Here is a 63815-nt window from a genome sequence, read left to right as displayed (position 1 = left end):
TTCAATGATAATATGATTCCTGGAAATTATTGGTTTTAACAAATTATTCAATTTGTGTCCTCACATTTCTTTACTGTAACATATTTAAAACAAATTTCATTGGAACAGCCGACAAGAATTCTTTTACCTACCTCCTAGTAATTTTACACCTGGTTTTGTGAATATTACAATTTTGTATAGATCTAAAAATCACCAAATTACAAAGAAATAAAGGCTGACACACTTCCCATACAAAATGAAAGTAGGAAACTGCATCAGTGAGAAATAGTTACTTAGTACTCAAGAGTCAAAAGGAAGTAAAAACCAGCTTAATTACCACATAAACTATGTATCCTCTCTGCCCAGGTCCTCCCAACTCGGCCACTGGTGAAAACCACACAGGTGACCTCGGCCTCCTCTCCCTGACCATGGATTTTTTCTAAAACTCAGCCTCCGAGGGTTCACCGCAATCTCAGCCCAGGGCCGCAGATGTCCCCAAAGTGCAGGCTCTGCGCTCATGTCCAGAAAGACACCATCCAAGGCATTAGTGGAGCCCGGCTCCTCTGACATCCGGAGCAACCATCCTGGAGTATTAAAGCAGCACAAGGTGACATGGCCAGGTGGATAATTTATATTCTGAAATAAAAAATAGGTTTTTTTATTTTCTTAAATAAATAATGTTAAATAATAATGTTTAGTGTATTTGTTTTAATACTTGAAGATATCTTCAGATTCCAAACTCTGAAATACAGTATTTATAGGAAAGACTTTTAACAATGGTGTATATGAAAAACACTTGTCAGTGAGGTTGAGGATAGCTTTGGTAACTGTTCAAAAAGCAATCTCTGTATTCAGGTCTATCTTCAGGGATGGAGAATCAGGAGTGCTGACCTGCGAGCTGTTTTTCCCTGTATTTGGTTGGTTCACTATTTGTGGATTCAAAGAGAGCTTTGTTTGTTGCTGATTATGGGACCTTGTGTGTGTACTTTGGGGACCCCAAATGTCTTCCTTCTTCAGGGTAGTTAGTCCACCACTGGGGTTTAGGGATGTCAACAATCTGCCATCTTGCCCCATCTCCTCTGAGATTGAATCACAGTGTAGTTTTGATTAGCATTTTATTAATGGCCAAGGGTGGTGAACATTTTTCATGTATTTACTGGTCATTTGTATTTCAATTCATTTGTTCATTCATTGGTTCTTTTTAATTTTTAATTTTTTAAATATATTCTGAATAATACCTTGTCAGATGAATAGCTAACAAAGGTTTTCTCCTATTCTACTATTCTCCTAATTCTCCTATTCTATTCACTGTAGTAATTGTTTCCCTTGCTGTTTAGAATCTATTTTATTTGATGCTATTCCATTTATCAACTGAATATATATTCTTTTTCCTCAAACCCTCTTCTTTAGCTTATACTGATGTTGCCAAAATTTAGCCCAGGTCTTCACAGTCATTCTATATAATCAGCCCACCAGCCAATTCTACTAAAAAAGGGCATCAGGAAGTTGGTAAGGGAACTCTTCACCACAAGAACCATGTATAAATGTGGTGTACAAACAAGAAAGGTGCCCAGGTTGTGACCTGCTGAGGAAACTGCAGGGATCCAGGGAGTAGAAGCTGAGCTGTATTGTGTGGTTTCCCTCACAACAAAGACACCTTCCCTCCAGGAGCCTGCAGGCCAGCACTGAGGCCATCAAAGCCAGCACTGGCAGGTATTCACCAGGGAATATTTGCTGGGACCCATAAGTGTAGCTGCTCCACTTTGTGGCATATTTTGAATATAGACCATTCCTGGAGTTGTTGCACCCATCCTCCGTGGCAATGAAGGACAGCACAGAACAGGTATCCACCAGAGAAAATTTAATGCAGCCTAGTATTGGCTCACAGAGATTCCAAAAAACATGGAACAGTATTGCCTAAGAAGTTGCTGAGTGCAAAGCACCAGCAGTGGCAGTGATATCAACAACAATAGGAAGTTGTACTTGCAGTGCTACCAGAGACCTTCACCAGTGAGAAAATCTGACAAAATACTGCATGTTTTTATAACTATAGGTTCTATAGGTTCTAGGGAGTTGAGGGGTAAATTTGCAAGTATAGATGGGGTGAAACTACCAAGTTGACAGGACAAACTCTAGAGATCCTACTTAGATCTCTAATCACCCCTCTCTCCCCATAATTCCAAAGGCAGGAGTCCATTTAGCCTTCCATCTAGTGGACTGAAAGACTCAGACACAGAGTATGCATGTGTGGTAGGGATCAACTGCTGGGAAAAGCAATAAAAAATTCATAATTTTTATGTAAATGTTGTGTTTGTTGCTGCTAAACCTGTGGTGTAGATTTTTTACTCATTTGTAGCTTCTTTTTCTGTACACCCAAATAGCAGGTTTGCATTCTCATCCCCCAATTTCTCTTCTTTCTGTCTACCTACCCATAATTCTCCTTCACTACCAATGCTTTTAGTGGATAGCTTCCCAGATATTTTTCAGTCCTGTGGTATTCATATATTTTGTCTATTTGTTCAATTTTCTCCATTTCCCCCCCACATCCTATGTCTCCTATCTTAATACCTACTTGAACTTTTCTACCTATCCCAGTCTGCTTCTAGGTTAACCCTTTCTATTAGCTCAGCCACCATAAACTATTCACCTCATGTTGTATACTAGAGCTAACCCCTGTATCCCTCCCATCATAACCCTTACTACCTTTAGTCTTCTAGAATCAGGAAGATTTATTTTTCTTCAACAGACAACTAAAGATACTGGAACAGTAGCAATAATTGGCACTTCTTAGAGATTACTCTAATTTCAAGGCTGCAGCTTAATAACTGTCAAAGCCTTAGTAGCTAAGACTCTTCACCCAATGTAGAAAATGAGGTAGAATCCACCATCTTGAGAGCAATAAGCTGAAGAGTATACTATTAAGCCACTACCCACCCCCCATCTAGAGACAAGAAAACACACCAGAACTCAACCACCACCCAGTCCTGTATGGTCTTTCTTAAAACCTCAACTAAAGAGATACATGGGACTGGAATCTCCCAAAAATTACCCCACATACATAAATTTCAACATAGAAATATGAACCAACAAGGCAACAACTCTCCCTAAAAAACTAATTCCACAACTAAGGATCTAAACAACAACAAAGAGGAGAAAATATCAAGTATCAAATTCCAACAAATAATAGTAAAAATGATAAATGAGCTCAAAAAGATTACACATGAGCTAGTGATTGAACTCAAAGGAATATAAATAAACAACTAAAAGTGTTCAAAGAGAATTCAAACAAAAAATACCATTAAGAATACCATGCAACAGTGGAACAGAATAGAGGACCCAGATATGAAGCCACAAAACTATAACCAACTTGTCTTTAACAAAGGAGCTAAAAAATATACGATGGAGAAATAGCAGCCTTTTCAACAAAAACTGCTGGGAAAACTGGTTAGCAGTCTGCAAAAAACTGAAAGTAGATCCATGTATATCACCCTATACCAAGATTAACTCAAAATGGATCAAGGATCTAAATATCAAACCACAAACTCTAAAGTTGATACAGGAAAGAGTGGGAAATACTCTGGAATTAGTAGGTATAGGTAAGAACTTTCTCAACGAAACCCCAGCAGCACAACAACTAAGAAATAGCATAGATAAATGGGACCTCATAAAGCTTAAAAGCTTCTGTTCATCAAAAGAAATGGTCTCTAAACTAAAGAGAACACCCACAGAGTGGGAGAAAATATTTGCCAACTATACATCAGACAAAGGACTGATAACCAGAATATATAGGGAACTTCAAAAATGAAATTCTCCCAAAGCTAATGAACCAATAAAGAAATGGGCAAGTGAACTAAACAGAACTTTCTCAAAAGAAGAAATTCAAATGGCCAAAAAACATAAAAAATGCTCACCATCTCTAGCAATAAAGGAAATACAAATTAAAGACACACTAAGATTCCACCTCACCCCTGTTAGAATAGCCATCATCAGCAACACCACGAACAACAGGTGTTGGTGAGGATGCAGGGAAAAAGGAACCTTCTTACACTGTTGGTGGGAATGTAAAACTAATACAACCATTCTGGAAAAAAATTTGGAGGCTACTTAAAAAGCTAGACATTGATCTAGCATTTGATCCAGCAATACCACTCTTGGGGATATACCCAAAAGACTGTGACACAGGTTACTCCAGAGGCACCTGCACACCCATGTTTATTGTGGCACTATTCACAATAGCCAAGTTATGGAAATAGCCAAGATGCCCCACCACTGATGAATGGATTAAGAAAATGTGGTATGGTATCTATACACAATGGAATTTTATGCAGCCATGAAGAAGAACGAAATGTTATCATTCACTGGTAAATGGATGGAATTGGAGAACATCATTCTGAGTGAGGTTAGCCTGGCCCAAAAGACCAAAAATCGTATGTTCTCCCTCATATGTGGACATTAGATCAAGGGCAAACACAACAATGGGATTGGACTTTGAGCACATGATAAAAGCGAGAGCACACAAGGGAGGGGTGAGGATAGGTAAGACACCTAAAAAACTAGCTAGCATTTGTTGCCCTTAACACAGAGAATCTAAAGCAGATACCTTAAAAGCAACTGAGGCCAATAGGAAAAGGGGACCAGGAACTAGACAAAAGGTTAGATCAAAAAGAATTAACCTAGAAGGTAATACACACGCACAGGAAATCAATGTGAGTCAATGCCCTGTATAGCTATCCTTATCTCAACCAGCAAAAACCCTCATTCCTTCATATTATAGCTTATACTCTCTCTACAACAAAATTAGAAATAAGGGAAAAATAGTTTCTGCTGGGTATTGAGGGGGTGGGGGAAGAGGGAGAGAGCAGAGTGGGTGGTAAGGGAGGGGGTAGGGGCAGGGGGGAGAAATGACCCAAGCCTTGTATGCACATATGAATAATAAAAGAAAAAAAAAGAATACCATGCAAGATATGAAAGAAGAATTAATGAAGAGGTAGAGATCCTGAAAAATAAAAGGAAATGAATTTGAAATGAACAGACCCATACCAAAAGAGAAAGGTTGGCTAACAAAGTGGAGCAAGATGAAAATAGGTTATCAGGAATGGAAAACAAAGTGGAGGAATTTGATAAGACAGTCAAACATCATGAAAAAATGCTAAGAAAATGTGAATGAAACATACAAGATATCTGTGACATTGTCAGAAAAACCAAATCTACAATCATGGGCATAGAAGAAAGAGAAGAGATACAAACTAAGAGCATAGATAACTTATACAATAACATAATAGCTGAAATCTTCCCCAATCTTGAGAAATGGAGGGACACTCAATTGTAGGAGGCTTATAGAATAAACCAGAACAGGACCAGAAAAGCAACACTCTCAGATATATCACATTCAAAGCACTCAATATACAGAACTAAGAAAGAATACTGATAATTGCAAATGAGAAAAAACAGATCACATAGAAAGGCTAATCCATTAGAATAACATCAAATTTCTCAACAGAAATTCTAAATGCAGGAAGAGCACAGAAAGATATATTTCAGGCCCTGAAAGAAAACAACTATCAACCTACATGAGTGTATTCAGCAAAACTATCCTTCCTAACTGAAGGAGAAATGAAAACTTCCACAACAAACAAAAACTAGAGGAATTCGTTACTAGCAAACCAGCACTGCAAAAAATACTTAAATTTCTCCTAAACAAAGAAAAAGAAATTAGAATCAATCAGGAAAATTCAAATAAATAAACAAATAAACAAACCCCTTTGACCAAGCAGACTAGCAAAACAAGGAATGGGGAAAAGTAAACTTCAGGGGAACAAATGACTGGAAACATCACATACCTATCAATACTAACACTGAATGTTAATGGCCTCAATATCTCATTCAAAAGACATGGAATACCAAATTGTGTTGAAAAATAAGACCCAAACATTTGTTGCTTGTACAAAACACATGTCACTGAGAAAAACAAACTGGCTTAGAACACAGGGTAGGAAAAGATTTCTAAGCCAATGAACCCCCCCCAAACAGGCAGGAGTAGCTATAGTTATATCTGATAAATCAGACTTTAGATTAAAATCAGACTTTAGATTAAAACCACTATTAAGCTCACTTTATATTAATAAAAGGAAAAATTCATCAAAAAGAAATAACAATTCTTAACATATACGCACAAAACATTGGTGCAAGCAACTACACTAAAAAACTCTAATGACTTAAAGCATAGACACCAACAAAGTGATAGTTGGAGAACTTAATACCCCACTGTCACCAAGAGATAGGTCATACAGACAAAAAAAATTGAAGAAACATCAGAATTAATAAACACTTTAGGCCAAATGGACATAATAGATAAATACAGAGTATTTCATCCAACCATCATGCAAAACACATTCTTCTCAGCAGCTCATGGAACTTCCTCCAAAATAGATCATATTTTAGGACACAAAGCAAGTCTTAACAAAGTTAAGAAAGTTGAAGTAACTCCTATATCATATCAGATCACAATGCAATGTAATTAGAACTCAACAAGAAAAGAAACTACAAAAAATATTCCAACACATGGAGACTGAGCAAGACACTTCTGAATGACCAGTAGGTCATCATTGAAAAAATAAAGGAAGAAATCAAAAAGTTTCTAGAAAATAATAAAAATGAAAACACATCCTTACCAGGACCTTTGGGACACAGCAAAGGCTATGCTAAGGGGAAAGTTTATAGGTGTGAGTTCCTACATTAAAGAACAGAGACATCTCAAATAAACAACCTAATGTTGCACCTTAAGCTTCTAGAAAAACAAGAACAAACCAAACCTAAAACTAACCAACAGAGAGAAATAAGGAAGATCAGGACTGAGATTAATGATATCAAGACCAAAAAACCAAAAAACTATTTAAAAAAATCAATGAAATAAAAAATTTATCTCTTCAAAAGAGATTAACAAGATAAATAACCCCTTAGCCAACCTGGCTAGATGGAATAGGGAAGAGACTTGATTTAATAAAATCAGACATGAAAAATGGGACATAGCCACAAATACTAATGAAATCTAGAGGATGATTAGAGAATACTTTGAAAACTTAAATTTAAGTAAACTGCAAAATGAATAACTTTCTAGATGCATTTAACCTGCCACAATTGAACTAAGGGACATCAACCACCTAAACAGATCTAAAATAAACAATGAAATTGAAGTGGTAATAAAGAGTCTCCACACAAAGAAAAGCCTGGGACCTGATGGAATTCATGGCTGAATTTTACCACACCTTTAAAGAAGAACTTATACCAATATTCCTCAGATTTTTCCAGGAAATAGTGAAGGAACACTACCAAACTCATCCTATGAAGCCAGCATTACACTTATTCTAAAACCCAACAAAGATAAGAGAATTACAGTTCAATATCTTTAATGAGTATGACACAAAAGTTAATAAAATTTTGGCAAAGCAAAATTCAACAACACATCAAAAAGATCATATACCATGACCAAGTTGATTTCATTCCAGGGATGCAAGGATGGTTCAACACTCACAAATGTATAATGGTAATGCTACACGTGCACAGAAGTAAAGACAAAAATCACATGATGATCGGAAAACATGCAGAATAAGTTTCTGACAAAATTCAACACCCTTTAATAATTAAAAAAACACTCTGAAGAAACTAGGAATAGAAGGAATGTTCTTCAACATAACAAAGCTAATTTATTTATACTAAATAAAGAACAACTGAAGTCATTCCTGCTAAAGTCAGTAATGAGACAAGGATGTCTATTTTGCTCACTCTTACTCAATATAGTTTTGGAATGCCTAGCCAAAGCATTAAGACTAGAGCAAGAAATAAAAGGAATTCAAATAGGGAAGGAAGAAGTCAAACAATCCCTCTTTACAGATGACATGATCCTATTCCTAAAAGACCCTAAGAACTCCAACTCCACCAAAAAACTATTAGAAATCAAAAACTCTTTTGGCAAAGTAGCAGGATACAAATTCAATATCCAAAAATCAGTAGGCTTTCTGCATACCAACAGTGAACAGATTGAGAAAGAAATCAGGGAAACAATCCCATTTACAATAGCCTCAAAAACAATAGTGTATATTGAAATAAATGTAGTGAAGGAAACCAACACCTTTTATTTATTTATTTATTTATTTACTTACTTTCTAACATATTTTAGTTTTTTTTATTCACATGTGCATACATTATTTGGGTAATTTCTACCCCCTGTATCGTCCCCCACCCTTTTCCCCCTTTCCCCCTCACTTCCAGGCAGGTCATCCTCTGCCTTTATCACTAGTTTTGTTGAAGAAAAGAGACAAGCCTAATAAGGAAGACAAAGCGTTTTTGCTAATTGAGTTGAGGATAGCTATACAGAAATATTCCTAGCATTGCTTTCATGTACACGTGTTATGACCCATGTTGATTCATTACCCTGGTTACCGAACCCCTTCTCATGATAACCTCTGTTGCTTTAAGGTTTCTGTATTAGTTCCTCTGGAGTGGGGACATCAAACACATTCATGTTTTCAGTTTTCTACCTATTTCTATATCACCGAAATGTGCTTTCCCCTTATCATGTGATCCAAGTCCAACCACATTGTTGCATTTGCCCTAGATTTAAAGTCTGAATATGAGGGAGAACATATGAGTTTTGGTCTTCTGAGCTTGGCTGACCTCACTCATGATGATGTTCTCCAGTTCCATCCATTTACCTGCAAATGATAAGATTTCATTCTTCTTCATGGCTGAGTAAAATTCCATTGTGTACAAGTCCATATTTTCTTTGTCCATTCATCAGTAGAGGGGCATCTTGGCTGTTTCCATAACTTGGCTATTATGAATAGCACCACAATAAACATGGGTGTGCAGGTGCCTCTGGAGTAATCTGTGTTGTATTTCTTTGGGTATATCCCCAGGAGTGGGATAGCTGGATCATATGACAGGTCTATGTTTAGGCCTTTAAGAAGTCTCCAAATTTTTTTCCAGAGTGGTTGTACCAGCTTGCATTCCCACCAGCAGTGTATGAGGGTTCCTTTTTCCTCACATACTCACCAACACATGTTGTTGGTGGTGTTTTTGATGATGGTTATTCTAACAGGGGTGAGGTGGAATCTTAGTGTGGTTTTAATTTGCATTTCCTTTATTGCTAGAGATGGTGAGTATTTTTTCAAGTGTTTTTTTTTTTTTTGCCATTTGAATTTCCTCTTTTGAGAAAGTTCTATTAAGTTCAGTTGCCCATTTTTTAGTTGGTTCATTGATTTTAGGAGAGTTTAGTTTCTTAAGTTCCCTGTATATTCTGGTTATCAGTCCTTTGTCTGATGTGCAGCTGGCAAATATTTTCTCCCACTCTGTGAGTGGTCTCTTCAGTTTAGAGGCCACTTCTTTTGTTGTGCAGAAGCTTTTTAATTTTATGAAGTTCCATTTGTCCATCCTTTCTCTTAGTTTCTGGGCTGCTGGGTTTCTATTGAGGAAGTCCTTGCCTATACCTATTAGTTCCAGAGTGTTTCCTGCTCCTTCCTTTAGTAACTTCAGAGTTTCAGGTCTGATAGTTAAGTCCTTGATCCATTTTGAGTTGATACTAGTACAGGGTGATAGACATGGATCTAGTTTCAGTTTCTTGCAGATGGATAACCACTTTTCCAAGCAACATTTGTTGAAGAGGCTGTCTTTTCTCCATCGTATGTTTTTGGCATCTTTGTCAAAAATGAGGTGGGTATAGTTGTGTGGATTCATCTCTGGATCTTCTATTCTGTTCCACTGGTCTTCATGTTTGTTTTTATGCCAGTACCATGCTGTTTTTATTGCTTTGTAATATAGTTTAAAGAAGGGTATTGTGATACCTCCAGCATTGTTTTTTATGCTTCGTATTGCCTTGGCTATTAGGGGTCTCTTGTGTTTCTAAATGAACTTTTGAGTAGATTTTTCAGTCTCTGTGATGAAAATCATTGGGATTTTTATGGGAATTGCATTAAACGTAGATTGCTTTTGTTAGTATAGCCATTTTTACTATGTTCATTCAACTGATCAATGAGCATGGGAGATCTTTCTATCTTCTGTAATCTTCCTCAATCTCTTTCTTCAGGAGTTTGTAGTTCTCCTTATAGAGTTCATTCACATCTTTTGTTAAATTTACTCCTAGGAATTTGATTTTTTGAGGCTATTGTGAATGGAATTGTTATCTTATATTCCTTCTCAGTTTGTTCATTGTTGGTGTATAGAAAAGCTAATGATTTTTCTAGGTTGATTTTGTATCCTGACACATTACTGTAACTGTTTATGGTGTCTACGAGTTTTGGGGTTAAGTTTTTGGGTCTTTAAGGTATAGGATCATATCATCTGCAAATAAGGATATTTTGACAGTTTCTTTACCTATTTGTATTCCTTTTATTTCTTCTTCTTACCTAATTGCTCTGGCTAGAAATTCCAGTACTATGTTGAATAGGATTGGGCATAGTGGGCACCCTGGTCTCGTTCCTGATTTTAGGGGGAATGGTTTCAGTTTTTCACTGTTAAGTATGATGTTGGCTGTAGGTTTGTCATAAATAACCTTTACAATGTTGAGGTACATTCCTTCTATTCCTAGTTTTCTTAGAGCTCTTATCATGAAGTGGTGTTGGATCTTGTAGAAGGCTTTTTCTGCATCTATTGAAATGATCAAGTGGTTTTTGTGTTTGCTTCTATTAATGTGCTGTTTTACATTTATAGATTTGCATATGTTGAACCATCCCTGCATCCCTGAGATGAAGCCAACTTGATCATAGTGTACAATCTTTCTGATGTGTTGTTGGATTCAGTTTGCCATTATTTTATTAAGGATTTTTGCATTGATATTCATTAAGGAAATTGGCCTATAATTCCTATTTTTGGATGTATCTTTGTCTGGCTTTGGGATGAGAGATATATTGGCTTCATAGAATGAGCTAGACAGTGTTCCTTCCCTTTCTATTTCATGAAACATTTAAGGAGAGTTGGTATTAGTTCTTCTTTAAATGTCTGATAGAATTCAGCAGTGAATCCATCAGGTCCTGGACTTTTCTTTTTTGGGAGACTCTTGATTGCTGCTTCAATTTCTTTTTATGTTATAGATCTATTCAGGTGATTGATATCCTCTTGGCTCAGTTTTGGGTGGTTGTAAGTTTCTAGAAATCTGTCCATTTCCTCAAGATTTTCAAATTTATTAGGGTATAGGCTCTCAAAGTAGTCTCTGATGATTTCCTGGATTTCCATGGTGTTTGTTATTATCTCCCCTTTTGCATTTCTGATTTTACTGATTTGAGTTTTTTCTCTCCTCATTTTAGTCAGGTTTGCCAGGGGTCTGTCAATCTTATTTATTTTTTCAAAGAATCAGCTTTTTGTTTCATTGATTCTTTGTATGGTTGTTTTGGTTTCTATTTCATTGATTTCATCCTTTATCTTAATTATTTCTCTCCTTCTGCTTGTTTTGGGATTTGCTTGTTCTTGTTTTTCTAGGAGTTTGAGTTGTAAAATTAGGTAATTGATTTGAGATCTTTCTGTCCTTTGAATATATGCACTTATGGCTATAAACTTTCCTCTCAGGACTGCTTTTGCTGTGTCCCATAGGTTCTGGTAAGTTGTGTTTTCATTTTCATTAACTTCCAGGAACCTTTTACTTTCTTCTTTTTTTCATCAATGACCCTTTCTTCATTTAGCAATGTGTTGTTCAGCTTCCAATTCTTTGCATGTTTTTTACTGCTGTTTTTGTTGTTGATTTCTAGTTTTAATATGTTGTGATCAGATAGAATGCATGGAATTATTTCTATTTTCTTATATTTGCTGAAGCTTGCTTTGTGCCCTAAGACATGATCAATTTTTGAGAAGGTTCCATGGGCTGCTGAGAAGAATGTGTATTGTGCAGAAGTTGGATGAAATATTCTGTAGACATCAGCTAGGTCCATTTGATCTATGGTGTGGTTTAGTTCTAGAATTTCTTTGTTCATTTTTTGTTTGGATGACCTATTTGTTGGTGATAGGGGGGTATTAAGGTCTCCCACTATCACTATGTTGGAGTTTATATATGTTTTTAGGTCCTTCAGAGTATGATTGATGAAATTAGGTGCATTGATGTTAGGTGCATATAAGTTGATAATTGTTATTTCCTTTTGGTGTATTTCCCCTTTTATTAGTATGGAATGTCCTCCTTTATCTCATTTGATCAATGCAGGTTTGAAGTCTACTTTGTCCTAGATAAGTATGGGTACTTCTGCCTGTTTTTGGGGACCTTTAGCTTGGTAAATCTTCTTCTAGCCTTTCACTTTCAGCCAGTGCTTATTTCTGTCGATGAGGTGTGTCTCCTGTAGGCAGCAGATTGTTGGATCTTCCTTTTTAATCTAGTTTCCCAGTTGGTGTCTTTTAATGGGGGAATTTAGTCCATTAACATTCAGTGTTAGTATGGATAAATACATGGTGATCCCTGTCATGTAGTTGTCTTTGTTGATTAAGGGTTTGATTATGTGTAGCTGAAACAATGTTACTCTTTCCTTTCTTGCCTTTTCTTCTCCTGTGGTTTGGTATTGCCTGCCCTTTCATAGTTTTGCTTGCTTTCATTATCTGTGTGCAGAATTCCTTGAAGAATCTTTTGTAGTGGTGGCTTGGTGGTCATGTATTGTTTTAATTTCTGCTTATCATGGAAGACTTTTATTGTTCCATCTATTTTGAATGATAGTTTTGCTGCATAAAGTATCCTAGGGTTGAAGTTATTTTCATTCAGTGCTTGGAAGATCTCACCCCATGCTCTTCTTGCTTTTAATGTTTCTGTTGAGAAGTCTGCTGTGATTTTGATGGGTCTCTTACAGCCTTCAATATTCTTTCCCTAGTCTCTGTATTTGCTGTTTTAATGATGATATGTTGTGTCATAGCTTTATTTTGGTCAGGTCTGTTTGGTGTTCTGGAGGCTTCCTGTACCTGAATGGCACAGTTTTCTCTAGATTTGGGAAATTTTCTGTTATTATTTTATTGAATATATTATGCATTTCTTTTGCTTGCACCTCTTCTCCTTCAATGCCCATGATTCTCAGGTTTGGTCTTTTGATGGAGTCAGTGAGTTCCTGAATTTTCTTTTCACAGGTCTTGAGTTGTTTAATTAATAGTTCTTCAGTTTTTCCTTTAATTGCCATTTCATCTTCAAGTTCTGAGATTGTCTTCTGTTTGTTCTATTCTGATGGAATGGCCTTCCATTTTGTTTTGTATGTCTGTTTCATTCTTTTTTTTTTTTTGAGGTTTTCCATATCATGGGTTACTTCTTCTTTAATATTGTTAATTTTTGCCCTTAATTCATTTATCTCTCTGCTTATGGTGATCTTTGTTTCAATTTGGTGTTTGTTTAGGGCTTCTATGATTTCATTTATTTGTTTCTGTGTTTTCTGATATTCTTGAGTTTTGTCATCTTGGAATTTCTTGAGTGCCTCCTGTACGTTTTGGTTGACCATGTCTAGTAGCATCTCTATTAAATTCTCTTTAATTATTTGTAGAATTTCTTCTTTCAGGTGGTCTTGCATTCTTTGTTGGGTTCCTTGGTATAGTTTATCTTTGTTTTGTTGGAGTCTGGGTCTGGGTATCAATTTTCTTCATTTTGCTCTAAATCCTGTACTACTTTATTTTGGGGGGAAGAATGGCTTCCATCCCTTTTTCTTCTTCCCATATTTCCACTAGGTACTGTTTCTGTCCCTGGACTATGTGTAATTTGGTATTAGCTGGGTTACAATGTTAATAATAACAAAATTATTAGAGAAGGTTAAAAAAGAGAAAGAGAAGGGAAGATAAAAGGAAGAGAGAAGAGAGGAAAAAAAGGAAAGAAATAAGGGGAAAAGAAATGGGAGTGATAGTGGGTGATAAACAGCAAACCAAGCTGGCAATCCCTTAAAGAAGGGAGAAAAAAAAATAACCAGTTCTGGAATGGTAGGATTGCAGGCTTAGTTGTTTTTAGTTCTTTAGTGTCCAGTCTGTGAGTGTCTCTTAGGCAGCCGAGCTGGAGCCTGGTGGAGCAATTATCTGGGAAGGCTTTAGAGCTGGGGTGGGCTCTGCACAGGGAGCAGGGTTCCTGGCAGGCTGGTGGGTGTGACTGTCTCACACCAGGACGGTGCCTGTACCAGCAGGGTGGGGCTTCAGTTGTTCCACATGGAGCTGGAACCAGACAGGGCCTGATGGGTGGGGTGGGTTCTGGTCATTCCACGCATGGCTGGGGCTCAGCAGGGCCTGAAGGGCTGTGGGCTTGGGGGAGGGCGGGTATCCCAGTGAGCTGTGGGACTGGTTCCAGGCTGGGGTCCGGCACAGAATGGTGGCTGGGATCCTGGTGGTTGTGGGTCTGGCGGCACAGCCAAGGGGGGGGGGGTATTCTGGCATGGTGTGAGTCTGGGGGCTGGAGGACAGCATGGCTGAGGGACAAGTATCCCGATGTGTGTGGGTCTGGCACAGAGTTGTGGCCTGGCACAGCCTGAGGGGCGGAGAGAACGGCAGAATGGAGCAGCGGCTCTGCAGACCTATGGGGCAGGGATTTGACCAGCTGGCTGTTCTTATATTGGGTCGTGGTGTGGTGAAGCCTTCCACGACCTAAGTCTTTAGAGTGCCATGTTTTTGGCTGTCCCTGGAGCTTTACCTCAGTCAGGCATGTCTCCAGCTTCTCGGCAGGACCTCTGGGTCAGCTCACAAAGTCTGCAGCTCTGTCTCCGTCACCATCTTGGATCACCAAAGAGCGTTTAAATGAAAACTATAAACCACAAAAGAGAGAAATTGAAGAAGACATCAGAAGATGGAAAGGTCTCCCATGCTCGTGGATTGGCAGAATCAACATTGTGAAAATGGCCATACTACCAAAATCAATCTACATGTTCAGTGAAATTCTTATCAAAACTCCAAGGACATTTTGCACAGAAAGGAAAGTTCAATCCTGAAATAAATATGGAAACATAAAAGACATTGAATAGTCAAAGCAATTCTGAGCAAAAGTCCAATACTGAAGACATTACAATACCAAGCTTCAAACTATACTAAGAGCCATAACAATAAAAACAGCATGGCATTGGCACAAAAACAGACAGGAAGACCAATGGATCAGAATAGAAGACCCAGACATGAACCCATGCATCTACAGCCAACTGATCTTTGACAAAGGAACCCAAAACACATGATGGAAAAAAGATACCCTCTTCAACAAATGCTGCTAGGAAAACTGGATAGCCACATGCAGAAGACTGAAACTAGATTCCTGTCTTTCACCCTGTACCAATATCAACTCAAAGTGGATCAAAGACCTTAATATAAGTCCTGAAACTTTGAAACAACTCTAGGAAGTAGTAGGAAATACACTGCAACATATAGGCATAGACAACAACTTCCTAAATAGAACTCCAATGGCTCAGCAACTATGAGAAATAAGAACAAATGGGACTGCATCAAGCTAAAAAGCTGCTGCACAGTAAAGAAACAGTCTCTAGAATTAAGAAACTGCCCACGGAATGGGAGAAAATCTTTGCCAGCAATTCATCCAATAAAGGACTAATATCCAAAATCTACAAGGATCTCAAAAACCTCAATCCCCAAAGAATCAGCATCCCAATAAAGAAATGGGCACATGAATTGAACAGAGAATTTTCAAAGGGAGAGGCACAAATAGCCAATAAATATCAGAAGAAGTATTCAACTTCCCTGGTCACAAAAGAAATGCATATTAAAACCAGACTCAGATTTCATCTCACCCCAGTTAGAATGGCCATCTTCAAGAGAAAAAACAACAACAAATGTGGGAAAGGATGTTGCAAAATGGGATCCCTTATACACTGTTGGTGGCAATGCAAATCAGTAAAATTATTATGAAAAAGCTAAAAATAGAACTGCCATATGATCCAGTGATACCATTCCTGAACATATGTTTAAAGGATATAAGTCAGGATACAATAGAGACACTAGCACACTGATGTATATCACAGTACAGTTCACAATAGCCAAGCTATGGAAACAACCCACATTCTAATATATATATATATATATATATATATATATATATATATTGGAGTTTTACTCAGCCATAAGGAAGAATGACACCTTGTGGTTTGAAGGCAAATGGATGCAATTGGAGGACATCATGTTAAGTGAAGTAAGTCAGGTTCAGAAAAAAGCCACACATTTTCTCTCATATGTTAAAGATAGATCCAAAAGATAAACATACACACAAAAAAGCAAGCATGATCATATACAAATTATATGTAAAACATGTTTGTAGTAGTGGAATATACAATGAATCTTGGGGAAGGTGGGAAGGAAAAGGGAATAACAGTGTGCCAACAATATTGTAATATGTAACATCTGTGAAAGTAGAGGATATAAGGATATGTATTGAAAGCTGTTGATAAATTAGGGATGTGAGGGAACAGGTAAGGGAGAGCAACAGAAGGGGCTGAACTGACAAAAGTAAAGTATACTAACAGCAGAATACATGAAGAAACCCTTTGAACATTGACTTAGAAATTAATAATGAAAGATAAGACTGTAAAATAGGTACAGTGTGTGTGGGGGGGTGAATGAAGGACATTAAGATGAGGGAATATGGTTGATGGATTTCATATACTCATGAAATAGAACAATGAAACTTCTTGCAATTGCTTTAAGTGGAGCAAGAGTGGGTTGCAGGGGAGAGATGAGGGGGGCAATACAACCAATATACAATAAAAGCCTATTTGAAATTGTCACAGTGAATGCCCCTGCACAATGAATACATCCTAATAAAAAAAGAAGTTGGCAAGGCACATGGTCTTGAGGTTTTTTTCATCTCAGTCCTCCTCCTGTGATGTGCTGGACTCTCCTCATTTCTCCAGAACTGGTTCCAGTTCCACACCTGCCATCCTTTCAGGTGTCAGCTCTGAGTCTTAGCTCATGGATTTCATTCTGGTTTACTTAATTCCTCTAGGCTGATCATGACACTAACTCTTAAGCTTGATGTAACAGGAATCTAAAGCCTTATTAATATATGAATAAATGGATAGAAATATGTAGGATTTCAATGAGTTACATGTAAATATATCACTGTGTTCCACAACATGTTATTAAAGTACATTCAATCTTATGAAGGCACATTCTGAAATACAAAATGAGACTATAACATGTAAATAAAATGGGAACAAATAAGGGGTTATGTAATGTGTCTGATGTAAGTGAATGAGGCTTTCCCATGAAGGGAAAGACTGCCATTACTTAGGAAGATCTCCACTGGAAAACACTAATCAGTCTAGAACAAGCTCTGGTTTTTATGGCCAGAAATATCTCCAGAGAGCATGAAAGAGCTAAGGACTCAGAGTGAGATTTTTTTGGAGACTCCTCTCTCTTTCTCTCTCTCTCTCTCATTTGTAAATTGACATAATAATATAAACCTGTGTGGTCTGTTTTACTCTCTGATGTTCTCAGTGACTTTGATGGGGTTGAGCCACGTAGGTCTTTTATACTTATGCAAAACAAGGGTGCTTTTATGGTAAAATCAGGATAGATTTTTTTTTTGTTAATGAAAAGAATAGCACCTAGTACAGACATACAATTATAAACACACCTGATCTGGGAAGATAAGCAGGGATGGACCTGATTGGTACTTGATAGAAGAACAATGTCTATGTGACAAGGAACACCTTACACAGTTTCATGCTTTCATTCCTTTTACTAACATTTTCCTTATTTAACTCTATTAAACTGAAAGAAATGTCCTAAAAGATTAACATTTCCTTTGCTTCCTGTCAGCCACAGAGTAATAATATTGATTTCTGAGTTCATGTATCCCCTAGAGAAGACCTTGATACAATGAACACTTATCTATTATTCAGAAAGAATACAGTGCTCTTTAAAATTTGACTTCCTAGAGCCAGGAAATGTGGTTCAAATTTGCAATCCCAGCACTAGGTGGCTAAGGCAGGAGGATCATAAGTACCAGGTCATCCTTTGTTACATAGAGAGTACAAGGAACCAGCCTAGGCTCCAAGAGATTCTCTCTCTCTCTTTCTCTCTCTCTCTCTCTCTCTCTCACACACACACACACACACACACACACACCCCTGAACTGCCTCTCCTTATTATAAACTCTGGTGAGTTGGTTTGTGTGTCTTCCTTGACTGTTGAAGGTTAGACTCTCCAAAGCTGAAAACAATTCTTGGACCTGGGAATGGATAGTTTCTTTGAGTCCACACCTGCTCAATATCCTTACATACATCTCTCAGCCATGTTGTCTCTGCTCTACCCCATCCTTTACTCTCCATCTTGCTGGGATGAATTTATCCAAATTATGTTTTGTCATTAGCTTTTCTCACTGGAATATTGCTTCTCTTCTTTCATTTTTATCACATTCAGGCATTATTTTGTTCTCTTTGTCCCCAATCATCACAATGCAAAAAGTGACAACTTTTTATTTCTATGAAAGAGAAATTTATAAGGAAATCTATGCATTATATTGCATGCTATACAGGAAAATTGTATACGCCATTTAGTTTATTATATTTATATCCAATTATTGACATTAGGACACAGTTTTCTTTCCTTTGGTAATAATTAGCTAAGGCTGGAATCTCTTTGAGAAATGTGAATTATAATGCAAAATTATTCTTTAAAACTCAAATTGATGTTTTCTCAATCATGTATTCTTATCAGGGACAATATACCTCCCAAGTGGAAGAAAAGTAGTTTGAAGAATATGAACAGTCTTAGATTTTGCCAGGTTTTGTGACCCTCCAAATCTGAACTCTAACAAAATCTTTTTCTTAATGTTTATTTCCTTTTTTTTGACTTTCCTTTTATCCCTGCAGAAACATTGGCATTGAGTTCATGAAAGATGAAGAAAAATTCATGAAACATCTCTGCTACAAACCTACAGAAAATAGATGACTGTGACTGATAGGACTGATAAATAAGGGTTTTCTCATCATTACACATTTGACCACAGTTCACATAGTATCGGGCTGCCATTGGCTGTATTGTATGTATTGCTTATGTTTGAATGTCAGTGAGTATGAAGGTGCTTTAGTCTATGGGAGTTAAACACCAATTGATCATATTTTGTTACTTAGTTCTAGTAAAGTTATTCAATGCATCAATAATTATGTCAATTGACTGTGATATTATTTAGTAACTAGTGAAGTTAAAAATTATTTTATCATGTGAAACAAAGCTAAACACTATTTACACCGAGAATAAAAATTAAAATACTTTGCATTTTGAATATTTTCATAAGTTTTGAAAGATTTCTGGATTTATTTACACTGAATTATATATTTTATGAATACAAAGTTGCATAATGTGATTTGTTATGATTTACATAAGTAAACACATTGCATTAAAAGTCATTAAATTATCAGTAAAAATATAATTCTTAAAAATAACAATTTATAAGCAAATGAATTTTGCTTAAAGCAAAAGTACATTTCACTTTCAGCTTAAATTTTTTGTCATTTAAAATTTTCACTTTCCTTTTTATGTATAAAACAAAGATATAGATAGTATACATAAATATGTTACCACACATCTGTGCTATTGAATTTTAATCAAGAATTTCTGTTAGGAAAAAAAAATCTAAAAAGCTCTGAGTAGCATGAGGACGGAAAACCAGATAGTTGGAAATGCCACTCTAAACGCAAGTAGTGAAAGCATAAAGGAAAACAAAAACAAAAGTGGAAAATAATGAGAGGGCATTCAAAAATGGAATCTTGAATGTTCTCTACTTAAGTCAAATGAGCACTTGATGGTCTTCAGAGATTTAGAAGCAAAGTCCACAATCACCCACCTCAGCCAGGTGAACAGCATCTGCAACATCTCCAATGGCGTTGTCTTTTGCTTTACTGGTGCCCTTGTCATTCTCATCTGCAGGTCAATCTGTTCCACATACTGTGGTCTGTCCCACAGCCATATCCCATGCCTTGACACCGTGGGACAAATGAGGAGAATCTCTCCTTTCTCCTGCATGAAGGTCAGAAATGACTTTGGATTCCCCCAGGAGGAGTTCAATGGCAGCCAAGTCTAGAAGCCTCAAGCCATCTCTGTCCTCCATGAGATGACCCGGTAGATCTGCAACCTCTTCAGCACAAAGGACTTCTCTGATGCTTGGGAGAAGACCCTTCTGCACAAATTTTGCACCTGCCTCTCTCAACAGCTGAAAGACCTGGAAGCCTGTCTAGCACAAGAGGTAAGGGAAGAAGAGCCACCCTTGATGCATGAAGACTCCACACTGACTGTGAGGAAATACTTCCACAGGATCACTCTCTACCTGAAAGAGAAGAAATACAACCCTTACTTCTGGGAAGTGGTCAGAACAGAACTCATAAGATCTTTCTCTTTATCAGAAAACTTGCAGGAAAGGTTAAGAAGTGAAGAAGAGACCTGCTCCATCATGGAAATAACTCTCAGTGAATAATACAATGTATCTCATGTTCATTAGGTCTGCCATTGCAAAGACTCATTTTTTCTACATTTGTGACATGTCTTCCATCAATGTCTGAGGTGTTGTCAGGAGTATTAGCAACATTGTATTCAATTCTCCATGCTGATTTAACTATCCACCTATTTCTTTATTTAAGTATTTATAAGATATAAGTTATTTTGGTGGTATAATATTATTTGAACTTTTACATTATGGTTAGTATAACAAAATGTGTTCTTTTAAAAATAGTAAATTTCTTGTTTTGCTTTGTTCATTAAATTTTTAGTATAGAAAACTTATTTCACATGTTTATTCTTTAAAAAGAAACTCCATGACTTATTACATAACCTTATAAAGAAGTGGAAGATGGGCCCCTTTATCATTATTAATATGTTCAAATTATGGATAAAAACTGAATTTTTAACATGTTGGGAATATAGCTCAGTAGATGAGTGCTTAGATAGTGTGTTGAGACCCTTGGTTGGATACCCAACACTGCAAAAATAAAACAAAGCAAGACTTTCTCTAAACCAGGTTGAATGTTGACCTCATCCTATAGAGGTGACCTAACAAATACAATTCCTCCTCTCTTGTATCTTTGATTTTTATAGGTAAAGAAACCTAAAAACAAAAATCATACTTAGTTAATATCAGCTGTTAAGTGGTTCAAAGGGAAGAAGTAAAAGTACAAACTTCTTTCAGTAAAAGGCAGATTGTGGTATATGAGGACTAAAAAATGAAAACAGAAATAGCCTCTATAAGTTGATGGCACATCTGTGTGTGCAAATGGACACTGCTAGTTGGATAATGGATTTCCAAATTACAAAGAACCAGTCACTGGACATACATACATAGCAACTGAAAGCCCTGAAGTGGAGGTGGACATATGGGGAGAGATTGTAGAAGTTGAAAGAGATTTAACTTCATTCTGAGGACCAACTATTTTTAAAGGAAAGGGAGAAAAGAGCCACAAAGGAAACAAGGAGAAGAGCCTCACATTACCAGGACATTGTGATAAAAGTCTAATTAAGAAAATAAACTTTTTAGAAGCAGAACAGATGAATTCAGGCAAGGTATGGACTGGATCTGCCCACTATATTGGGAAAATAGATGGCAGTGGTAACATTAATGGCAACATTTGGTGGAATTAATAAGCAGAAATCACATTGGATAAGTTGGAAATAAGAGAAGTAGTGAAGGATATATCATGGAATTCTGAGGGCAATGTAGGCCATTTATTTCTTTGCATAAATTTCCTTTTTTGCAATATAATTTTCTGGATAGATTCTGAGTAATTGATGCAATGGCAAATAACATGTTTAACATGTATATCTTAAATCATAGCATACTCAATTGCAATAATTTAGCATTTGTTTTAAATAATACTATGAATATTTGCTAATTTGTTAGGCAGAAATTGATAACTGAATCACGCATCATGAAATCTCATTACCACTGATTATATAATGACTTCAGAATTTATTTACTTTATTAACTATCTTGCATCATTATCAAATTGTTTTACTACAGTAAAACAATGCACTTCATTTTTAGTACAGCTGGATATGGTAAGACTTCTTTTGTATCACTCCTTGTAATTTCCTGGTTTTATGCAGATCCAAAAATAAGCAAATTACCATGGACATAATATGAGACTTTATCTAAGGATCTCTCAATACCAGCAGTCAAGAAAAATGTCAAAAACCAGCTGAAAATGAAGCAGGAAGCATGGAAATTCAAAGAGCAAAGAAGAATTGTGTATAATTCCAGAATAAAAGAAGATACAGGATTTATAACCAAAATCCAGAACACAAAACTAGTAAAATCATTAATACATCACCATAAACAATGCTTCATTGGCATTCTTTTCTGCTTGCACATCTGTGTGATAGCAAGTAACTCAATCTCTTTAAGCCTCAGTTTTCTTAATAAATAAAACTGGTTCAAAATATTTGTACAGTTGTGAAAAGTAGATGAACACATGCATTTATAGTACTTAACAGAGTATATTCTATACAGTAACATTTAAAATGTGGTAGGGTTTTTCTATTTTCTCACTGTATATGAGAAAATTATTTGTCTTTGGTTAAAATTTGTAGAAACTGTTCCCTACTTCTCAGTAACTGACATCCAAAAGAGGTAGTCTAAAAAAAGCAGAATTCTGTCATGAATTCTAGAGTGGGGAAAAATTGTCCCTCTTCATTTTAAAGAAGTATATTCAGACAGGAAATGGTGGCTTTGAAAATATCTGGAAGGGTGGGGGAAACAAAACATGAGAGTTAAAAAAAAATGGAATTCTGAGAAGACGTCTGTAAAAAGCCAAAAAACAGACACCCTTCACATGGAGGATGGATGTGAATTTAAGTTCAGTCAGGAAATGGTAGCTTATAGAAATATCTGGAAAAGAAGTTAGTCTTCTCTTCTGAAGTGAATATGGGTAGTATTCTCGTACTAATTCTGATGTGACACATTTCTGGACCACATACTTTCATTATGGAACCACAGGAAGCATTTCCCTTCCCTCTAGAAAGCCCCATAGTGCTCTGCTCAATCACTACTCCTTGACGTGCTTTACAGATTCATATAGCTGTTTTCCCTGCCCTTGTGGCTTCTAGCAATGAATTTCCCCTTAAGAATACAAATTGACCAATTAAAATCAAAGTTGAATGAAAGTTCTCCATTCATCAGAAATTCCTATATGAGGGGCTCTTCTTTTTCTTTTGATTAATATTTTTAGAAATAAGGGAATGTCTTTATTACAGTGACATAATATTAGGTGTAGCTAAAAAGAAATAGAAAGCAGAATCCATTTTAACCCAGGAACTCAAGATATATATATCTTGGCCAACAGAGATAAGACAGGTGTCAAGTCTGGAGTGCAGATTTTTTTCTGTTCAGGCAGAAGCCTATCTCCTTCTATTGACTTTATTTGTTTTCAGAGCTAAGAAAATGTTTTTCCCTGGAGAAAAAACTGACTACAGTATTGGAATGAACTTTTTTCCTTGGCTTTTGTATCTCACAAAGGGAAAACTACCAACTTCAGGAAGTCAGGTCTTCCTAATGAACAGTGGACAGCTCTGGTAGGAGAGAAAGTGTCAGATGTGTCCTTTACCTCCAGCCTACTCAGACACTCGGTGCTTTTGTCCCCAACTTTTCTAGGTTCTGCGGGTCACACGGAGGAAGGAGGGAGTGTTCCCATCTGGGTGTGGAGCTTCAAGGTAAGTCAGGGAAAATGTCTTGTTGGTGCATTAACTCCTTTCTAAGAGTATGCTGTCTATCTTACAAATTCTTTCCTACACTCAGATTTTGTTCCTTGACCTTCCAATCAGGAGAAAGTTTTCTCTGTCATTCTCAATAAGAACATGCTTGCATCAGTGCCACCTTGACTGGGTTCTTATGGAGAACACAGGCATACGAAAAGGAATTTCAGAAAATGCAAGAATTGCCAGCTATTGCCCATGGAATGTCTTGTTTGGACAGAACTGGGAAGTTCTAAGGTGATGTGCACTGGACTCAAAGAAGCAAATCAGGAGGTGAGGGTTATTGCTCAGGTAGGAAGAAAGCACTTCATAAGGGATCTCTCTTATCTCTAATTTATATGTTAAGTGTTATTTTGTCACTGCTCTTTCTTTCCTCCTCCACCACTTTGTGAGGGAACTAGTTTAGGAACAGGACTACCTGGATAAGCTTTGATAAACCTGACTGTCTTTGTGATTGCCTAGCACCTTTCAAATACTATGACTCTCCTTACTTCTTATTCTTTCCTTACTACTTACTCCTTCCTTCCTACTTTTTTTTTAACTTTTTGTACTTGCTTATGCTCTTTCCTTACTACTACTTGGATTCAGAGCCAAGGATACAAATATAGGCACAGCTGGACTCTTCCTACCTTCTGATTTCCTGAGTTTCAGGGGTCAATAACCACACTGATGTGTAGCTAGGCACAAAAACAGCAAGCACAGAGAATCCTTCCCACATGTTTATGTCTAATGACCTACTACAGAACCTAGCTAATCATCTGTGTTCCTGCTTAGAGTTTTTCTGTTCTGATTCCACTATAAAGAGACTACAGTAGACATAGGACTCTCTTGTATGCTCAAAAGGTCAACCAGAAACATGAAAACATTGAAGGAGTCAGCTTGACAATAGGGCTGAAAGCAAAGATGCTTAGAGTGTCTGCTAGAACAATGTCAGGTCCTCAGAAACTAGAAGAGTACTGGTTGAGTGAATTGTTCCTTCAGATTGTAAGACTTGAATTTTGGATTCAAAATCCTTCAGATTCTCTCTTATAATAGGAGAGATGATTGAAATGGTTCTGAGAGCACAGTGTTCTCCCACAGACACCTGTATAGCTTCAACATGGCCAACTGGGAAAACTGAGTCCATGCAGCGTTCAGAGTTTTGGAAGGGTTCATGGATTCTTACAAGAGGGAGAGAGCAAGTCATCACAACACAGGTGAAAATATTATTGGGGCCAGTGCCACCCAAGAGATCTCTTAAATTCTCATTAGATGCAGCCTATCTTTAAAACAAGAAAACAATAGGGCCATAGGTAAGAATTTGAGTTTATTTTGCATAAAAAGGCCAAGGCTTGGTGGCATACGCTTAAAATCTCAGCACTTGGGAAGCTGAGGTTGGAGAATCATAAATTGCAGGCCAGACTAGACTACATAGCAATACCCTATCTCAAAAAAAAAAAATAAACATTAAAAATCCTACTGGGCAGCAGTAGCTCATGCTTATAATCCTCGCTACTCAGGAGGTGGAGGGTTTCAGACAAGCTTGGAAAAATAGTTCATGAGACCCTGTTTCAAAAATACCCAACATGGAATAGGATGGTGGAGTGGCCTAGTACCACAAAAAGAAAGAAAGTAGAAGGAAGGAAGGAAGGAAGGAAGGAAGGAAGGAAGGAAGGAAGGAAGGAAGGGAGTGAGAGAGGGAGAGAGGGAGGGAGGGAGAGAGAAAGAAAGAGAAAGAAAAAAAAAGAAATTGAAGTATACCCTCTCTAGGAGGACATATACTGGCATTGTGCATGTTGGAAGATCAAAATTTCTAATGGCAAAGACTCTTGTGAAAATGCATTTATTTAACTTTGTTCATTAAAAAGAGGACATTAGTGGATCAATTCTCTCTTTTCGTTCCAATTCTCTCTTTTTGTTCCTTTTGTTCTGTAGTATTTAGGCATATTTAGGATTTGGAACCCTTCCTGAGAATAAGGGTTCAAAATAAAAGAATATTAAACGTATATAAATAATAAATTAGAACCATTCACCATAAATGTGAGTATCTAAAGAGCTATTATATCTCTGCTTATAAGCATTAAGCATAAATGTAGCAATGATGGGGTCTTTAAAAAAGATTAGACACAAAGAAGACAAAAAACTCATTTTCATCATTTAAAGGAAACTTCAATGGAGCCCATAAAGGGTCCTCATGAGCTATGCTGGCTGTGATTCCATGTGAAGAAAATGTGGGGCACCCAGGGCTTAGGGAACCTTTGCAACTCTCTAGAGTTATGGAGCTGTGAACATTACCGTGTGGTTTGAGTGTATGGTCTTTGCTACAGGTGCCCTGTGAGCATGTAGTGTGGGGCTAGAGGAAACTCTCTGTATGACTCTGTCACTTGTATTTGTGTACACAGGCAGGCAGGCCAGCATCTCAGCTATGACAAGGTTTTTATTTTTGATGTGGTAAATGTTTGTACAACCAAAATGACATCTTTTATTATTTTTTTATTTTATTCATATGTGCATACAATGTTTGGGTCATTTCTCCCTCCTTCCCCCTATCCCCTGCATCTCCCCCCCACCCCCTCGCTACCAGGCAGAAACTATTTTGCCCTTATTTCTAATTTTGTTGAAGACAGAGTATAAGCAATAATAGGAAGGACCAAGGGTTTTTGCTAGTTGAGATAAGAATAGCAATACAGGGAGTTGACTTGCATTGCTTTCCTGTGCATGTGTGTTACATTCTAAATTAATTCTTCTCAAACCAGCCTTTTCTCTAGTTCCTGGTCCCCATCTCCTATTGGCCTCAGTTGCTTTAAAGTATCTGCTTTAGTTTCTCTGTGTTGAGGGCAACAAATGCTATCTAGTTTTTTAGGTGTTTTACCTATCCGCATACCTTCCTGTGTGCTCTTGCTTTATCATGTGATCAAAGTCCAGTCCCCTTGCTGTGTTTGCCCTTGATCTAATATCTGCATATGAGGGAGAACATACGATTTTTGGTCTTTTGGGCCAGGCTAACCTCACTCAGAATTATGGTCTCCAATTCCATCCATTTACCAGTGAATGATAACATTTCGTTCTTCCTAATGGCTGCATAAAATTCCATTTTACATAAATGCCACATTTTCTTAATCCATTTGTCAGTAGTGGGGCATCTTGGCTGTTTCCATAACTTGGCTATTGTGAATAGTGCTGCAATAAACATGGGTGTGCAGGTGCCTCTGGAGTAACCTGAGTCACATTCTTTTGTGTAAATCCCCAGGAATGGTACTGCTGGATCAAATGATAGATCAATGTTTAGCTTTTTAAGTAGCCTCCAAATTTTTTTCCAGAGTGATTGTACTAGTTTACATTCCCACCAACAGTGTAAGAGGGTTCATTTTTCCTCGCATCCTCACCAATACCTGCTGTACGTGGTGTTGCTAATGATGGCTATTCTAACAAGGGTGAGGTGGAATCTTAGTGTGGTTTTAATTTGCATTTCCTTTATTGCTAGAGATAGTGAGCATTTTTTCATGTGTTTTTTGACCATTTGAATTTCTTCTTTTGAGAAAGTTCTGTTTAGTTCACTTGCCCATTTCTTTATTGGTTCATTAATTTTGGGAGAATTTAGTTTTTTAAGTTCCCTATATATTCTAGTTATCAGTCCTTTGTCTGATGTGTAGCTGGCAAATATTTTCTCCCACTCTGTGGGTATTCTCTTCAGTTTAGAGACCATTTCTTTTGTTGAGGAGAATCTTTTTAGTTTTATGAGGTCCCATTTATCTATGCTATTTCTTAGTTGCTGTGCTGCTGTGGTTCCATTGAGAAAGTTTTTACCTGTACCTACTAATTCCAGAGTATTTCCTACTCTTTCCAGTATCAACTTTAGAGTTTGGGGTCTGATATTTAGATCCTTGATCCATTTTGAGTTAATATTGGTATCAGGTGATATACATGGATCTAGTTTCAGTTTTTTGCAGATTGCTAACCAGTTTTCCCAGCAGTTTTTGTTGAAGAGGCTGTCTTTTCTCCATTGTATATTTTTAGCACCCTTGTCAAAGACAAGTTGGTTATAGTTGTGTGGCTTCATATCTGGGTCTTCTGTTCTGTTCCACTGGTCTTCATTTCTGTTTTTGTGCCAGTACCATGCTGTTTTTATTGTTATTGCTTTGTAATATAGTTTGAAGTTGGGTATCGTGATACCTCCATCATTATTCTTTTGACTGAGTATTGCCTTGGCTATTCATGGCCTCTTGTATTTCCATATAAATTTCACGGTAGATTTTTCAATCTCTTTAATGCATGTCATTGGAAATTTGATTGGAATTGCATTAAACATGTAGATTACTTTTGAGAGTATAGACATTTTTACTATGTTGATTCTACCAATCCATGAGCATGGGAGATCTCTCCACTTTCTGTAGTCTTCCTCAATCTCTTTCTTCAGAAGTTTATAGTTCTCCTTGTAGAGGTCGTTCACATCCTTTGTTAGGTTTACATCTAAGTAGTTGATTTTTTTGAGGCTATTGTAAATGGAATTGTTTTCATATATTCTTTCTCAGTTTGTTCATTATTAGTTTATAGAAATGTTAATGATTTTTCTATGTTGATTTTATATCCTGCTACCTTGCTATAGCTATTGATGGTGTCTAGGAGCTTTTGAGTAGAGGTTTTTGGATCTTTAAGGTATAGGATCATATCGTCTACAAATAGGGATATTTTGACAGTTTCTTTACCTATTTGTATTCCTTTTATTCCTTCTTCTTGCCTAATTGCTCTGGCTAGGAATTCCAGTACTATGTTGAATAGGAGTGGAGACAGTGGGCATCCTTGTCTGCTTCCTGATTTTAGAGGGAATGGTTTCAGTTTTTCTCCGTTAAGTATAATGCTGGCTGTAAAGTTTGTCATATATAGCTTTTATGATGTTGAGGTACTTTCCTTCTATTCCTAGTTTTCTTAGAGCTTTTATCATGAAATGGTGTTGGATCTTATCAAAGGCTTTTTCTGCATCTATTGAGATGATCAAGTGGTTTTTGTCTTTGCATCTGTTAATGTGTTTATTTATGTTTATTGATTTTCATATGTAGAACCACCCCTGCATTCCTGAGATGAAGCCTACTTGGTCATGGTGAATAATCTTTTTGATGTGTTATTGAATTCGGTTTGCCATTATTTTATTGAGGAGTTTTGCATCAGTGTTCATTAAGGAGATTGGCCTATAGTTCTCATTTTTGGAGGTGTCTTTGCCTGGTTTTGGGATAAGTGTAATACTGGCTTCATAAAATGTGTTAGGCAGTTTTCCTTCCCTTTCTATTTCATGGTACAGTTTAAGGAGGGTTGTTATCAGTTCTTTTTTAAAGGTCTGATAAAATTCAGCAGAGAATCCATCAGGTCCTGGACTTTTCTTTTTGGGGAGACTCTTGATTGCTGCTTCTTCATTTTGTGTTATAGATCTAGTCAGGTGATTAATATCCTCTTGGTTCAGTTTTGGATGATCATATGTATCTAAAAATCTGTCCATTTCTTTAAGATTTTCAAATTTATTTGAATATAGGTTCTCGAAGTAGTCTCTGATGATTTCCTGGACTTCCAGGAACTTTTCTCCAGTTCCATCCATTCACTTGCAAATGATGAGATTTCATTCCTTTTCATGGCTGCATAAAATTCCATTGTGTGTAGATACCACATGTTCTTAATGCATTCATCAGTAGTCGGGCATCTTGGCTGTTTCCATAACTTGGCTATTGTGAATAGTGCTGCAATAAACATGGGTGTGCAGGTGCCTCTGGAGTAACCTGTGTCACAGTCTTTTGGGTATATCCCCAAGAGTGGTATTGCTGGATCAAATGGTAGATCAATGTTTAGCTTTTTAAGTAGCCTCCAAATTTTTTTTCCAGAGTGGTTGTACTAGTTTACATTCCCACCAACAGTGTAAAAGGGTTCCTTTTTCCACACATCCTCACCAACACCTGTTGCTAGTGGTGTTGCTAATGATGGCTATTCTAACAGGGGTGAGGTGGAAACTTAGTGTGGTTTTAATTTGCATTTCCTTTATTGCTAGAGATGGTGAGCATTTTTTCATGTGCTTTTTGGCCATTTTAATTTCTTCTTTTGAGAAAGTTCTGTTTAGATCACTTGCCCATTTCTTTATTGGTTCATTAATTTTGGGAGAATTTAGTTTCCAAAATGACGTATTTTAAAGCTTAAGAAACATAAACAATGTAGAGGCCAAGTTGTGGGTAAATCATCCATTTTGGTGTCAAACATAGACAACCATAAACAATCACACTAATGTGATTGCTTGGTTAAGGAGCTCTTCCTCACAGGAAGTTCATAATATTCTTCCTTGCATCATTCAAAAGGTCTTTTTGACACTGACATCTCAATCATCGGATGGGATGGAAAGACACAGAGGAGAAGAGAGTCTCCACTGGGGTGTATCAGGAGAGGACAGGAAGCCCAGTCTAGTCTGGGAGGTGAGAAACTGATTTTTGTCCTTGGGGATGAGAACAGCTGGCTGGTGGGAAAAGGTCTCCTATGGAGTCCCGGAGTGCCAAAAGGAGATAAGTCAGAGCTCACATATCTGGACTGTGGGTAGAATGAAAGATGTTAGGTGGTTTTTGTTTATTCTTAAACTCATGTAAAATATAAATAAGTAAGCCTCAGGAACTTTTCAAAAAATGGTTTCTATATGACAATAGTGAGTTAATAAAGTAGTTTTAATATATTTTGAGAAAACACTTATTAAATTATATATTTTTTTCTTAGCAGAAAAAGCCTCTCACTCACAACTATTTAAAAGGTATTTCATCTAATTTTTCTCAGGACATAAGAACCTGAGTCAGTTCAATTCACTTGCACCACATCCCCTACAGTGAAACAATGAACAGTGACATTCAATGTAGCACTCATACCCTTTGTCATCTCAATCTCCCTGCTCTATTGATTTCATGCCACAACCTCTCTTTGTCCATTTCTATTCTTCACTTTCTTTAATAGGCCTTCCAGAGAAGCTTTTATCTCAGTGCCCCCTAAGGTGTCCACTTTGGATTCTTGGCTTGTCCCTGTGCATTTATACTTCTGTCCAAAGCATTGTATAAACAATTAACATACAGATACCAGTACTCAGAGGATTGAGTTAATCTTTTCAAATATTTCAGACCAGTGGATAGTCCTTATTTAGCACTTAATAAATTTCTCTGTTTTTTATTTTATTTAAATATCATTATTATTACTTTCTATATTAAGAGAAGAATCCTTTGGTGTCACCTAAATCCCCTTCTTTATATTGCTAGGTTTCTGAAAGCAGTCTTTTCAGTGTTTGAGAGGATTATTAATTAAGTGCATTTCTCAGGCAAGTCTAATATCCACTATCCTGAAGATAGGTTTAATGTTGTCATGACTGGGGTCTGGGGACTAGTTGCTAGTCCCCTGGGAGTTGATTGGTTTGACTCCTCTTCTTAGAGCCGATTACACCTTCATTAGTCAGAAGAACATACAGTGACTGGTCTTGGATAAGTGAAAACTGAGGGCAGATCTCTTTCTCTCTCTCTCTCTCTCATCTCACTAATACTGGGTGGTAAGGGAGGGGGTGGGGGAGAAATGAACCAAGCCTTGTATGCACATATGAATAATAAAAGAAAAATGGAAAAAAAAATAATGAGATTTGAACTTAGCGCCTTTTCCTTGCTAGGCAGGCACTCTACAGCTTGAGCCATGCCTCCGGCCCTTTGTCCTCTGATTATTTTGGAGATAAGATCTCACTTTTTACCTAGGCTAGCCTTGGACCAAGATCCTCCTATTTTAGGCTTCCCACCTTCACTGGAATGACAGGGAGTCTTGTGAACATCCTGCCTGTGGTGCCCTGGACCCATGATCTTCTGGATATCAGCCTCCCAAGCAGCTAGAATTACAAGTGTGAGCCACCAGCGATCAGCTATTATTCATTCTTCTTCTGATTGTGTGGGTTTTTTCTTTTTTTTTTTGGAGAGGGAAGGAGGTTCTGGTGTTTGAACTCTGGTCCTCACATTTGCTAGACAGGTGCATGTGAGCCACAGACCTCAGCTGAGTTGCTTATTTTTGAGGCTTTTGAGGAAGCACTAATCTTCCCACCTTTGTGTTCTTCAGCATTGGCCTTTGTTCCTTCCCTCTGCCATAGCCCCTAGTCCTCTTTTTTTTTTTTCTAATGCTTTGGCATTTATCAGGGGAAAGTCACTTCCTTTCTTTCACTTTCATGACATTTGGACTTATTTTGATTTCATTTTGCCCACAACTTTGGATTTTTGCTTTCTATGAAAGTTAAAATGAGAAAAATAATTTTGATGTCTTAAAAATTATAGAAAAGTGATATGCCCCCTTCTGTCTTCCTTTTACTTTCTTTAGTAAAAATTAATCTCAAGATTAAGTAGGAAGTAATACAGGAGCAGCAAAACTCACCTTGGCCAATAAACCACTGTGCAAAAAAGAAGTTACAACATTTATTTTGTTGCTATTGTTTAAATCTAAAATGAAAAATCACAAATGAGTAAAAGACAGAGAGCTATTACTCTTTGGTGTGTTAGCCTGAGGTTCATGCTTTGTTAGAGTACACCATAGACAGATGGACAAATCAAACAGGATCACTGAGTGGGTGAACAACTGAAAGCCACTCACTACCTTTTGTAATATAAACGCCTAAAGAGAGACAATGTCACATATAAATATCCTGTGTTTACAAGCTCAGAAGATTTGAGGATATCAAGTATTCAGTCATTTAACTAAAAGAGTTGAACAATAAAAACTTTAAGAAATAAAAACTATTTGATAATTGAACATAAATGATTTAATCCCTCCACCTACTTAGGCAAAAATTTTTCTTCTATCAGGAACTGAGGCGTGTTTTTGGTGCCTGGGGATAATGGATCAGGTGGGGAGGAAGTCACCACTGAAGCCTAAGTTCCTTAATTCAGGCATTCTAGGGGCAGGGGAAAGACCTTGAAGAACTGTCAACAAGGAAGAATCTCCTCAGTGAAGGGATTCTAAAGTCATCTGGATGTGTGAACCTCCTTTCAGGGAGGGAGTCTGATAACTGTGAGCTGAGGACACTTTGTCACTCTAGATCAGAGGATGTTACAGATGTGAGAACACTTTGTGAGTGAGGTAGTGCTACAGAAATAACATTACCTTGAAGTTATGATCTCTAGTCTCATATGCATCTGAAAACAGCCAGGATTCAGGTTAGGGGAAATCGTTATAGCTTGAAGAGCACTTCAGATCTCAGTAACAATATGGTCGACAGAAATGGCAAAGTCTACATTAATCTTAAACTTGTGCCCTAGTGAAGCACAACCACATGGACCTGCATGAATGTGTTCTAGAAGGAGACAAACACCATAGAAGCTTATTCCCCAGTTATCACCAGCTTGTGCTGTGAATAAGACAGCGAACAAAAGCCCATTCTTCATTCTCAGAGTTTATTTGCCACAAATGGTCTGGTAAATCTCTAAAAAAAATACAAAAAAATCCTAAATTTGAGGGATTATAATTTTCTATATTCACAAAGAAGGGTAAAAATGGAGGTAAGAATCAGGACCAAAAATTTGTTCCTAGAAAAGTAATATTTGCACATGAAAAATGATATGAGTGTGCATGTGTGTGGGATTATTTACATATACACTACTGACTTTAGGCCACACACACTTCTCATTGGATTGATAGTATCATTTGAATTGGCACATCTTAAGTCTACTGGGAAAATTGACCTTCAATATAAAATAATAGCCTAGGTTGATGTCATTGTTTAGGCCATATGAAGATTGCACAAATATAAACAAAAAAGGAAGTAAATCATAATGAAATGTTCAGAAAATGAAAATTACCAGTTCTCTATATAAAAGCCATGCATACACAGAAAGTCTTCACAGAACCTAAGAACCACGGCTTTCCTGGATTCTAGTTTAGTCAGGCCAGCAGCATCCTTAATTCCCCCATGGCCCTCCTGGTTTCTCTACTGACTACTTTGTACTGTGCAGCTATGGCCCTGTTGGATCTCTGGCCTGTGCCCTGTCTCAGAACTCTGACCTGCTTAGCAAACAGACCTTTGAACCACTGGACCAAATGAAGAGACTCTCCTCTGTCTGAAGGACAGAAGGGACTTCCAGTTCCCCCAGGAGATGGTGAATGGCAGTCAGTTCCCGAAGGCCCCGGCTATGTCTGTCCAGCAGATCTCCAACCTCTTCTACACAGTGCACTCCTCTGCTGCCTGGAATGTGACCCTCCTGAACAAACTCTGCAGTGAACTCTATCAGCAGCTGGAGGACGTAAGGATCTGCTTGATGCCAGTGATGGGTGAAGAAGAATCTGTCTCTACAATTGAAAATCCCACACTGAACTTAAAAGAAGTACTTCCAGGGAATTTGCCTCTATCTTGAAGAGAAAAAAATACAGTGACCATGCTTGGGAAATCATCAGGGTGGAGATGGTTACAGCCTTCTCCTCAGCTGCAAAGTTACAAGAAAGGTTAAGAAGTAAGGATGGAACCCTGGTGTCATCCTGAAATGAGTCTCCCTGAAGAACTGGTCATATCACACTTGCCCATGTACCCTTGATCATTCCAAAGGGCTCGCTCTTCCACTTTAGTCAGAATTTATTAAGTCAGCAGTGACAGCCCTGATGTTCTTTATTATTATTTATTTGAATTTTATTTATTCTTCAATGCTAGTATATTTATATTATTTTATTTTTCACATAAAAATGTTTGCCATTATAGTATTCAAATTAGAAAACATGTTCACGCTTCCATTTTATGAAATATTGTATTTTATTATTTATTACATTCTTATCAAATAAAAACTTCTTATCAAACAAAACTGAAGTCTAAATGCCATTTTTCTGTACTAAACTGAAGAACAGGTAGTGATATTTATTTCCTTTTTTTCATTCCATCCTCATCATATGTACAACATGAGAATCAATGTGGCAGATCTTAGAATTGCGATCAAGAAATACAGATGGATAAAGCAAACACACTTCCTTCTTTTTGGAAACTTCCAGTCTTACAGAGAAAGAAACGAATGTCACTTGCATAAAATATTGCAGAGGAAAAGGAAGTTGAACACAAAGTGATACAGGGAATGAACATGATATTCGATGTCCTTTCTAAAGTGTCTGGGAGACATAAAAATGAAAGAAATCTATTAGCAACCTAGAATATGGGTCAAGTACAAATAGCAAATTTTGCATGGGTGGAGGTATCAAGTTAGCATTCTTTATTGCATGTTTCAGGGCATGGGAATGGATGTGATTATTCACACATAGCATGGCAATGAGATGAGCTTATGCTTTGTCCTGTAGTTCCTCAATGTTTAAAGGTAGGTCAGAGAAAGTCTGTAAAGGGCACTGGGGTGGAGATGCCAGTGCAGTGAGAAAGAGAAACAGGGAAGTGTGCAGAGAGATGCAGGAAGGGAAGGTGTTGGTACCTTAAAGGCAGGTGAGCACTGAATTGTCCCAGTGCACCTGAAAACAGATGGCTTTGTTGATCTTTTGGTGGCAAAATCTGATTTAGTGGAAACAGTGGAGGAGAAACTGTTTGGGGGTGGGTTAAAGAGAAAATCTGAAAGGGGAAGTTAGAACACTGTGATTGGAAAATTATTTGGACACTTGTTTGAGTAGAAGAATGAAATAAGGTGGCACCTACAGGAGAATGTGGATCAATATCTCCTGCATTTTCTTTTCATGCTTTTGCAATGTTTTCAGAGACTCATTTTCAAAGAGCAGCTATATTAACATAAAATATATGAAAAATTTAAATATCTGATTTAAATATTTATTTGGGTAAAACAGTAACTTAACAGTAGCCAGTTATACTTTGTAATAATCTTCTATATAACATTTACTTGCTAATTGCAGTTCTTTTCTCTTTTTCTTAATCACATTAATACAAGAGTTTAATAATAGAAGAATGTGGAGGATGGGAACTCTACTTTGTGCTCAATTTTTCTATAAACCTGAAACTGCTCTAAGACAATATTAGTTATAACCATCATTGTCTTCTGTGTGGCTAAATACTTAGTATGCATGCTCAAGGCCTAGAAGACACTGAGAGTGGTTAAGACACAGGAGATAACTGCAGTTATTTTGTACAATCAAATGTTTTAATTAGATCTTTCTATTCTGTTAGTTTACTTTTTATGCTCATTATTTACTATTTACATTACATATTTATAACCTTGTAATTTCTAATTGTGGACATACGTATTTTCTGAAAAGTATAGCCAAGTTCTTTTGATGGACCCTTCTTTTTTAACTTTACCTGTATACAAAGAGCTGGACTCTTTTTTTTAATTTAAAAAAATTTTTTATTTAAATTAAGAAATGTCAATGTCAGACTACCAATCTTCTATGTAATAGTATTCCTCTTTTGACCTAAAATGTATTCAGCATCCTCTTTTGTAAATATGTGCTTCTATTCATTTCTGTTTTTCATTAGGATATCTTTCATTAAGGATATGAGAGAGTAATCTGAATTGCTTTCGTTACAATGTCAAGCAATTCCTGAATCTTTTATTTAAATTTTCTTTCATTTCTTAATAACCTCTGATACATCTTTATCATAAATATACTTACTGTTGGTAATCCAATATTTTTAGAATATTTGTTTTCTTAATATGACTAGTAATATTTCCTCTTTGTTATAATTCTTCAATAATTTTTATAACAATAATTTAAAATTTTGAATTCTATTGATTAAGATAGCTAAGACCAAAAATTCCATTTCTACTTTTAAAATATTGTTGTTTTACTTATTTATCTATTGGTGGTACAGTAGTTTAAACTCAGGAATTTACACTTACAGGCTCTCTACCATTGAGCCAGACACCCAACCCTTTTTGCCTTGGTTGTATTTGAGGTAGGGTCTTGCTTTATGCCCAGGCTAGCCAGCATTGCAATCCTCCTATTTATGCTTCACCTATAGCTGGGATGATAGACTTGTGCAACACACCCAACTTTTTTGATTGAGATGGGGCGTCTAGTGAAATTTTTCCCTAGGCTCTAGCCTCAAACCATGATCCTTCTTATCTCCACCTCCCTTTTTGCAGGGATTACAGGTTTGAACCACAACACCTAGTCGCTAATTTTTAAATAATTGCTTACATTATTTCCTAATTAACTTTAGAACTGATTTATAGAAGAACTTTAGCTTCGTGAATACCAGAACATGTGTTCCAAATTGTTAAAAATGGCTAATTGACATGCATATCAAGAAAAGTGGCATATGATCAATATGAATGAAAAACATGATCAAATAATCTTTCAGAACCTAGAACAATCATTAAACACCAAGTAATAATATTAATTACAATATAATGCTGTGCAAGATATATAATAGCCACCAACATAAGAGTGACCAGGGAGAAATAATTTAATAACCATGAAAAATCTTACTTAAAACAACTGTTGACAAAAATCCACAATATAAAATTTAGGTGCCATTCAAAATCACAATACAGGATTTTGCATTAGTCCCCATTCCTCCAGTTAATGTATGTGTTCCTGGGCAGTCATCTCACCTTCTACATCTTAGCTTCTCAAATGTAATGCAGAGGAGAAATATTCATAGGGCCATTGTAGGAAAATAACACGTACATTTTTAAACACTTGGCAGTGTACTTTCTGGCAACTGAGTGATTAATATCTGCTAACCATCTTATTTTTATATGCAGATCCATCCGAGAATAGTATTTGTCTTTAAGCACTGTGGAAATGTTCTACCACTTGTTAGAAACTGGTGACTACCCAAAGCTGGAATTCCGTGGAGTTCTGGAAAAGATGAAAAAACAGTGAGTCCCTCTGCCACAGGAGCGGCTGCTTTCTGTCTAGTCAGTGGGATGCCAATATTTGAACGAGGAGAATTGGGGCCGGGGACGAGGGGAAAGAGGGAAAAAAAACCTGATGAACTCACTCACAGTATTTATGGGCTGTGCTGGCACATGCTGTACTTACTCCCACTTCTCTTCCCCACCTCACTGGGTCCACTCACTTCCTCATCACCCATCTTCCTCCTCTCATCTTCCCACCCATTCTCACAGGTGCTTCTGCTTCTGTTGTGGTTCTAGCTTTCTATGAAAGTTGTAAGCCACAGGAAGAAAATAAAAATGGAACTCTGAATTTTTGCAAAACTGCTGTAGGAAGGTTTGCATCTGTGTGTTTCTTGGAGGATGTTTTTGAGGCCCGAGGGAATCCCCTGCAACAATGACATATTGGAATCTGAAAATGAAGGGACACCTCTGAAACCTGCTTGCCCTGTGGTTCACAGAGTGCTCAAGTGGCGCGTGCAGCTCCTACGGTCATTGCAAGGGCAGAGACCACATCTGTGCCAGGCAGGCTTCTCTTCCATATACAAGTCCTGGGATTCACCTCCAAAAGGAACAGGCCCTTTCTTACAAGAATTGACCCACACTGGAATATGGCTATTCTTTTAGCTTAAATGGTTACAAAAAGAGAAAGTCTCCAGCTTCAGACAGGACACAGGCTCTTTGGGCAATGGGCAGCTGCAGAGAGAAAGGAATGAAAATTTGCTTCCTGCCTCCAATCTATTGTGCAGGTCATAGGCTCCTGACCAACCACCCCTTATCCACACTATGGGTTGGAGCTGGACAAACTCTGTGTGGAACTGCAGTGGTAATTAAAGGGAAATCTCATTTCTGATGTGTGTTAAATGTTTATATTGAGAATGAATTGTTTCACAAATTCATTCCTAATATCGGAATGCATAACTATGAAAATATACTCCTCACCACAGAGAATAATCAGATTTGAAGCTCCCCCATAGTCAAACAGAGGATTCAGATGTATTTAAGAACAGTATTTTAGGAATTCTACTATTGTCAACTGTCAGGAAGCCTTTTTATTGAAGTACACGGATGTTGGTAAAATTTGGGAGGTTTTACTGTAATATACACAATTTTGGACTTGAGGTCTTTAGCTTGGATTTGTGTAAGGGTGGGGGTTTAGAGACATATATATTATATAATTTTTACATATACAAGTTATATTGTGTTGCAAAATATATATGTACATTATGTAACATAATACATGTATTACACCTAATGTATAAAAACTGAATTTGGATGGTGTATGTTGGTGGATAAGTGTTGAGGAACGTCTGTATATTATGTTCAATGTATATATGTTTTTGTATATCTTCTACAACACTCCCTGAATTAAAAGAATCACATTTAAAATGTATTATATAAAATAACAGATTATACATATGCAACACATATGTGCATATACACATACATATATAATACACATATAGGTGCAATTTTACTTGCTTTTTGTTCATTTTTGTACCTTTAATGTGGAAAACATTCTGTACAGTCGCCTTGACCTGAATATCTCTGTAGCTATATCCTGTTTAATTCTTAGAAGTTCTGAAAGTCTTGGAGAAGCCTGGGTGGGACTTACTGCACAGTCCCCCTGCCCCTAGCACAAGTCCAGTTGTGATTCTGGTGTTTAGTCACCTGACTTACATGTTGTCCACTAGGGAAGAAACAAGGAGAGAGTAAGGTCTCTGCTATGCGAGCCAAGAGTGCCTTCAGGGAATGACTATACCATGTCAGCTAAGCAGGTGAATACAAACCTGGCACCTTGTCCCTCACCATCTGCCAATGTTCTGCTGCAATGGGCACAGCTCCACAGATGACCAGCCAGGCACAAAAGCAGTTAGTGGCAGAGCTGTAGCACCAACACTTGTCTATTCCCACAAACTGGGAAGAATCCAGGGGCTCACTGGGCTGGTGTTTCATCACTCTTACATTCTAATTTTTGTAGGAGCAGACTTCATCAAGGTTCTTGATGATCATTTCCTCAATAAATGAAAGGAAGCATCAAGAAGTGTGCAGAAGTTTTAATATACACCAGTAGCTCAGAGATTGTAACTTAAGAAACTTGGGCCTGAAAGTGAGGGGGAGTGGGGGAGGGACAGAGGGGGTGGGGGGGAGCAGGGGGTAGCAATGACCCAAACAATGTATGCACGTGTGAATAAATACAAATAAATAAAATTTTTAAAATTTAAAAAAAGAAACTTGGCAAATTTTTGTGTGTTGATTCTTGCTTGCACATGTTAAATAGTAGATACCAAGTTATACATAAGTTTCATTGTTTGAAGGCCTGCATCTAGGCCAATGATGTGAAGACCATGATGATCTGTGACGTTATGTTTCTCTGTCTGTCCCTACCATATAAGATAGTGTGAGCAGCATGAAGGCTAGTTGTTGGAGGAACTGAGCCAAGCTTAAAAGTAGAAATTTAATAAAGGTAGCATATAAACCCTTCAAACAATGCAACATGAATATAACACCCAAACTCAGGTTTTAGAAAACAAACTGCTGGTCAAGGTTGGCGTTTCACAAATGAAATCAAGAAGACAAGCCTTGGTCTGTGACAGGGGTAAAGAAAGTAATGCAATCTGAATTATAACATAAAGCATCTGCCACAAGGGGAAGTACCAGCTGTGACTGGGGCAACTGGCAATAGGAGTGAAAGAATTTGTTATTTATCTAAACTGTCCTAGAGAAAGGATGCTCAGATTCTCAATAATTTCTGTGGTTCATGTAGACAGTAATATTCCCAGAATGTGGTAGAGAACCTAGGCTGGGGAGTCAGAAGACTTTGGGAAAGTTATGTGCTTGCTATGGCTCTATCTTCTGCTCTACAAAACAGGGCAATGGGAAGACAGACATCTGCTCATTCTGTTAACTGATTCATACCAATGCAACTAGAACAAGGACTTTCACATAGAGGCGCTCAAGAAATACCTATTTCATTAATGCACATAATTTCAGAGGACTGTTCAGAAAACAAATTTTCAAGTACTAATATGCTTAAAATAATACCTAGCCTATAGCAAATGCTCAACAATATTTTTAATATTGTCATATAATTATCTAGTGATACTTAGTATGAATATGAATGATATTCTTTGAGATTATCTAGGTTTCTGAATGGATTCATTAGCCATTTGAAGTACTTAGGGTAAAAGACTAACATCCGTTACTCTAGATAGAATTATTAAAATTATCAAATTGTTCTTATTTAAAGAAAATTTTTTGAATATTGGTTGGCCCAGTTTACTTTCCTTGCTTGTTCATGTTTTATCAAGTTTCAATAGTTCATTTCTTGTTATTGTTGAGTAATATTCCACTTTACAGATATGCCACAATTTACCATTTCACTATGCAAGCAGGTGTTTTCCAGGGTTTTGTAATACAAATGAAACTGCTCTTAACATTTGTCTATTTGGCTTTGTGAGCACATATACTTTATTTCTCTAAGGAAAATATCTGATAGTGGATTGACTAAACCTTATTGAAGCATTTGCATTTTAGGAAGCTGTCAAACTTTTCTCATGAGATTGTGTCATTTTATTTATTTATTTGTATTGATAAATTTTTATTAGGATATATTTGTTTAATGGGGGGATTTATCATGACAATTCCAATTAGACTTATATTGTACATTAGTTACATCCACTCCCATTACATCCCCACCTACAATATAGCTGATGCCACATCTCTCCAACACAAGTTATGGACAGTCTTTTTAATCTTTGCCATTCTCATAGATGAGAAGTGTTATTTGTACTCTTAATTTGCATTTCCCTAATGACTAATGGTGTTCAGCATCTTTTCAGGACTTAGTTTAACATTCACATATCTTCTTTGATATCACGTGTTTGTACAAATCTGTCAAGTGTATCCCCAAAATTTTATACAAAATTAAATAATTTAGGGGCTGGAAATGTATTTCAGTGGTACAGCACTTATTTGGCATGCATGAGGCCCTGGGCTTGATCTTCCGCACTACAAAAGAAAAGATCTCTTTTAAAGAACTTTCATTCTTTAACTCAAACTTTTGTTTAAGTTGTGATGTGACTCATGTCACACTCTTTGTAAGAGGGACATTTTAATGTTTATCCAACAAAAAGATGAATATTTTCTTCTGTAATTCCTGAAGGGTCTGACTCCAAGTTCCCTGATGTGCTGGGGAGCATGGGCCAGCTCCAGTGATCCCAAGCATAACTCTTCTCTGAGATGTCCCTGCAACCTTTTCAGTACAAATGGGTCAGGATGTTTAGAATGAGACCTTCTTGGCGAAGTCCTACTTTGAATATCCTTAGTAGTTGCAACACTTGGGGACCTATTTGTGTTATGAGAAATATTTTGAAGAGAATTACCTGGAACTGAGCTTCCAAAGTTGGCAGTGAAGAGTTACTTTCAAGGAAGACTTTCCCAAAAGGCGGAAGAGAACAGACCTGCATTTAAGAAATCGTCATACTGGAAATCAGCAGGTACTTTCTTCTCAATAAGTTTAAAAATTAAGATAAAAAAGGAAAAGAATGGTACCTCACAAAATGTTTCTCATGAGGCCAAGTATACATACACTTCAGAAGATGCCTCTTAACCATAAACTGAAGTTTGAAATAAACAATGGTAGCCTTAAAATCAGGAAAACATGAATTATGGTCAATGATCAGTTGGACAAATTTAAAATTTTTCCTCTGTATTTATTCTGGGCATAGTATTTCAATTTTATAGAAAAAGAAGTCCTCAGTACTTATATAATAATTTTATTTTGTAAAAAATGGATGAAATTTCTCAAAGTTATGTGCACTAGTATGCATACCTACTCCTTGAGTGGGAGATCCAGCCCCAAAGAGCAAAAACCTTCCGCACTTTTTCCTTGTGTTAAAGTAAAATGATCTCCGTTCATAGAAAATATGGGATACTTCTCAAAGTACACAGTTTGTAATGACTCTCTAAAAGAAGGTGCAGGTATGTGGATGAAGGGGAGGACAGAAAAGTAGAGTAAGCTTAAAGCTTGTATAGATTGTGAATTATGGGTTCTTTGTGAGCTTTTAAAAATGAATATTCACAGGGCTGTGGTGTGGCTCATTTGGTAGAGTTCTTGCCTGGCAAGCATGGGGCCCTGACTTCAAACACAGGCACAAAAAAAACTAATACTCACATGAATTGGAGTAAATTTCTTCCTGATGCCTAAGTTATGACTTAAAGAATATTTTGATTTCTCAATATTAAATGTTACTGATTATTGAGAACTAGGAAGGGGGACTATGTTCATAAACCAAAAACCCAGATCTTAAGCTAGAGACCTGAGAAGCTTCCGTCCACTATATATTAATCTTGTTCTGATATTGCCTGTTCTCTTAACTTGTTCCTTTGGTTATATCCATAAAACTAAGATGTAAATATGTGTAGGATAGCTGCAGCTTTGGAGGTATTGCTACATAGCACATATGTGTATAATCACATCCATCCTAAGTAGAGTAATACTCAGTCTTGGAAAACAGCCTGGGAGAGAATGGGCTGGAGAATGAGGAAGGGCAGAATCAATGGTCCACAAAGAATCATGGTTGAAACATGTGTGAGTACTAGTACTGGGAGAATGTGGGTTAGCTAGTCCAGAAGCCATTTTGTATCATTCACGGTAGGGTGCGTGTGTATGTAAAGACATTGCACTTGTGTGTGTGTGTGTGTGTGTGTGTGTAGGGGTCAGCATAGAACTACTGGGCTCTAACAGCAAAAATCCTAGTGCTGATACAGGAATACCATATAAAAAGCACTTAGAATGCTAAGGATTTGTGAACTTTATCTATTCCTGAATTCAACGTATTCTTTAGCATGGAAAATAAGGCTCTTTGCTAGGAGAAGCCACTATTCATCTCAATCATTGGTTGTGAATGCTCAGTTTCATTGAAATGTTCAAGAATTTTGAAATTTTAAAAGCTTTTGGATGATACAAGCTAAACAATATAAATCTGAAATCCCATATAAGTTCAAAATTTTTCTGCTCTGATTGACAATGTGTATATATGTATATATATAAAGATTTTTATATTTCTATTTGTTTGTTTGTCTGTTTTGCTTGTTTGTTTTAAGGGAAAATTTTCATCTAGTTTCTACCTTGAAGCTATGTTCTTGTCTTGAATATGCATGTAAATGGGGATTCCAATTTGAACCACTAGAGGGAAGTCACCCGTCACTAATATGTTTGCTCAATGTGTCAACATAAAGGAAACAAGTAACTCTAGGTATTAGTTCATCTGTAGTGTGTTTTAGGTTAATGTAACATAGTCACAAGGTTATATTCATCTTTAAAGAGCATCATTACACAAATGGCCAGAAAACACATGAAAAAATGCTCACCATCTCTAGCAATAAAGGAAATGCAAATTAAAACCACGCTAAGATTCCACCTCACCCCTGTTAGAATAGCCATCATCAGCAACACCAAGAACAACAGGTGTTGGGGAGGATGCGGGGAAAAAGGAACCCTCTTACACTGTTGGTGGGAATGTAGACTAGTACAACCACTCTGGAAAAAAATTTGGAGGCTACTTAAAAAGCTGGACATCTATCTACCATTTGATCCAGCAATACCACTCTTGGGGATATACCCAAAAGACTGTTACTCCAGAGGCACCTGCACATCCATGTTTGTTGCGGCACTATTCACAATAGCCAAGTTATGGAAACAGCCAAGATGTCCCACCACTGACGAATGGATTAAGAAAATGTGGTATCTATACACAATGGAATTTTATGCAGCCATGAAGAAGAACGAAATGTTATCATTCGCTGGTAAATGGATGGAATTGGAGAACATCATTCTGAGTGAGGTTAGCCTGGCTCAAAAAACCAAAATTCGTATGTTCTCCCTCATATGTGGACATTAGATCAAGGGCAAACACAACAAGGGGATTGGACTATGAGCACATGATAAAAGTGAGAGCACACAAGGGAGGGGTGAGGATAGGTAAGACACCTAAAAAACTAGCTAGCATTTGTTGCCCTTAACGCAGAGAAACTAAAGCAGATACCTTAAAGCAACTGAGGCCAATAGGAAAAGGGGAACAGGTACTAGAGAAAAGATTAGATCAAAAAGAATTAACCTAGAAGGTAACACCCACGCACAGGAAATCAATGTGAGTCAATGCCCTGTATAGCTATCCTTATCTCAACCAGCAAAACCCCTTGTTCCTTCCTATTATTGCTTATACTCTCTCTACAACAAAATTAGAAATAAGGGCAAAATAGTTTCTGCTGGGTATTGAGGCGGGGGAGAGGGAGGGGGCGGAGTGGGTGGTAAGGGAGGGGGTGGGGGCAGTGGGGAGAAATGAACCAATCCTTGTATGCACATATGAATAATAAAAGAAAAATGAAAAAAAAAAGAGCATCATTACAGTGCTCCAGCATTTCAATACTCTGTTCTTGTGCTCCCTTTAGCAGCATATATTCTTTGAAAAAAAATGGACTGATACAGACAAGATTAGCATGGCTTCTGTGCAAGGATGACATGCACATTCATGGAGTGTTCCATTTAAAAACTCTGTTATTTCATAAAGACAGAGCACAGGACAAAAATAAATCACTAAAATATAAATGAAACATTTTCAAAAAAATCTTCAACGGCCAGGTGTGGTGACTCATGCCTATAATTCCAGCTACTCAGAAGGACTGTAGTTTGAGGCCAAGCTGGGCAAAAAGTTATCAAGACCTAATCTTAATCCAACAAACTGGGAGTGATGGCACACACCTGTGACCTCAGCTACGTTATATGGGAAGTGTAAATAGAAGGATACCTGGCAAAACTGACAAGCTCTATCTGAACAATAACTACGGCAAAAAAGGGTTGGGATCATAGTTCAAGAGGCAGCATGCCTGCCTAGCAACCATGAGACCATGAGTTCATACCATAGTACAAAAAGTTTTCCTTGAAAAACAGTTATATGGAAGGTCTAATGAAGTCAGACTAGAAACTAAGAACAACCTAGAACTGCTATTAACTAATATCACTATTTTAAGCTGAACTTTTAAACTTTGTGCACAGTATATACTTATTTTAGACTCCCAGAAATATATTTGCTGTTTAAATCAAAAGACATTTTGGCTGGGGTAGGTGGCTCATGCCTGTAATCCTAGCTACTCAGGAGGCAGAAATCAGGAGGATTGGATTGCAGTTAAAGCCAGCTAGGGCAAATAGTCTGGGAGTCCCTATCTCGAAAAATCCTTCACAAAAAAAGGGCTGATTGAGTGGCTCAAGGTGTAGGCCCTGAGTTCAAACCCCAGTACCACAAAAAAAAAAAGGCACTTTGTTGTTAGTTGTGAGATGGAAATAATATGGACACTCAATCGACACACAGCATCTATGAAAACACAATCTTTGCTCACTGAGCTTTGTGACACATTACTAAATCAGATAACCTCATCTATGGTCTGTTCTTGGCTTTATTTTTTTCCATTGGTCTACCTGTTTTTCAATTTTTGTTCCAATAACAAATTATTTTATGATGTATATATGCTAGTATCACTCTTCCAGCTTTGTTTATCTCTTTAAAATTGATTTGGCTATTGTAGGCATTTCTGTTCAATATAAATTTCAGAATTTTCTTGTCAACTTCTAAAGGAAAAAATCTATTACAATTTTGCTGAGATATTTTGAAAAATAAACCTCAGCAACCATTAACAACCCATTAACACTAGTATATTCTGGCTTTAATCCTGTGAAAAGCTTGCTCTTTGCCCTGAAATGCTGAGCATACAACTGTGATTGGCCAGGACATAAAGAAGTTGGCTGATATCTGCCCTTATTTTTCTGTAGTTTCATCTCTGTAGACAAAATTCTGTCCACAAATGAAGAACAAAACCAGGAGCAAACAGGTGGACTCCTCAGGAAAGTATGCTTTTATAATAAAGAAGAAGATTAATATTCAGTTTTTTTAACCTCTGATAGGTTCTCTGCTCCATCTCTACCCATCCCTCTACCCAATTGCATGTCAGACCAACAAGAAAATGGAATTAGCATTCAGAATTTGCTCCTTCACACTGGTAAGAATTCCCAACTCCACAGATGCTAACCTCTTTGGCGGTACCCCTCTACAGTCCTACTTCCTAACAGTCATGAACATTCAAATCACTTCTTCAAACTACTGCTTCACTCTGTACCTTCCACTCAACCTGCCCTCCCTATTTCTCCTCATGATAGTTCCAGTGTGAATAGCTCACTTTTTTCAAACTTTATTGGGGGTATGTGGCATCATTGGTGTAGACAGTCAAAGCAGTTTTGGATGGTGGTTGATTCTCTCTGGGGACTACAAAACACTCCTGCATGGAGCAGATCACTGAGAGAAATCTGCTAATTACAGCAGTGTCTCACAGTTCCTTTATATATTCTCCTAGAGCAGTGGTTTCCCCCTTGGCCTCATTTTAGAATTATCTCGAAAGTTTTAAAATAATGATGCTCAGGCCCATATTTAATTATTTTAAAATTAAAAGAAGTCTTTAGAATAAAAACAAAATGAGAAATATATTCAATAAGCACATGTGAAACATTTAAAAATTATTTTTGACAGAATAAGTGAAGGATGAAAAATCATATAACTTGATTTTTGAGACTGGTATAAAACTGGCTCCAGAAGTAAAGAAGGTTGAAATAAAATAGAACAACAGGAACACTATATAGGGAGGGGGTGGGGGCAGGGGGGAGAAATGACCCAAGCATTGTATGCACATATGAATAATAAAAAAAAGTATGGATATAAAGATACCTATAAAATGTCAGGAAAATAGCCCAGAGGCATGTTACTATTAATAAATCTTAACCGGGGAATTTAAGAACAGTTCTAAAAGGTTTATTACTATAACTCAGTTAATTAAGACACTGTGTCACAAATAAAAAGCAAGATGAATTTCCTGCATGGAAATACTTTCTGGTGCAAAACCATTAATTGCAATAAGGTTGGATACGTGATGTGAGAGAAAATGAAGATACAAGAATGACTATTGTCAGTCATTCAAGTGGTAGAGCACTTGCCCAGCAAGCATGAGGCCCTGAGTTCAAACCTCAGTACTGCCAAAGAATGACTACATGAAGAAATGGGACAATTAACTGAACAGAAAAATTTTAAAGGAAGTAAAAATGGTCAGCAAATACATGAAGAAATACTCAACATCCCAAGCAATAAAAGAAATGCAAATCAAACCCATGTGAAGATTCTACCTCACTCCTGTTTTAATACAAACATCATCAACACCACAAACAACAACAAATATTGGCAAGGATGTGGGGAAAAGGAACCTTCTTACACTGTTGGTGGGAATGCAAATTAATAGAACTACTATGGAAAGCAGTATGAAGGTTCCTCAAAAAACTAAAAACAGAATCACCATATTATCTGGTGATACTATTCTTGGTCATATATACTAAGAAATGTAAATCAGGATACAATAAAGGCATTTGCACACCCATGTTTATTGCAACACTATTCACAATAGCCAAACTATAAAAAGAAGTCCAAATATTCTACAACTGACAAATGGATTAAGAAAATGTGATATATACATATATATACACAATGAAATGAAATGTTATTCAACTGTACATAAGAATGAAATTATGTCATTTGCAGGTAAATGGATGGTACTGGAGATCATCACGTTAAGTGAAGCAGCCAGAAAGACAAGGGTCACATGCTTTCTGTCATATATAGAAAATAGAGCCAAGAGATAAATGAATACACAAATACAAACATGATCATAATTTTCCAATAGTGGAATTGTATGAGGAGACTAGTGGGAGGAGGGAGAGGAAAAGGGAATAATAGAGAGAGAATAATATTGAAATACATTGCATCTATGTAGGAAGAAGGCATAGCAAAACACAATGCAAGCTATTAAATAATAGGGGGTAGAGGGAAAGGTAAGGTTAAATTACAATATAGTCACAGGTGAAAAACTATGGAAAAACCCCTTTAAACAATTAACATACACTTTAATGAAGGACAGGAATAAAAAACAGGTCCAGTTGGGGGAAGTTACCAGTGGGAGCGAGAGAATGAATGGAGAATGTAAAGGAGGGTGAATACAGTTGATGTATTTTATATATGTAGCATGTGAAGTATTGGAACTGTCAAAATCATTTTAAGTAGCAGGGAGGGGATGAGGGAGAATGATGGTGGGAGGTACATTGTAATATGAAAATGCCACAAGGAATCTTCAGTACAACTAATATACACTGTGGGTTTTTTGTTTTGTTTTGTTTTTTACAAAAGTGACTACATGAGAACTTTGAAAAGGTGAAATTTCTACTGACAGAATTGGGAAAGAATAAGAAAGAAAATTCCCCAGACCTCAGGACATCAGTTTTGAACAAAATAACTTTTAGTTGCTGTTTAGATATCAAGAGGAGGTTTGATTTGGCAGCTGAGTATATAATTCTTCAATTTAGGAAAGAATTATAAGCTGAAAATATTGAGTAGTTGACATAACTAGGGGAAGGCTTAAGGAAAGGACTCAGGGTATGAGCTGGGCTCTAACTTTTGCTGCACTCAGGATGTAGGTCAACACAACAGCATACCCCTGCTTTCTTGACCTTAGTATTCCTTCTTCTTTACCCCAAAAGTTTTTTCTCTCCAATATCAAATTTTCATTTGCTGATTTGAATTTGTTCCAGTTCTGTTTCCCGCTCAATGTAAATACATCATCCTGATCATCCAAAAATTACCAAGAGCCAATCAGGCAAATTCAGTATATTCCTCAGAGAAAGTCCCTGTGTCAGGGAGAGAGAGAGAGTCCAGAGCAGTGCTATTGGAAGGTGGTAAACCTTTGAGAGGTGGAGCTTTGCAGGAAGTACAAAGCTCATTGGAGCTGTGTCATTTTAGGGACCCCCATCTCCTCCTTTTTCTCTCTTTTGCTTCCTGGTGATGAGGTGAGTGATTTTGTTTTACCGCACACTGCTATGATGATGTGTTGCCTCACCAAAAGCAACATGGCATCAATCATGGACTGAAACCTCCAAACATATGAGCCCAAATACACTTTTTGAGCTGATTGTCTCCATTATTTTTATAGTGGCAGAAAGGTAACACAGTGTATTATATTATTTGGTGAATAATTTCATTATAATGAATAATTTCATTTAATGAAAACTGTATCCATACTAAGCAATGACAAAACTTTTTAGAAAACCATCACTTGCTTTAGAAAGCATATACCTACTGAGGTTGTAACACTTAGGAGACAGAAAACCAGTGATAGCAGTAGGTGTTAAATTTTGTTGGCTGCATTTGAAAGAAATTCTAGAAAGACACAAGTTCAACAAAATGTTTTCCAGTATGTAAGCAGAAGTAAAAAGAAATCAAGATAATTTAGCATTCCCAGGACTTAAAAGTTAGAAAAGTTGGTTGCATGCAGACCCAAAGTAGTAATTGATATAAAAAACAACACTAACCTACCAAGAACCAACAGATTCCTGGACCTGACAAATGTATATAAGCTAACCAAAGTTTAAAGGAATTGGTAAATAAGTCATAAACCTTATCTAAAAGAAGAGAGTGATCTAAAATGCCTCAACTGCTGGGTAATTCTTAAAACAATTCTCAGTAAGAAAATGTGCTGTTAAAATTTGCAGCTTCCAATAGGGACTTCCGCAAAGTCCACTTTAAGTTGGACAAAGATCATAACACATAATGATGAATATCCTAAAGAGCTCAGGCAAAAGTGAATAAGGAGCAAAAATGCAAAGGGTCTCAATCCAGAGAACAGAATCAATGTCTAATCCACGAAAATGCCCTGCCCTTCACAGTGTCTGTCAGTGAACATAGAAGTTTCTGTATTCTCATTCTTGCCCTGTGCTGAATGGTAGCCTTGGTTGTCATTATGTTGTCTCCATAGTACACAGAGTGACATCTGGACACTATATAGAGGATTCCATATGATCTAAAGACTTTGAACCATGAGCTGGATGGAATTACTAGAAAATATTTTGGGGTCAGCCCTTCTGAAATAGAGTGAATGCACTGTACATGAGGGACAAGGGGAAACATGAATATTGGGTGACCTGAGTACATATGGTAATACATAGCAGAGTTCTCCTATATGCTCATCAGCTCATCAAACCCAATTCTTATAGCTAAACTCTATTTCCTTTTCTGTTAGTTGGGGCAATACAGTATGGGCAGGAATCACATGTGTCTTTTGTTGGATTGATTCATGTAAATTTCTGTTTTCTGTTGGTAGGAAACTTGGATATGACATGTTAAAGAAAATGGGCACTTGAATTGACTTTATAGTGCCCATCCATATCACCCATGGCACACATGGAATCTGACACAGCCATGGCCTATAAAAGTTGGTACAAAATACTTTGTATACTAGAGATGGTATATCAGGCCATATCCTGCATATTCAGGAAAAAACTGTACTCTGGAATCATTTGGATTTCCATTGCCTTTCTCCAAACATTTGCTAAGAGTAGGGGTAGTGAAGACACTGTTTTTCCATTTCCCTCCTCCTCCTTCTTCCACTTCCTCCTTCTCCTTCTCCTCCTCCTCCTTCTCTTTCTCTTCTCTTCTCCCCTTTTCTGTTTTCTCTCTCCCTCCTTCTGGGTGGCATTCAGTAGGAGAGAGAAAGAGACCTCCCTCCTTCCCTCCATCCCTCCATCCATCCTTCTCTCCCTCTCTCCCTCTCTCTCTCCTACTGAATGCCACCCAGAACAAGAAAGGGTTTCATTGCACATTCTTGTATAATAGGAACTGTGGCTGTTCCCTCTTCTCCCCTTTCCTATGTGCATTCAGCACCTCCTTCTCAGTTCTTAGGAAAAGAATGTTTAGAGGAGGGGAAATGTCCTTTCTTTAACTAAAAAATGCAGGGAGTGTTGTGAACTTGAATAATGAAAGCCAGAAGAAAATTGTTATTATCAGAGATATAATTACTGTGCAGCAATATTGCGCAATGTTGTTCAGGTTTGTGGTTTCAAGAACTCAGTGTAGGTAGGCTGTTACATCAGGCTAACTTGGGATAGAATCTTTGCTCTGGCATTTGCTAGCTCTGTGTCTTGCTGAGTCACTTTAAGCATGTTCATTCACCTTTAAAGTTTTGTTTTCACCTGAGAAAAGAGGATAAAAACAAAAAGTACCTTGCAAGGTTAATTTGAGAATTGAATATGATAGATGAATTTGGTTCTGAAAACTTCCTGGTTTAAAAAAGAAAAGCAACAAAAAATTATCCAGACCACTACAAACAAAGTAATCTGTGTTTGCAGTCAAGTGTGGTAAATATTTCTCCTCCCTCCACTCCACTACCTCTGTGTGAACTTGAAGGTAAACAGATCAACTCGTGGGCCACACTGAATTCAGCAAGGACTTGCTCCTGACTGCCAGCCTCTGTTCTTTGGCCTCCTTTACTGTTGCCAGTGACTCTGCTGCACCTTCAAAAGTCCATTCAGTTCCTACCCCTGCCTTTCACACCAAATCTAGATGCACTGGGCAATGGTTAATCTATTTACTTGCACTAATTAAACTGAACTGGAGTATTTATTGTTTTATCAAGCTTTTATATTGTACAGTAACTTTTGCCTTAATTGTGCAATGAATTTGAAGCAGAACATGACATGAAGTAATAGTACTAGCTCCAGGGCCATGGCTTTGCTGCCTACACAGAGCCACTGTGGGAAGGTCACCATGTCTCAGTAAACTTCAGGTTTATGGACGAACAATTGTTTCATGGTGATTTCTGAGAGCTCCTGGCTAGAAGAGCTATAATTTCTTCATCACCAGTAACTCCCAGGAGCAGGAACCATGACCCTTGGTATGATGGGTATCTCTCTAACCTTCCATTACCCCACCACCCCAACCAAAGACAGACTGATTCAGTCCTGTTTCCTCTATCCTTCATCTAATACTCCCTTTTACCAGTATGACTTCCTCATGCATGTTTCTGATAACTGTGACTTGTTAGGTATAAATTTAAAATATCACAGTAAGCTATAAAAATTCTACCACTCTGTGCTCCTCTGTTCTCAACCTTCAGAGAATGGTAATTTAGTATGCTGTGGTGGTATGGTCTCCAGTGAACTGTAACAGTTACTGGGAATTTTGTCTCATGTGATCAAAGAATGAAAGTCACAGACAACAGGATGAGCAAAAGAACAGAGTTGTATTTAAGCAGAGAGGAAAAGCTGAGTTTATTTAAGCAGAGAGAAAAAGAATAGAAAAGCTCCAATATACATGGGAGGGGTTTCAGAAAGGCTGAGCCCTCAAGGCTCTCTGTCTAGAAGTTTTTTATAAGAGTTTTATTTCCTGGTGGAAGGCAAGCTGGTTGTGTCTTTGTGTGATTGATTTATTTAAGGGATGTACATCTGTGCCAGCCCATGGACATCACAAGGGCACCTGTGCAGGCTCCCTTTTCCTTCCCAGTGACCCTGAAATCCTGGGCACCAGCTGGATATCCAATAAGGGCCTAGTTCATGTGCTGTTCACATGCCTTAAGCAGTTAAAAGACTTGAATGAGTGGTTTCAAGATTTCCCATTCCTCCCACCTGTTTATCTCAACTCCCAGGCTTGCAGCAGTTTCAAGGTTTCTCACATTCTGTTCATCTCAAGGCCTCTTAGCCTCTCCACAGAGGGCCCCTGCCCTAGTCTTCCTGATCAGTCTTTAACTCCTAGCTTCCAGTCTCAGTATTACAACTTATTTTTTATGTATTCTGTATTTCTTCATAGACAATAAGTACAAATGCTAAATTTATTTCACATTCACCCAAATACAGCATGATATACACAGTTCTGTATCATGCCTGTTTTTCTTTTCTTATCCTTCTTTTAATACAATATAGGAGTGTCTTCGTTCTTTTATCCAGCTGAAGGATGTTCCTTTAGGTGAATACAGCTAAATTACCTCTAATTACAAGAATTCAGGTGGCTTCCTATATTTTGATATTATAAATAATGCTGTGGTGAGTAATATTATATCTAAGTCATTTCACCACCAAACAAGTATTTTATAAGATACATTTTCATGCCTAAAATGAATGGATCAAAGGCTATATACAACTGTAATTTTGGTATATATGAACAAATTGCCTCCATAGTGATTGTACCAACTTCCAGTATTCTGGCAAATTATACCAGCATCCTTTAACAATATCATCACAAGATTGCTTTCATTTTCTTCTTTTAAGTTTTTAATTTTATCATTTTTACATTTACTCACATGTGTATACATTGGCTTTTATCTTTCTAATAGGTTAGAATGGTATGTTATTTAGTTGTATTTATATTTTTATTATAATAAGTGAGATTGAAATTTTTTTCATGTGTGTGTGTGTGTGTGTGTGTGTGTGTCTGTTTTCTCTGCAAATTGTTCATGTACCTTGGTAATATTTCTGCTGTGTCTCCTGTAGCTTAAGTATTCAGCATATGGTGCTATTTTCAAATCTTACAGAACAAATTATTCCTAGTATTTCTCATTGCCTCTACCAATTTCTGCCAAATAAGGAAATCATTGGAATGAATGTTTTATGTTAAGGAAGGTATTATTACATTGGAAACATTTCATCATATTTACCAGCCAACTTCTATGAACATTTGTAAAACCAATTATGAAATATTAATGAGTTAATGAATTAAAAACATGGTCAATATACATAATAGTAAAAGACAGTTAATTATATATACATATATATTTATATATAATACATATATGCATATATACAAAGCCAAAAGAACGCTGTTACTTTGTCCTCTACCAATTCTACTATGTTTTTAAAACCTTAGTTGGGAGGTTGGAGATGTAACTCAGTGGCAGAGCACTTGCCTTGTATTCACAAAGCCCTAGGTTTGATCCCTAGTACTATAGAAACCAAAACAAACAAAAAACCTATAGTTGTATTTTGCTCCACACTGTTCAAGGGTCTCTTTCCTCATTGCTCAGTCTTCCTGTGAATCTGAATACAAACAACAAACACTGAGTTATTTCTACCTGGACAATGATCCTGGCACAGATGCTGTATCCCTGGTTTTCTAAGTAGTCGTGGATCCTTCGGAAGTACGCTTTAACCTGTAATCTAAGGTTCTCACTTCCCAAGGCACCACTTTTCTGCTCAGGATAAAGTCTCATAAGTGCTTCTAGGTATGCCAGTTGTTGGTGAAGTTCAATGAGGAATTTCTCTATGTGGTTGTCCTTCAGATGGCCCAGAGAAGAATTTGCTTTGAAGAGGTTGAAGATCTGCTGAACCATCTCATGGAGAATGGCCAGTGCATGTTCTTTTTGATACCGGTGGGGAGTCACAGATTTCCAAGGAAGCAGGAAGTTCTTCCTATGTGGCAGACACTGCTGAATTGATAAGGTCTGCAAATTATTCAGTAGTTGTAATCTCTCTCTGTTCATTCTTGGTTGAAGGAGACCCTCTTTTAGCTCTGGGGAGAAGACAGTGGAAGAGGCCAGCAGCACCAACACAATTTCAAGGAACTGTTTGTGAATCATGGTGAAGGTCAAATATTCAAATACACCACTTATCTCTGTGGAGATCTAGTAAAACTCCAATTCTAGGTTTGCCTTTTGTGCATCTCAGATTATTCTGGAGGGTGTTCTCTGTTGTTGGTTGTGTTTTCTTATGTTTGCATGTTAGGTTTCCTGATTCCCTTTTTAAGGTGTTCATGGAACATTTCCCCCACTCTCCCTATTGTGTTGGCTGTTTGAGGAAGTAACCAAAAGAACTTGTCTCACTGATTGCTTTTCTTGAGACAATTGCAAACTAGTTATCCAATCTGATTTCTAATACTCTCATTATTCATTACATACGAGGCTTCACTTAACACAATGTGCTTTCTAAATATTAGATCAAGCTTAGTAGAGTTTTTGTATTGAGAGTAAGCTTTATTTTAAAGCAGTAGTCTTTCATGGAATAATAGTTATTAGAGGATTTAGTAGTACCTATAAGACACTCAGAGGCAAAAATTAAAATCCATACAGAGTACTAAATTTAAAACCTCAACTAGAACTGTAAATTTGCAAAAATTAATATTAGAATCTGTCTCAGTAATCTTAGATTGTTTTATATCTTATCAAATCAGTTTAATGTATAAGGTTTTAGCCTATAGAAATAATCAAAAGAGAAAAAATTTGTAAAAGAAGGTTGTTATGACTTTTTTTAGTGGCAGAATATTAGAAACGACCAACATGTTTAACAACAAGAATGGTTAGATACATGTTGGTAACCCAATATAATGAGATATTATAAGACCACTGTAAAAGATAAAACATGTGAAGAGAGATTAGAGGCCTTGGGGTAGTCTATGTTCCATAGGGTAGCAATAACTATGGCAAACCAATGTTAACATTTTTACTTCAGTAATACCTTTTGAATTACAGATAACCAGTTCCATGTTCTAAGAGCTTCCTGAATAAGTTTCCAGTCTGCCTTCCCAATGTTACTTCCCAATGTTGCTCTAAATGTAGCTCAAAGGAATGTGAAATTCAGATGAAGTAAAAGAATTACCATTCCCTTAATATATCTACTGCTTATATGTGTATATGTGTGTTTATTGACAGTACTTTCTCTCTCTGAGAGGCCCTGTCTGTGAAAGGACTAAGGATGACCTGCCCAGCTAGAGCCCTGGTCTCCCTAGGAGCTACAAGCTCCACTTTGGATCACCATAGCACTTTTTGCTTCCTTGAAGATACCTTTCCTGTACTAACTTATTTACCACTCTTACAACCTCCTGAGAATAAAAGCCTCTTAAAATGTACAATAAACACTCATCCTTTTATTGTCTTAATAAATGTGCTTAGATGCTTAAAAAATATGCATTGACTAGATTGAAACAATATGTCCTACCACAAAGTAATACAAGCTACTGAATCTTTGATTATTTCTCTGTTGGAAGTTGTTAGGTGAAAGCCTAAGTTTGAATAGGAAAAGGGGACCAGGAACTAGAGAAAAGGTTAGATCAAAAAGAATTAACCTAGAAGGTAACACCCACACACAGGAAATCAATGTGAGTCAATGCCCTGTATAGCTATCCTTATCTCAACCAGCAAAACCCCTTGTTCCTTCCTATTATTGCTTATACTCTCTCTACAACAAAATTAGAGATAAGGGCAAAATAGTTTCTGCTGGGTATTGAGGGGGGGAGCGGGAGGGGGCGGAGTGGGTGGTAAGGGAGGGGGTGGGGGCAGGGGGGAGAAATGAACCAAGCCTTGTATGCACATATGAATAATAAAAGAAAAATGAAAAAAAAAAAAAAAAAAAAAAAAAGAAAACACTTTGTAAACATGTGTGGTCTCACTGTATAGTAGCCCAGCTCTATGTTGATGTCACTTAGTTTGGCATCATTAAATTGAATCAACTGAATCAGCATAGCAGAGACAGAGGGATCAAGAGAGAGAGAGAGAGAGAAGACCTGTGATAAGTTATAATATACAAAAGGAATAACAATTGCTTCAATAACATTCTGCTTAATCTATGTGAACAAAAGAATTTTCCTGGTCTCTACATAAAGTTTTAAATCTTTAATGCAGAGATTTAGGGAAATGAATCAAGAAAATCTTAAGACTATCAGGAGTGACCCTATTGCATAGGAGTGAGGTTTGATTTACAATCAACAGTTTGATAATTTATTTATTGTGTGTTCTTAACAATTAATGTCTAATTTTAATTGACTTATAATTCATTGTAGTTTAAATTTAATTCCTTTCAACACATATCTAATAAAAATTAAATATTAATTCATGTAACATAATGATCTCCAGTTCCATCCATACTGGATTTCCTTCTTCTATGTAAGGTTAAATAATATTCTATGGTGTATATGTACATTTTCTTTATCCATTCATCAGTTGTTGGACACTTAGGTTGTTTTCATTTCTTGGCTATTACAAATAGTGCTGCAGTAAACGTGGGGGTGCCAGTGTCTCGTCAACAAGCTGATTTCATTTCCCTTGGATATATACCCCAGGTGAGATTACGGAATCATGTGGTAGTTCTATTGTTAATTTTTTTTGAGGAACCTCCTGATGGTTTTCCATAATGATTATATTAATTACCAACAGCATGCAAGAATTTCCTTTCATTCAATTGACAATAATAATCTAAAGTTACTCTGATTTCTAAATACAATTTGGAAATTTTCCAGACATCTTTGTGTTATTGACTTCTAATTTGAGTATGTTGTGATTCTGTTGTGTTTTGACACTGAGAATTGAATCTAGGACCTCATGCACGCTAGGAAGCACTCTACCATGTAAGCCATGCCCCCTGCCCTTTTGTTTGTTGTTAGTTTTTGAGATAGGATCTTGCTAACTTTACTTGGGCTGGCTTCAAACCCTTGGGCAGGCTATCCTCCTACTTCCACTTTTTGAAGAACTGGAATTATAGATGTGAACCACCATGCCCAGCTCAATTGTATCAGTTTTTGATTCATGTGTTTAAAATTATCACTAGGTGCATTACACTTAGGTTTATTATATGCTGTTGGTGAATTGAGTCTATTTTGAAATGTTCATCATCCTTGGTAATATTCCTTATTCTGAAATGAACTTCAATATACGCTCATGCTTTATTGTCATAAATGTTTGCATGGTCTATCATTTCTGTGACTTATTGTTAACTTAGTCACATTTTTATATTTAAAGTGATTTTTTTGTATATAACATATATTTGGACCTATGTTTTATCTAATGTGACAATCTTTGCTTTTTAGAGTATTTAAGCCATTTATATTTAATATGATTGTTAATGTGGCTGAGTTTATACCTAAATTTTGCTGAGTATTTTCTCATTTTCTAAAATATATTCCTTTTCTCTCAATCAGTATTTACCTGCCCTCTAAAATTGAGTGGATTTTATTTTTGTTTTTGTCTATCCTACTTGATTTCCATTATAGAATTATTAGATATACCACTTTGATTTAGTTTTCATTTTTAGTAGTAATTTCTCTGTGGTTGAAAATAAACATTTTATATAGCATATTCTAGTTTACCTTCAATCATATTGCATAGCTCTTAAAGTATAGTGTAAGGTTATTATAACAGTATACTTCTGTCTCTTCCCTCTCATTTTTGTACTGTCATGTCATACAATCTTATGTTTTGAAACCCCAGGTACATTATTATATTTACCTACTCAATTATATATTTAAAAAGATTTTATGAGGAAATTTTTCTTTAATATTTACTCACATATTTGTCATTTGTTATTCTTACCATTATCACATTTTTCAGTAATGCAGTTACCATTTCTGCTACTCTTCATTTTTTGTTTGTGTGTGTGTAGATCTAGGTTTCTCTCTGGTATCATTTTCCTTCTTGAAAAACTTTGATATTTGTTGTGTGATAGGACTTCTGACAATGAACTCTTAGATTTGGTGGGCCTGACAGAGTATATTGCGTCCATTTTTTACATATATTTTTTCTAAGTTTAGAATTTTGAGTTGATTTTTTTCAGTACTGTAAAGATGTTGCTTCACTGTCTTTTAGCTTGCATCATTTCTACAGAGAGGACTGCTGCCATTCTTAATCTGATTCCTCTATGCATATATATCTTCTTTTTCTCTGACTGCTTTTAAGATTTCTTTCCTTTGTCATTGTTTTTCAGCAATTTGATTATTGTGTTATTTCACTTTCTGTTACTATAACAAAATACCTGAGTCTGGGTGCATTAAAGAAAAGAAGTTTATTTAGCTCACAATTCTAGGGATTAAAAAGTAGGCACGTGCATCAGCTCTGCTCTGGTGAGGAATGCATGGTGGATGGCATTACAATGGTGGATTAAAGGAGAAAGGGAATGATCACAAGGTAAGCTAAGAAACCAGACAGCAACGAGAACCCAGGCTTGCTTTATGTAACAACTCATTCTTACAGAACTGGGTTCCACTAGAACTACTTAAAGAACTTTTTAATACCTTCCAAGAGTAATGTCCCCAGTGACCCAAACACCTTGCTCAAGGAGCCTGCTCTTAAAGGCCCCACCACCTTTTACTAAACCACATCCAAACCATAGTAATTATGATATGCTTTCATGTAATTTTCTTTTTCTTTTTCCACATTTTTGTTAGTATATATTAATTGTACAGGGGCATTTCATTGTGACATTTATATGTGTGCTTACAATGTATCTTAATTAGATTCTTCCTCTCCATCATTCTCCCTCATCCCTCTTCCCCTCTCTTTTTGCCTATTTTATTGAAGTCTTTTAATCTGTCATTTTATCACTTTCATCAAATTTAGAAGAGCTTCAAACATTATTTTTATTAGCATATATTATTGTACAAAATAATGGGCTTCATTTGACAATTTCATGCATAGACATGAGTATTTTGATCAAATTCACCTCCTTACTGTCTTTACTTACCACCATTCCTTATCCTGATCCCCATCCTTTTTCCTAATAGTCTTCCTTCTACATCCATAATCCACCCTCGGGTTACACATATGAAAGAAAATGTGTGATACTTATATTTCAGAGACTGGTTTATTTTACTTAACATCATGATCTCCAGTTCCATCCATTTTTCTGCAAACAACATAATTTCATTCTTTTTTATTGCTAATACTCCATGGTATATATACCACATTTTCTTTACCTATTCATCCATGGGTGGGCAATCTGGCTGATTCAATGACTTGGTTTTTCTGACTAGTGCTTCAATAAATATGTTGTAGATATCTCTATTTTATGCTGACTTTGTTTCCTTTGGCTATATAACAAAGAGTGGTAAAGCAAGTGTGTATAGTAGCTAGATCATATGGTAATTCTATTTTTAGGTTTTTTTAAAAGAAACATCCATACTGATATCCTGTTGGTGAGAATGTGAATTAGTGCAGCCACTATGGAATTCAGTATGGATGTTTTTCTTTTTTCATGCCCAGCAACTTTTTATTAGATTCTGAATATTGTAAATTTTACTTTATTGGATGCTGGATTTGTTAGGACATTTGAATGTGGTTGTAGCGAAGTTACTTACTTGGAACTGCTTAATTCCTTTGAGATTTGCTTTTAAGTTTTGTTACCATGGGTGAAACAGGCTTTATATTCCAGGGTAATATCATTCCACACCAAGGATACATCCTTATGAGGACTCTACTAAATGCCCCTGTATTAGAAGGTCTTTGCACTCTGGCTGGCAGAAACATGATGTATTTCCAGCCCTGTGGGGGCTCCTTTCTGGGTGTTATGTTCTAAGTCTTGTGTAATCATTTCATATACATAAACAGATCATAAATCAGCTGAAAATTCCTGAAGACTCTAGGGATCTTTGTAACCCTCTTTCTCTCCAAATCTCTCTGCACAGCAATAGTTTGTCCATTATCTTACTCTACAAATGTTTCTCTTCCTCCTAAACTCCAAACTCTGACTTACCAACTCAGTGAGAATACTGGTTCATTTATTTGACTTTCCTGTTCCTTCAGCTGCAGTCTAGAAATGCTCCACAGAGTTGGCTGGAGCAATTGTAAAGTTCACAGCATTTGTTTTCCTTTTCTCAGGAATCATCACCCTATGTTGCTTTTTTGTTCAATGTCTGAAAACTATTTTCTGCTATATCTGAATCAGTTTTTAGTCACTTAAAGTGAGAGGATCAATCTAATCATTCTTCATGGCTGGAAGTGGAAATTCTGTTAAAATATTAATGATCTAAAGTAGAAGTTGGCAAGCTATAGTCTAATGGCTAAATCTGGTCAACACCTATTTTTGTAAATAAAGTTTTATTGGGATTCAGCTATGTGCATTTGTTAATGTTGGTAATGTGCTTTCATGCTACATTATCAAAGTTGAATAGTTATGATAGAAACTATGTGGTCTGCAAAATCTAAAATACTTACTATCTGGTCCTTTACAGAAAAAGTTTCCCAATTCTTGATATAGAAGATCAAAAGTAAAATATAATCATATTCAAGGTCTAGAAATTTTGGGTACATTGTATTTTTAAAGATATAATTGGAAAAATGTTAAAAATATTAAATATTTCATTTAAAAAAATAAGAAGTAAGCCAGGTGTGGTGATACAGGCCTGTAATCTCAGCATTTGAAAGCAATGAGACTCGGTTTCATAAAAAACAAAAAATGAACAAACAAAAAAATTTAAGTAAAACTACACTTAGCATTTTAATTTGGAATTTCTAGTCATTATTAAACATTAAAATATTTCTATAAAAGTAAAATGTGAATGCTACATATCAAGATTCATTTAGATAATATAAAAAATTTTCACACTTCTAACTAGGATGTTATAGTTAGATCAATATAAATACAAATTCTAGAGCAAAGTAAATCAATATTGTAAAAATACTTCTTAACTTCCACATGCATCTATTTCAAGTGCCCACCTAATTAATGAGTACTTTTAGAATCACTAATTATTACATAAAATAAGCAAGAGAATGGACATTTAATATAATTGGGAAAATGACACTTCATTATGCAAGAAGTTCTGCATTCATTTTGGAGAAATATTTTCAAGTTAGGTGCTGTTTCTTCTCTTTTTCTTCTACAGCTCAGATCCCCATTTTGTAAAGCGATGTTTCTTCCATGACATCAGTCACAGTCACTTTGTTTGGGGTATTTAAAATAAGGGATGTACAGAAGTATTTCCCTGGTGTCTGAACAGTTACTAAAGAGCATGGATTTGCAGAGTTATCAGATATATGAGCATACTGGGTACCACATCCTAAGCAACGTGGGGCCTAAAGGGAAAATGTTGTATGTGTGTGAGTGTGTAAATGTGTTTACATTTGGTCATATCTATGCATGTAGAGGGTCATGCCTGTTTTCAGGGCCCTCAAGGAGCAAGATCTAGAGAATAGTTCCCTCTTGTCCCAATCTAAGGATGCACCAGAAAAGTATCATGATGATGAAGAAAAGGCTAAATGTTAAGCATCACTGACTATGACAAGGTTTTTGAAAAAATTAAATAAAAGAATAATGTTGGCAGTGTACTTTTAGCTGGAATTTATTTTTGATGTCTTTTAAATTTATTATGCAAGTATATATTCCTTATTTCCACAAATTATTTATCATCATTATCAATATAAAAATGTAATACTATAATTAAAATTGTGATTCTCTGTATAAAATATACCAAAATAATCCTAGTTAGTCAGGAAGACATTTTATACTCAATCAAAGGATGGCAACATAGCATTAGTTACCTAGAACCAAGTATCAACTTCCCTGTTGGAAAATGAAATCACAAGTTCATGACATATAGGGCTGTAAGTGTATGTGATCAACAATACATTGTTAGACCAAATGAATTGTACACATAATGCCTAAGATTGCTAATCTTTCTGACTCATATTAAGATACTTGGTGATTGATAAGTGTTTCCCTTTCTTGTCTGGACTACTCTAAGGAACTTTTTTTTTTTTTGCTTTCTGGCCATCTACCCACTGTCTTCTTTCCTTCCTTTTTGGGGTGCTGTGGGTAAACATTATGACTTCTTTGCCCACTCTATATTTTGTACTGCTAGCCAGACTCCCCAGTGTGTGCGTCCAGTCCTAGTCCAAGATACTCAATGCCTAACTTTGATTTGGCCTCAGTGATTATTTTAGGCATGGTCATTTGTCTCCATGATCTTAGCACATCTTTTCTTCAATTTCTAAGCATAAACTTGCAAATATTAAACCATACTAATTTATCTATCATAGAATGCTAGAATTCAAACTGATCTTAAATGACATCTAATCTCTGCTTCCCTTTCCCTTCTTCAAAAATTCAGCCTTAAAACCAACAGATGAGCAGAAAAAGGTAAGCACTGTCCTGGAAGGGGCAGGGGCTTACATTACTGGAGCTCAAACAGGGTGAGGCAAGAATGTCTATGTGGAGAGGTAACCTGGCATGGGGCATCAGAACCTGAGAAGAGTGACTAGGGCATTTATGGCGGGAAGGCTACTGAGTGGGATGAGAACGAACATTCTGTAAAACAACTTCCCTGAAATTTTTCAAGGTCATAAAAAACCAAGCAATTGCCCCAGGCTAAAAGAAGTTAAAGGACAAGACAACTGATTATACATTATGATTTTGCACAGAATTCATTTTCTATAAAGGATATTATTGGGACAAGTGAACATATTTAAATATGAAGACTAAGTATCATATGGTTTAATGTAACAGTGTTAACTTCTGAATTTTGGTTATTTTATTGTGGTTTTAAGGGTAATATATCCCTACTGGTACAAAATACATATTAAAATATTCAAGAGTATTGGAGCATTACATCAGCAATTTACTCTCAAATGGTCTCCAAAACAAGTTTCTGTCTCCTGTATTAGCAACTTTTGTTATTATTTCAAAATGAAAACAGCATACATTTATATTTGAAACTAAACAACTCATAATTACAGCATAATAATTGAGGCCTAATAGGACAGAATTTTCCTCTTTCTGCCCCAACCATT

The 63815-nt window shown here is 36.7% G+C and overlaps 1 protein-coding gene and 3 pseudogenes across 1 annotated transcript; 3 read left to right on the top strand and 1 right to left on the bottom strand.

The window, feature by feature from the left end:
• Positions 1-19778: 19778 nt before the first annotated feature.
• LOC109691206 (interferon alpha-5-like) lies at positions 19779-20371 on the top strand (annotated as a pseudogene).
• Positions 20372-33553: 13182 nt separating this feature from the next.
• Positions 33554-34120, top strand: LOC109690135 (interferon omega-1-like; annotated as a pseudogene).
• A 10755-nt stretch (positions 34121-44875) lies between these two features.
• Positions 44876-44973, top strand: LOC141415939 (U6 spliceosomal RNA; annotated as a pseudogene).
• Positions 44974-54326: 9353 nt separating this feature from the next.
• Positions 54327-54905, bottom strand: Ifne (interferon epsilon). Its single transcript, XM_020154023.2, has one exon. It carries the CDS (start codon positions 54903-54905, stop codon positions 54327-54329), a length of 579 nt encoding a protein of 192 aa, XP_020009612.2.
• Positions 54906-63815: the final 8910 nt, after the last annotated feature.

Source organism: Castor canadensis, chromosome 13 (genome assembly GCF_047511655.1).
Source record: "Castor canadensis chromosome 13, mCasCan1.hap1v2, whole genome shotgun sequence".
Taxonomy (NCBI): domain Eukaryota; kingdom Metazoa; phylum Chordata; class Mammalia; order Rodentia; family Castoridae; genus Castor; species Castor canadensis.
Note: the sequence above shows the minus strand (reverse complement) of the source record. Positions and strands in the feature narration are given on the sequence as shown.

Bases quoted from the DNA above. Each gene is read 5' to 3' on its own strand.
- Ifne (XM_020154023.2), bottom strand. From the start codon at position 54,905: ATGATTCACAAACAGTTCCTTGAAATTGTGTTGGTGCTGCTGGCCTCT.